The sequence below is a fragment of the Colossoma macropomum genome, unplaced genomic scaffold (genome assembly GCF_904425465.1).
Source record: "Colossoma macropomum unplaced genomic scaffold, Colossoma_macropomum, whole genome shotgun sequence".
In the NCBI taxonomy this organism is placed as follows: domain Eukaryota; kingdom Metazoa; phylum Chordata; class Actinopteri; order Characiformes; family Serrasalmidae; genus Colossoma; species Colossoma macropomum.
In genome coordinates, this window is record NW_023494803.1 from 41,720,657 (window position 1) to 41,792,745 (window position 72,089).

Genomic DNA, 72,089 nt, shown 5'->3' on the forward strand with positions numbered 1-72,089 from the left:
CGAGCTGGTTGGTGCGGTGGATGTACTGCAGGGCTGTAGCTCCGGTACCGGTGGGGCTGCAGAGCTGGAGACATAAATGCCTGCCCTGCTGAGTCACTCCCTCACGAAGACGAGGAATCTCTGAGGGAGACTTATTCACCACCTCCAGATCTGAGAACAACAGAAAGACACAGCTTTGAGGACAAGAAAGAAAAACGTCATCTTACAGGGTGAGAAAGAACGCTGAGGTAGCACAGAGCAGAAGCATTAAACATGAGCCTGTTCAGATATAAATCAAATTTAAAATCTTTTCAGCAGCGCAGTGGCTGTTTGTTATGAGATAAAGCCATAACTAATCCAGCACAGGCAGAATATCATTTTTTGGGGGGAAAATACTGACTTAGACTACTTTAAGTGTATTAATCAGTATATTTGAGTGCAATGCCCTTGATTTTGTTTGATTTGTTGCTGTAGTGGTAACAAATGAAAGCTGATATCTGAGTGGTTAAAGCTTCCCGCTGCGTTACGTCTGCTGTGCGTTCTAGCACACTAACAAGTATGTAAGAAAACAGTGCTGCATCATTAGAAGTGCACGCATTATCATAGTAGGTGAAGTACAGGATTGTGTGGTTTGGGACACAACGCTAGATCAGCCCATGAGACGTGTTCAACAGTCCAGCAGCTCCAGTGGCCAATCAGAGGTCTGTCGAGCTGCTCATTAGATGCTCATTAAACATCTCCAAGACAAATATAATGAGGTAAACTGGACGTCTACAAATTTTGTCACACGATACTGGCTTCTTATTCACCAGGGTTCCCTTTTGCAATTCATGCTACATATAAAAAGGTGCCTAAATGTATCTGCTGCATTTGAAGTGAACTAGAAAAATGTTCCCGTTCCACCTTAAATGGTACGCGAGGTGCCAGCATGTAGCTAACAGCTGCACCATTTAAAGTAGATCAGGAAAATCTGAACAAGAAGCTGGCGAATAGGAAGCCAACTTTAGCTTCGTCCTTCTTACTGTGTTTTGGGGTTTATACTACTTTTATGTGTATTAAGATTAGATTAGATTAATCTGTGTCTGAGGATTATAACAAAACAAATTTGGTGAAAATCAGTTGAGTAATAAGGAAGTTGTGGCTGATTTAATCCTGAGACTCTTCGTCTCTCAATACAAGTGAATTTGTTCACAAGCGGATCTTGACCTCTCCAACATGGCGGACACTCAGACGTTTCGCCTCAGATAGAGAACAACAGACAACGCAGCATCTGGGTATGGATAGCCACGTTCTCCTCGTAGTGTTTTCTGGAGACGCATCTAAAGTGCCCACATATCTGTTTGTGTGTTTGTGGTCATTCTGGTCTGTGTTGTTGGTGTTGATCCTCCTGCAGGGCTGTATCTGCAGTAACGGTGATGAGACGAACTCCATCAGAGCACAGAGTCACAGCTCACCTGCCTGTAGGCGAAGGGGCCATAATGACGTAATCAAAAGCTAAAGGAGTGTGATCTATGAGCTGACCTGAAGCCTCCAGTTCACTCTGGGTGCAGGACAGGTCATCCAGGCACAGATCCACCAGAAGAACGTGGCCAATATCAGTCACCACTGCAGCGACGCCGAAGAACCAGCGCAGGCTCTGGTGCAGATGCTGTGTGCTCGTGCTGGCTCCCCCGTAACTCACCAGCGGCTCGATGGCTGTGATCTGTAGAGGAGAAGAGGGTTTAAAAGCTTAGCCAGGGTTTCTTCACCACAAAACATGGGGATTAATTAACATGCAGCAATATTCAGGAAACGCGCAGCACAATCATACACTCATGGCTCATTTATGCTCAACGTTAAATACGGATATCATACAGACGGAGCCTCCGATCCTTACTCTGCGTTAATTTCCTCCATGTTTGTGCACAGTGAAAGCTTACGGAGACGGATGAAACGGAGCAGCACCACTGGAAGCCGTGGTGTCGGGGGGGGGTGGGGGTGATGGGTGTAGAGAATAGTTCACGCAAGACAATGTGAGTTTCTCTCATTGAAAAGAATTCAAATATTTCCGTTCCACCTTAAATGGTGCCAGAATGTAACTGCTGCTCCATTTAAGGTGAAACAGGACAACTTGAACAAGAAGCTGCCGAATTAGAGAGTTCAGCTTCGTGACTTTTTAGTGTTGGTCAGTTTCTCGTTTCAGATTAAACGTATCAGGAAACCAGCTGGAGTTATTATAAAAACAAAATGTCCATTCGTCTCCAAATTATCTATATGGTGACCAGCAGTCTGCGCTGATCTTCAGGGTTAAAGGGTGAATCAGCAGTTCTACATTAACTCCAGAGTTTAAGACCATTTATTGTTAAACTGTGTTGAGCTTTATTTTACTGTAAAGGAGGATTATTTTATTTTTACCTACTAATCTGATTCAGCTGTGGAGCCGCAACAGGGCAGTGTGTTGCCGACCCCTGGACTAGACTAAGATGACCACAGCTGTCAGAAAGAAGGCCTTCAGCTATCCACACTGCTGGGCACCAGTTTTTCAGTTCAATGGAAACACACTTTTGTTTATCGAGCTAAAATGGCTCGCTGTCGTCTCCTCTGCTCACCGTGACAACAATGAGCTGTTCAGAAGGAGATCTGGTCAGTTTTATGATGCAAAAATAGTGGTTTGCGGCTGGTCGGTTTGCATGTCAGTCAAATGGCCCTTTCCAGTTGGAGTAGCTGTTTTTTGTGCACGCTCAGTGATAAAAGTCCTGTCCACAGTCAGATACCTGGTTGCGAGACGTAATAATAAATAATAATAGTACTAATTTTATTTATATAGCATTTTTCATGCCGGTGGCAACTCAAAGTGCTTTGACAGACAGGAGATAAAACAGTTATAGAAAACATCATTAGTACTAAATTAGAATCAGAAGAAAATGAAGATTAAATTAGAAGATAAAAACCACGAGACATTCAGTTTTAGTTAAATGCTAATTTAAAGAGATCCGTTTTTAGGTGCTTCTTAAAAGTGAGCACTGAGCCTGACTGTCTAATAAAAGGTGAATTGAGTTCCACAGTTTAGATGTTGAATAACTGAAAGAGTCTCTCCATGTTTTCTGTATTTTACAGAGGGTGTCTGTAGAAGGCCACTATCTGCAGATCTTAGATTGCGTGCCGGAACATAAACAGACAGACACTCTGTGATGTAAGCAGTGCTTTAAGGTTGTTTTGTTTCTCAAAAATTATTTTTCTCTGAGTTTCTGTACCAACAATCAGTCATTTTTTCATGATTTAATTGTAGAAAATTTTGCAACATCCACTGAGAAATATCTGACCCACAGCTGGTTAGTCTGTCTACAGAGTCTTGATCTTCAGAAGGAATAGTAATGTATAGCTGGGTGTCGTCAGAGTGGCTATGAAAATTTATGCTATGTTCCCTAATAACATCACCTAGAGGTAGCATGTACAAAGAGAAAAATAAAGGCCCTAAGACTGAACCTTGGGGGACTCCACAAGAAACGGCAAATCGTTTTGATGAATGAATTCCAAGTGAAACCATGAACTGCCTATTACTTAAATATGATCTAAACCATTCTAAAACTGCGCCTGAGAGGCCGACCCAGTATTCAAGACGCTGGAGTAAAATCTTGTGGTCAACGGTATCAAAGGCTGCACTGAGATCGAATAAAACCAAAACAGAAGGATTTTGTGCATCAGCGCTGAGCCTGAGGGCTGAAAGATCAATCGTTTCTATATCGAAATCGCATTTGAGAGAGTGCAACTTTCAAACCGCAAGAGCTGCAGTTTTATTATATTACCGTCTAAATTATCAACAACATTGTCCTCATTTCTAAGTGGGGAAACTTAACCTAATAACATAGAGCTTATGAACTGCCTGTAGATGAGTTAGACCAATCGGAGACAATCAAACCTCCATGTGTTGTGACATCACAACCACAACTTAGTGGCAGTCTGGCTCACTACGTTTAGGGGTCGAACCTTAAGCCAGAAAAAGTAGATAATCTGGTCTGAACTTTAATTTCTTGAAAATAAGCGCAGCTGAAATCACACTCGCAATATTAGTCCAAAAATTCCCAATTCGATATTTTTCCCCAAATCATTCAGCCCTAGCGAAATGACACGACTCACCCTGCCTGGCATGACCACAGCTTTGACCACCCGAGAGATCCCCAGGTCATAGAGACACAGCATGCTACCCTCGTCCTCCTCCAGTCCCACCAGCAGGCCGCTGCGCTTCAACCAGCTGAAGTCCCGCACTGCTAGGATGGTCGGGGGGTGCTCCATCACGCCGCTGAAGCGGTAGGCTGAGAACCGCTCCCCCTGTCACCGCGTGGACCACCTCCAGCTGAGGACCACACGCCAGCCAGGCCAGCCCACTGCGACCTGCGCACAAAGAACAAACTCAGATCACTGGACCACAGAAAGGTTCACTGTATCACACAGAAGGACCAGTTTTCCACTGAAAGGTTTTATTTGATTTAAAAAATAAATTTACACAATTTTTCCTTCCTCCCACAAAAAAAAAACACAGCTGACCAGCTGACCAGACATATCTGGTGCCCACTTGTAAACCCTGTTACAGAGCACTTAATTCACGATCTCTCTGGACCGGCCTTCAAGTCCCATCCTACATTTTTCTTTCATTTTATTTTTCCGCTGAGCTCCACTAATATAATCTGTTTAGATTTATGTACCACAAATGTCATCATTCATTTCTACACAATCACTTTCCAACCTCTCCTTACCTTTTTACAATTAAACAGGCTGTTTTCATTACTGTCTTTAAGAATTACTATAAAAAATTAATTTAAAAAAAGAGCACTGTTCTGATTGGCCACATTCAAAACGCACTCTCAGAGCTGAATCACTGCTTATAACTTCAATTTGAGTGGGTGTGGCTAAACTGCTGTAGGGCTGAATTGGTGGATATATGAAAATGAGCTCGTTCTCATGACTTCAGAGAAACAATGAACCCTCCTGTGAGACTGTAATTTACTACTATCTTTTATCCTTGGGGTCAGTTTGACCCCAGCAATTTAAACCTCCAGCACATATCAAAGTTCTGCAGGGAAGAGCTCAGCTTCTTATTATAAGGGTTTAAAATTACATCACCCATCTATTTGACTGGAAAGAAGACAGTTACAGCCTCATACGACCCCCACCTTTAGAATGTAGCTTATGAAATATGAAAGTTATGAAGAATATGACGAAGTGCATTTTGGAACCACCGGTGGTCCCAAGGAGTTGAGAAGTTAACTTATTAGAAAACAGATAGTTCTGGCCCTAAAATCTGATTGGCTGAGCCGCATTCAAAGCCGTTGTAAATTCCACGACATATGCACAGCTATGACCTCATCACAACAGCTGTATCACTGCGCCACAGCACGAAAAAAACCCTTCTGCTGTTAATGAATAATGTTTGACTCTCATGCTGCTCACATAGAGCAAAGAGTACATTAATAAAGTAAGAACCCCATTTTTTGTTTAAACCGAGAGACTGGCAACTTATTTTCCTATCTAGAACTGGGCTGGTCAGCTAGCTAACAGGCTAAAAGAGAGCAAACAGCCTAATCAACTCCATCATTAACATCACAGGCTTGAATTAAAGCACTTGCGGTGTGATTAACTGTAAAACTGCAGTATAAAAGTCTAAAAATGTCACTTGAATGTCTCTCACACTTCCAATGTCCGTGTCTCAGTCAGAAGAAGCATCAAACCCAGGCTGAATCCCAAACGGCTCTGTACTCCCTAAATAGTGTGCTAACTATGAAAGTTTAGAGGTTCTAGCCTCTACAGCCAAACAGTGCATTATTTATCGAGTGTGGATGCGTCTGAATCCCAAATGACCATTTATTTTGTCTATATTAATGACAGTCATAGAGCAGGATCCAGTATTTAAACTCCTACATTGAGCACAAATGATATTTACTGAGAAACTGTGTTTCACATTATGTTAGCTGCTGTTTTCTAAAAGCAATTAGCCACTTAAGGCCGTGTGTAACTGCGATTTTATCACAGTGAAGGGGGTTTTACTCCACTTCATGTCGTGTCAAGGAACACCCCTGCTGTGATAAACCGCCGTAACACAGCCTCTTGTGGCTTACTGCTTCTTTAAATGATTGTTTGGGGGTAAACAGGTTACTGTACACTCACCGACAGTGAACTTCCCATGCAGCACTGAGTCCAGAGTGACCTCATCCTCCCCCAGAGCGTCTACTGTCACCTCCGGGAATCGCAGCAAGCTGCTGGTGACTTGGGCTGCCAGGTCACGCATGCTCACTAAACACAAACACACATTGAAAAAGGAAACATAAATTAATAAATAAGCTTAATAGTGACAGCAACTAAGAAACACCCTGTAATTAGACAGACTTCAGGCTATAAAAGGACTGCTCAGTATAGACGACCAGATTTCTGCAAACATCAAAATATTAGCATGCAGCGTAGTTACAGTACGGCTCACACAGCAGCGTGACAAACGTTGTGAACACAGATTAATAGCTGCACTGTGCCGTACCGCACTGCCCGGTGGAAAAGGCTGTCCAAAGCCATTCCTGACCGGAAGATCAGGCTGTAAATGAGCCACGGTAACGCACGTTTCCCCAAACACACCTGTTCAACACAATCTACATCCTGCACCTCTGTGTTTACTGTTTTGCACTGATCAGGCATCACATTGTGACCACCTCCTTGTTTCTACACTCATTGTCCATTTTATCAGCTCCACTTACTATATAGGTGCACTTTGTAGTTCTACAGTTACAGACTGTAGTCCATCTGTTTCTCTGATACTTTGTTAGCCCCCTTTTACTCTGTTCTTCAGTGGTCAGGACCCCCATGGACCCTCACAGAGCAGGTACTATTTGGGTGGTGGATCATTCTCAGCACTGCAGTAACACTGACGTGGTGGTGGTGTGTTGGTGTGTGTTGCGCTGGTCTGAGTGGATCAGACACAGCAGTGCTGCTGGAGTTTTTAAACACCTCAGTGTCGCTGCTGGACTGAGAATAGTCCACCAACTAAAAATATCCGGCCAACAGCGTCCTGTGACCACTGATGAAGGACTAGAGGATGACCAACACAAACTGTGCAGCAGCAGATGAGCTGTCGTCTCTGACTTTACATCTACAAGGTGGACTGACAAGGTAGGAGTGTCTAATAGAGTGGACAGTGAGTGGGACACAGTGTTTAAAAACTCCAGCAGCACTGCTGTGTCTGATCCACTCAGACCAGCACAACACACCACCACCACGCCAGTGTTACTGCAGTGCTGAGAATGACCTACCACCCAAATAGTACCTGCTCTGTGAGGGTCCATGGGGGTCCTGACCACTGAAGAACAGGGTAAAAGGGGGCTAACAAAGTATCAGAGAAACAGATGGACTACAGTCTGTAACTGTAGAACTACAAAGTGCACCTATATAGTAAGTGGAGCTGATAAAATGGACAATGAGCGTAGAAACAAGGAGGTGGTCAGAATGTGATGCCTGATCGGTGTAAAACAGCTTTGAGTGACTTAACTTCAATCCCTCCACCGGTTACTCAAAAGAGCTCACCAAATGAGTAAAAAGCTCTACCTTACGACACGTCGGCCCCAGAGGGGTGCTGTTCTGTGCGAGCTCACTCTGAGGACGCTGGGAACACAAGTGAAGCACAAAGAGCCTTTAGCAGCTCTGAGCAGCTGCTGTCAGCAGTTTTGCGCCTGTTAACAGCTGCGGCGCGTGAATCTGCGGCGCGTGAGCTCTGGAGCTTTCATTCAGTTAGAATCTGTAGCTGTATTACACAGGTGTGAACTTCGGGAGACACTAAGGCCCAACGCCCATTTCACCCCTCGCCCCTCCCGCTCAGCCCTACTCCTCTGCTTTGCTCGTTCCCGTCTAGGGGTAGGGTGTCCTGATTCTTGTTGAGATAGAGGGGTGGGGTGAAGTGTTGAGGCTACATGACCCTCCAAACGGAGGATTTTCAGAGACTCTAAACATAGAGTTACGAGAAAAAAAGACAAACCGGCGAGATGGAGAACAAGAGACCAAAGAGACCCACAAATGTGAGAATTTTCTCTGCTGAAATTACAACAACCATCTTATTATCTTAGTTTAATGTCTTTCAGTGTATTATGGTCGTTTTCTTCACTGCAAACATAAAATAATGTAGCTAATATTATGCTAATGTCTCAGTAGCTAGCGAGCTAACTTTCCCGTTCCACTTTAAATGGTGCAGCAGTTGCACTCTGGCTCCTCAGACGTCAGAACTGCTGCTCCATTTAAGGTGGAACCGGAAAATTCGAACAACATTCTGGTGAATATCTGACTTCATATCACTGAAGAATTGGGGGGTGATAATAAATAACTGTTCCTCTTCCAAAACATATGATTCCCTAAACCTGTCGTGGTTGCTAGGCTTTGGTGTCTCTCATGGTTGCTAAGCAGTTGCTATGGTGTCCTAGGTGGTCGCCAGCGATTGCTAGGCAGTTGCTTTGGTGTCCGTCCTGGTTCTCAAGCGGTTGCCATGATGTCCTAGGTGGTTCCTTAGAGGTTGCTAGGTAGTTGCTATGGTGTTTGTTGTGGTTGCTAGGCGGTTGCTATGGTTTCAGTTGTGGTTGCTAAGCGGTTGCAAGGCGGGTGCTACGGTTTTCATTGTGGTTGCTAGGCAGTTGCTATGGTGTCTAAGCGAGGTTGCTGAACTTTACCCTCCTCTGCTGTCACTGCAGACTGGCAGGGTCTCCTACAGAGCAGCGCTGGTAGCTGTTAATGAAGTGATGCTCTTTTTATTTGAGGGTCCCATTTCAGAGGGAAGATCTCAACCACTACCCTGTAACTCAGTTCCAAGGGGCAACGCTCGAAAACAAGGGGTAGGGGTAAAAAGTGGAAATGGGACTGGGCCGTATTCTCATATTCACATCTGCCAAACTGTGAAGTCACCGATTCCCATATAGAACATCTCATGTGCAGCGTTTTACAGTAGGAATAAATGGAGCTCATTATGCTGGTAGTGAACTATGCTGCGGACTCAGCTGCCTAAAAACCATAGAAACGGACCTTAAACAGAAGTGAGGACCCTGTTGGGGTTCATCCTAAAGTTAGGACAGGATTTAGGAGGTCTAGTCTAGTTAGGATGTTTGTGTGATGCTGTTTTCTTATCTGGAGTTCATGATGAGATTATGAAGGTAGGAACTGTTATTCTGGAACAGCTACTGTCCTGAATTCAGTCCGGACTGAAGTCGTCATGGAGATTAAACTGATTTCAGAGTAAGGAGGTTTGTGTAATACGGCTGCTGGATTAGATTAAACTAAGTGTGAAGTTCTCTGGGTAAGGATTAAATCCTGCTGCAGCGCTGAGTCTGAACGTTTCAGTGTCTTCTGTGCTGATTTATTTGCACTAACACCCGAATTTACCTCAATAAAGTCCATCTATCCACCCAACCTCAGCAGACCACTGCTGTACACTCCTAAAAAGGTTCCTCAAGGGTTCTTTAGAAATAAGAAAGGTTCTATTTAGAGCCATGAGTTCCATATAGGACAATTTGCATGCTTAAATGGTTCTTCGCATGATGAAACGGTGATTCAGACTAAGGGAGATCGTGTTACATATAGCACCAAAAGTTCTCTTGTACGCTCTTCAAAAATATGGAAATATGGATTAATAAAGAAAATGGTTTTCTATAGAACCATGTGTCAAAAAGGTTCTATACAGAACCATCTACAGCACATTCTACAGTCTGAAGAACCTTTTCATGATGCAAAGAGCCCTTTAATCATGCAGAGGATTCTTTGAATATTCATGGTTCTTTGCAGACCCATTTTCTTTATTAAAGAACCCCTGAAAACCCATCTTTTTAAGTGGGTACTGTTATGATGTCAGGCTTGTAACAACAGAGAAACGCTTTTTGGTGCTACACAGAACCATTCTCAAAAAGGTTCTTCATAAAGCCATACACAACACATTCTCCATCAATGTGAAGACCCATTTCACCATGCAAAGAACCATTTAAGTTCTATATAGAACTCTCTACACTGTTAGAAATAAAGGTTCTGTTCAGGAACATTTTTCATTCATCAAGGTACAAACAGTGTAAATGTTCCCTCAAAGCTCCAACAGTGGTTTTAAGGTCTGATTGTGAACCTTAAATAAGTTTTTCCAGGTGAAAAGTTCGTATTTGTACCTTTTCATAACCGAATGTTTTAAACAGAACAGTAAAATAAAGTCCTGGAGACGAGACGGGGTGTGTGGAGTCAGTACAGCTTAGAACATATCATTTCAGTGGATTATGGTTCAGTTATGTTCCCTGACTAAAGGTACTGAGATGGAGCCTTGAGGGTTCCACCCCAGTGACAGATTACTACCTTTCTGAGTGTGTATAGAATCTACACTGAAAAACCCTTAAAGGACCATCTTTAAGAGTGTAGGAACAGCGCCCCCTAGCACAACTGTGCGCGCTGCTCCATGAGTTTCAGCCTGCAGGACTCAAACTGAACCCGCGCAGAACAAAATCCGGGAAAACTGAAAGCAGAGCTGCTCCGCTTAAACTCCACAATCACTACAGTTCACTGTCTCAGCCAGCCTGCTGGGTCTTACCGTGTTTTACTGTGTAACATGCAGTTATAATACAATCTGTTCAATACTGACTAAACAATCTGATAAACCTTCTACAGATGATTCCAGATCATTAAACAACAGTACAACTCGCCCTAGAGCTGCTCTCCACTGCCCTGCGCTGCTTTAGCGTTCTCTCTCTCATCAAACACCCCCAAAGTAGCTCAGGAGCGCCGTCTTATCAGTTAATGAGCTGAATCAGGTGTGTTGGACCCCCAAAAAGCCACATCATGGACAGAACCGCGGGAGCACATGTTCGGTTTGCTCTCATCATGACTCAGTGGATGTGACCTCATGCGGGGCCTTCTGCTACAAGGCAAACCGCGAAAAGCATGTTTTAACTGCCGTTCCTTCAAAAACACTTACATATGAGCCGCAAGGGTCCAAAAATACCTCAACCGTTACTTACTTCCCAAGTTAACATGCTAACTTAGCGTGGGTTGCACAATTACTCCGTTCCACCTTAAATGGCGCAGCGGTTGCATTGCGCCGTTTAAGGTGGAACGGAAAATTCGAACAAGCAGTCTCGTAAGAAGCCCGCAATGAAGGGAACCGCTCCTTAAAACGCTTCAGGGCAGCGGCTCCTGTCTAATAAAGCTCAAATACAGAGTTAAACGATGAGTTTAGCGGAATTAATGTAAACAAACGCCGCAGGTTAAAGAAACAGGGTACAGCACTGTTAGCCTAACTCGGACTGCGACAGCGTGCAAACTACACCCCAATACAGGCTGACTAAACAATCCATAAGGTGCTTAAAGGCCTAAACGACCCTTAAACGTGTTCAGGGCGTGTTTAGCGAGTGTTTAGTGCGTGTTTAGTGAGTGTTGGCGCTCAGACTCGCTGACTCTCTGCAGCTGCCGTTAGCCTAGCTTAGCTCAGAGCCCCGTGTTTACCTGTGCGGTGACGATTCTATCTACAATAATCAAATCTATCAGGTCGCTGTTCAGTCGTCGTTTCCCTCCAGTCATAATCCGCGCTCCTCCATCCTCGGGCGGCTTTATTCTGCGGTTGTTATGAGCTCCGGAGCCGTTAGCCGAGCCGCGCTCCAAATCGCCCGCTAACGCAGTGATACGGGTTACTGCGCATGCGCCATTCCCATAGCGGCGCGGCTCCAGTGCGCATGCGCCCTTCACACGGCGGCGCGGTTGCAATGCGCATGCGCTGCTAACATCGCAAACGAATTCCCGCAAAGCGTCACGAATGCCGCACAAAATATCGCGAGTGTTTCTTTTTTTTGTTCTGGGTGTCAAACGTTCCAAATTATATTCAAACCGATTAATCGATTTACGTGTAAATACATGGATAAAATATAAAAACGTGTTTGTAAATAAAATAATAATAAACAACAACCAAAAATAAGAACAGCGTTTTGTTTAAAAACATGTACAGAGGTACTCAAAGGGCGGTAATTTAAGATCGATTTTATTTTCTTTCAGGGAAATCACCATTTTTATCTTTCATCAATCAAAAATTAGTTTGACATGATTCAGTTTGTGATGGATTAATAAATTATTTATTATTTATATCATAAAATACTGAGTCATTTAACATGATGCTTCTGTAAAACAAGGACTCAATAAATTATTTTTTATGTAAAATCAGCCCCTTCTCACACCCAAACATCTGGATTTGTTTTGGAGAGATTTTTTGTTCTTATACATTTCTGAACGTCTTCATTATTATTATTATTATTATTATTATTATTATTATTATTAATAATAATAATAATACATTGTTTAGTTGTTTTACTGTAAAGTTATTGTATTTAATGTAAAAGAAGAGCTGTGAACGCTATTTTTTTGGTCAAAACCAAATAATAGTTTCAAGCAAGCTCATTTTCAAGTTTCACAGCTCATTTTGACCACTAGGTGGCGATACACGACCTTCTCTTTTTATCAGCGTAAACTGAGCGGCGCTGAACAGAAAGAACCCAACAACAAACTGTGTACACTTTTTAAAAGATGGTTCTTTAAGGGTTCTTTAGTAAAGACAATGGTTGTATTTAGAACCTTAAACACTCAAAGAACTATTCGCATGCTTGAATGGTTCTCTGCATGGTGAAGTGGTTCCTTAAATTGATGGAGAATGCAGCGTTTGGGTTTGGTTCTACACAGCACCAAGGAGGATTCTACTATTGTATACAAGCTTGACATCGTAACAATACTACATAGAACCAAATACAACTCATTCTCCATCAGTCTAAAGAACCATTTCACCATGCAGGGAACCATTTAAACGTGCAAATGGTTCTTTGAGGGTCTGTGGTTCTATATAGAACCGTTGTCTTTACTAAAGAACCCCGGAAGAACCTTTTTAGGAGTGTGAAACTTGTAAAAATGTAGTTGGAATTATGTTACTGTAATAAAATAAACTAATTTAAGAAAATAGGTTACAGTACATATTCCCATCATATATAGGGATACTTTCTCTCTCTCTCTCTCTCTCTCTCTGGTGCCCACCTTGTACTGAGATGGTCTCTGAGCTTATGTAATCTTTTTCCTCCCCCTCATCTCCGCCCTCCTCTCCATCACGGCAGGCTGTGCTTTGTCAGAGTGTATAAATATGGGCTCTGTTAATCCCCTGAGGGCCGCACTAACACAGCTGTCACAGGCCTGACGCAGCGCTGAGGGACTCGGGCAGCTTTACAGTAAAGCACACAATAAACATAAGAATAAAACTCCAGAGCACAAAAGACTGGCAGGATGTAAACACTGGGGGGTCAGCCGTCACTGCTCTTCAGCATCAGCACTGTTTTCAAAGCCCCCACAGAGCAGAGCAGACTGACCACTGATCAGGTCCAGAACCAAAACCAGAACCAGAGAAGATCACTGACAGAGAGAGGAAGTAGGCTGAGAGCAGAGCTGGGGAGAGCAGTCTAAACCCACACTCTGATAAACGTATCAATACTTGGGTAAAATGATGACTCGAGTAAAAGTAAAAGTGCTTAGTTAAGTACTGCGTAACTAACAGAACTGCAGTAGAACCTTCAGTTCATCCAGTATCTGTTAGAAGAGGAAGTGAAGATTGTGCAGCTCTGTTCTTCTCTTTTTGGGATTCTTTTAAAATGCTGAAGTCAGAGATGTGACCAATCAGAAAGCAGCGCTGATGTCGTCACCAACAAAACAGAATAAAATTAAACCCAAAAAAGGAATTAGTCACTAAACATGAACGGCTGAGGTGTGACTGAGTGAAAAGTAGGTTCTTTTACTCACTAATATACTTTAGTAGAAGTGATTTAAATACAGCAGAGTACAAATCCCTCAGTATTTTACTGAGGAACACGTACTTAAGTACAGGTAACAAGTTACTACCCACTCTGGCTGAGAGTGACGGAGCTCTGACATCAGCACAAGTTGGTGAATAAACAAGATTGGTGTTTCCAATAAAGTGGCCAGTTAGTGAATATACAAGATTGATGTTTCCAATAAAGTGGCCAGTTAGTGAACATACAAGGTGGGTGTTTCCAATAAAGTGGACAGTTTGTGAAAATACAAGGTGGGTGTTTCCAATAAAGTGGCCAGTTAGTAAATATACAAGGTGGGTGTTTCTAATAAAGTGGCCAGTTAGTGAATATACAAGGCAGGTGTTTCTAATAAAGTGGCCAGTTAGTGAATGTACAAGGTACGTGTTTCTAATAAAGTGGCCAGTGGAAGCACAAGGTTGGTCTTTCTAACAAGGCTTCACACTTGGAACATTGCTGTGAGGATTTGATTGAGGGCAGGTACTGATGTTGGATGGTCAGTTCTGGGTCACTCCAACTCATCCCAAAGGTACTGGATGAAGCTCCATCACTCCAGAGAACACAGCTCCACTGCTCCACACTGCTCCAATGCTGGGGGGCTTTATACCCCTCTAGCCCACGCTGGGCATTGGACATGGTGACCTTTGGCTCATGTGCAGCTGCTCCAGAGTGTCCCATTCTATTGGTCAATGCTTTTCTATGGAGATTATACAAGCTGTGTCAGCAATGATTGACCTTAAAGTACCTAAACTCAGTAGAAAGACTGTCCGGATACTTTTGGAGAGTCAGATTCTCTCTGTGACCTTCCACTGACCGATTTAGGCCTTTGATGCCGAGCATGTAGGACAGTTTGCAGGTGCTGAAGGATAAACATTACTCAGCAGTTCACTGTGACTCACCACCTCACAGCTCCACACTGAGTGTCATATTCTGTTTTATTTACAGAAACACAACCACAAGTTTACATACAATAACAACTCATAAAAAGCACTTAATATTGCAAACAATAAGATGATTCTGATGAATTGTTCATTTTAAGTCAAACCTGATGTTCTACAGCTTTTCTAGTAATTTTAGAATCTTTTATGGCTGGACTCGCCCAACACTTCTACAGTTTTATTTACAGTTTCATACTGACTGTCCCAAACTTGTGAACCTGCACAGGACGAGCAGAATATGATCATTTTATATATTTATCTACTATAAATTTCATTTCCACTAACTGGCCACTTTATTAGAAACACCTACCTTGTACTTCCACCCACTGCCCACTGTGTTAGAAACACTGGCCACTTTATTAGAAACACCTACCTTGTACTTCCACAAACTGGCCACTTTATTAGAAACACCTACTTTGAACTTCCACCCACTGGCCACCTTTTTGAAACACTGGCCACTTTATTAGAAACACTTACCTTGTACTTCCACAAACTGGCCACTTTGCTGGAAACACCTACCTCGTGCTTTTAGATATTGTTAATAACAGATTCATGTTTTGTTGAGTGGTTTTAACTGTAAGTAATTCTGTGCTCACTGTAGAAATGTCATGGTAGGCTCTGTGTGTGTGTGTCAGTGTTAGCGTTTCGGTGTTCTTAGTGACGTGTGGTCAGTGTTAATCCCTCTAAAGCCCGAGCTTCAAAGTGGATCTTCGTAGCAGCGTCCAGCACAAAGTTCTCTGTGTTTACTCGGTCATTTATCAGCTCCGTTACTGAGTCTATACAAATCCATTTTACATTTCTTACACATTTATATTTAAATATTCCGCCAGTATGTGAGATTTTCTTCTGCATACACTGACATTTAGCAAGTAAATTAAAAAGTAATCCCAGAGATATTAAATGTGCGCTGGCATGACATCAATATAAAATATTTCTATATTTAAAATTTTTTCACTATTATTTCTTACTGTAAAGCTGCACTGTGTAATATGTTTGTTCATTAAAACCAAAAGAAGTGCCATTACTGAGTGAGGAAGATATAAACAGGCTAAAATACGGTGAGCGGCGCTGCTGTGAGTCCAGAAATCCAGAAATAATCATTTAAAAGTCAGAGGCATCTATATATATATAAATATGTGTGTGTGTGTGTGTGTGTATATATATATATATATATATATATATATATAAAGTTTTTCACACCACGTCGTACGTCTTTACGTATTAATGTCACACACAGACTCAAAATCAACATCATACTGATGAAGATGTGATGACTGTAGTAGATAATTCACTCACATCCTCAGAGACGCTCCTTCACCAAGTTTAGACTGAGTTCTATTTGAGCTCTCTTTCAATCAATGTTGTGTGTACAGTTACACATTTCCACCAGAGAGGTCTCCAAATCCCCAAAACTTACACACTGCAGCTTTAATTAAGAAACTAATTAATTCATTACACTTTTATTTCAGTAATTCAGCAAATGATTAAACAACACATGGACAAAGTAAGACGTTTAGCACTATTTTCGTGGCTTTATTGTCATTTTTCATTAATAATATTTTATAATGACTGATACAGTTTTAAGATGATGCATGAATTTAAAGCTGTGTTCATTTTGTACATTTACATTTGAATATTCTACCAATATATATTTACCTGAAATTTTATAACCAATAAATGAACGAATAAATAAATGTTATTAAAATTCATGTAAAATGACACTTTTTGGTAAATCGGCACAAAAACGAACCTCAACGGAGCTGTTGGTAATACAGTAGCTGAAACATAAACACATTTAAAAATGACACTAAACTGTGATCTTTATTTTAACAGTGAACGATGAAGATTTATTACTTTTTTTCCTCTTTATTGATTTATTTATTACTCTTTTTCCCCATTGATTCAGTGACTGAACAACACACGGACAAAAGGAGACGTTGTTTAGCACTATCTTTGTATTTTTATTGGCATTTTTCCATTAATATTTTACAACGACTGACACAGTTCTGCAGACGGTCATTAATTATGAAGAGTGGTGCTGCAAAGACTCTCAGCAGAACGCAGTTTCCTCAGATCTACTCACTGTTACCAGAGAAAGTAACACAGGACTAATAAACACCATTACTTTCAGCAACCTATGCAGGGACTTAATAACACATTCATAAGTGATGAATAGTAATTAGTAGTAGTTATGAACAGGTTATGTCAGTATTCGCAAGGTTTATTATACAAATGACACTGTATTGACAGAGGAGGCCTTAAAGGGAAGCCTGACTGTTTAGACTTGGACGCCTTAAAACAGTGAATTTGTCCAAAACTATTAAAATATGACAGATAAACCAAATGGAAATGTTTTGTTTATTTAAAAAAATGACAAATAGGCAAAATTCCTCCACTAGCAGGTCACCACTGTTGCACTGTGATGTCATATGGTTGCAGTGGAGTCAGTCCTATGGAAAATAAGACAATCAAAAAGTTCTTCTCTTGAGGAACGTTCTAGCTAAAGCTGGAAAGACTGTATAATATATTAGGCCCAAAACATACTTGGAGCTACGCAGGTGGGGTTTTGCACACAGCTGCGATCAGAAATGTGTCATGACACATTTTATAACACGACTTGAGCGCGTGACCGTTACGGCAGGGGGCGCCGAGCCTGTCCAGGTGGTCTCGTACCACCAGCGTGTTTCTCAACTGTCTCACGCAACATCGGCTTACATAAACATAAAAATATGATCCATTTTGGCCTTTATATTCCAGCGGAGGAGCTAAAGCAGCTCACTCTCCTCTACTGTCCACGTTTAGCTGTTGAGACTGTGGGAATAACAGTAGATCCTCTCTGATTTGTCCTCTAGCGCCTCCCTTGAGCACTGAGTGTTTAAAAGCAGCATAAGAGCGCACAGTGAGTCTGTACAGACGGACCGAGTGTTTGCAGTGCGCTGGCTGAGCTCTGTCGTTTGCGTTCGCATCCTTGCATTGAGTCTCTTTCTGGCCTTAGATTTCAAGCTTACTTCTCACTCAGTGGACGAGAGAGAGAGAGCAACAAAGACGACAGCGTACTAGGCAAAGGATTTTGAATAATAAATATGGTATTTTGCTTGGTTTATGCAACATATTTGAATGCTATTGGACCTGCACACCATACTGGGGCCTGTATGTCTGAACGGTCAGGATCCATTTAAACTAAAGTGATGGACGTTTCATTTCTAACACTGTAGCGTTCCCAAGTATAAGAAACGTATAGTAAACATTTATAATAATACTAATAGTTCGCATTTACAGGTCATTTTTCACAGAACTGACAGTATGTGGTTTTTCTCAACTATACCTCTGCTTTATAAGTGCTTTATAACAGTGTTATAAACTGAACAGATTGCTTTTTAATTTGGCTGTGCAATGCTTATGCATGTGTTATGAAGTCTCTGAGTAGGCAGCCTTTTTTATTACTGCTGCTTTTCTGATATCCTGTACGAGACCTCCATCCGCTTCTACATCTGCTTTCACCACTACTCTAAAACAAACAGCTCACGTGTTTATATCAATACATCAATGAATTTATATCCAGAAAAGAAGTCAATTTAATAAATATCTTACTTTAAAAAAGAGAAACAAACAAAGAAAAAAGAGAAAAAACCTTTGTGCGAGAAATCTAGCCACCAGATATGCACTATATACACAGAGCGGAGCCGTCCGGCAGGGTTAAATACAGAGCGAACGTCCATTTATACACTGAGACTAGCATTAAAGACAGACGACACAGAACGACACGTCTCTACAGGGGGCGCTGCGAGGTGCTGATATGTGCAGGTGTGTAGAGCTGGAGGGCGAATGCTGTTGGTAGAACATGGCTGGTACACTGCAAGGTTTGGGAGGGGGTCGGGGGTTGGGGGGGTTTATGGGGGTTAAAGGATGTTTTTTTTGCAGTTTAGCCACTTCCCAACATCTTTGTGGCACGCTGGTTGGCCTCATCAATCCTAGTTTTGTTAGAATCAGCCTGAAAAACAAAACAATCTAGTTAAAAACCACAATAAATGCTGCAACACATTCATATAGAATTCATATTTAAATCTATCCGCATGTTGGTCATATTGAAGGAGAATTCCACAGAATGTTTTTTAAATCGCTGCATAATTAACTGGTTAAGATCTAAACAGAGCGGTTCAGAGTGGTTCAGAGTAGTTCAGAGTGGTTCAGAGTAGTTCAGAGTGGTTCAGAGTGGTTTGGTGTGAAACGCTCTGTTCTATATAAACTTACCGAGTCAGAATTGTTCACAGTGGTGGTGATAGGAACCAGACGTCCACCTCTAAAAGCTCCCTCACAGAAAGTTCCTACATGAAATGGTTATGAATTCACTGCCTGATGACTGAGACTCTGATTTTGGCCTCAAACACGTCTTTTTGGGTACACTATATAACCAAAAGTATGTGGACACCTGACCTATATAAACTTGTTGGACAACCCAGTCCAAACCCATGTTCATTAATATGGAGTTGCCCCCCTTTGCAGCTCTAACAGCTTCCATTCTTCTGGGAAGCTTCCTATAAGATACTGAAGTGAGTCTGTCCATTCAGTCTAAAGAGCATTTGTGAGGTCAGACACTGATGTTGGACGAGAGGGTCTGACAATCTGCGTACTAGTTCATCCTAAAGGTGTTCAGTGGGGTTGAGGTCAGGGCTCTGTGAGGGCCACTGAGTTCCTCCACACCAAACTGGTCACTCCATGTCTTTATGGAGCTGCTTTGTGCTCAGGGGCTCAGTCCTGCTGGAACAGGAAAGGCTCTTCCCCAAACTGCTGACACAAAGCTGGAAGCAGAGAACTGTCTAAAATGTCTTTGTGCTGCAGCATCAACATCACCCTTCACTGGAACTGAGGAGCCCAAACCCTGAAAAACAGCCCAGCCCATCATCCCTCCTCCACCAAACTCTACTGTTGGCTCTGCATTCCGGTAGGTAACGTTCTCCTGATATCCACCAAACCCAGATTCATCATCAGACTGACAGGTAGAGAAGCGAGTCCAGTGGCAGCACTTTACACCACTCCAGCCGACACTTGGCGTTGCGTATAGTGATCTTAGGTCTGTGTGCAGCTGCTCAGCCATGGAGACCCATTTCATGAAGCTTCTGATGCTCAGTTCTTGTGCTGATGTTGCTTCCAGAGGCAGTTTGGAACTCTGCAGTGAGTAATGGGTGATTTTAAGCTCTTCAGCACTCAGCAGCTGAGTCTGTGAGCTCGCATGGTCTAGTTCTTCACGGCTGAGCTGTTGTTGCTCCATTTCACAATAATAGCACTTACAGTTGACCAGGGCAGATGTAGCAGGGCTGAAATGTCATAGACTGACTTGTAGTAAAGGTGGCATCCTATGACAGTGATTAAAGTCACTGAGCTCTTCAGTACGACCCTCTACTGCCAGTGTTTGTCTAAGGAGACTGCACGGCTATGTGCTTGATTTTATACACCTGTTAGCGACGAGTGTGGCTGAAACATCTGAACTCAATAATTAGGAAGGCTGTCCCAATACTTTTGGCCATGTAGTGCATCTTCTGGTTACCGGTCCTCTGGTGAAGCACATGTAGGGAGTATAGTACCTGAAGAAAACTGATTTTTACAGATTTACCACCATTTTAGTGTCATCACCATTACACGTAAAATCTCTGAAGACACGTAGGTTCATTTGTGGTTTAGATAAAAAGCAAAATAATTACATCTGCGCTGTCGACTTTGTGACATCTGGTTCCTATCACCACCACTGTAATAAACATCCAAGCTGCTGAATTTCTCTAGAACGGACTTCTTATTTTTAAACAGCCCCAACTTCCTAATTATGGTGAAATACATAAATTAGGTGGAATTCCTCTTTAAGAGCACAAAATATACACAAAGCTTTCTTTTCTTTACCATCTCCATAATCCTGTCGATCTGGCGGTTCTGAGTGTCGATTTCGTTGCCCATGTCGAGGGCCATGTGGCGCAGGTTTCCGATGATGCTCCCGACCTGCTCCAGATTTTCATCCATTTCATTCTCTCGCGCATCGTTCGTTACCCTGCGCACAGACACAGATCACAGGCGCGCTGAGAGAGCGTTCGGAGGGCCGAGCGCCCCCAGGCTCCGTCTCACATTCGGCTGTTTGATGTATAGAAGCTCAATACTGAACACAGTCAGCGCGGCTTATCTACAGATCCGGAGCAGATACAGGAGCTGTTTATTTCCTTTCACATCGCTTCATAAACCATGTTTTTCATTTTCCTTTCAGTCCAGACTGTGAGATACACGACAGGAATACATGCGTCTACAGGGTTTAACCCTATGAGGTTCATCACTGTGGCAGTGTAAAAACCTCATTTTACTGTAAAATAAATAAACACGTCTATAATTCATAGTTTTTATTTACAGTCCTCAGGCTTGTAGTATTTAAACTCTGTAAATATTGGTTTGTAAGAAAAGCGTTAAATTTTTGAAACACACAACAGAAAATGATCAGGCTTGTTCTCTCTGTGGTGTCGAGGCAGATACAGCTGAGCTGCTCTCCCATTGGTCAGGACTTCAGGAGCTGGACTGAAGGCCTTACACGTTAGATTAACTACCAACATCATTAGGAAGTGACAGAGGAATCAAGGAATGGAAGCTTAAACCCCATCAGTTAGCACAGTATCCCAGCTGAAAAAGGACCATTAGAAACCATTAGGATTAAAACCTAATGCTTTGCTTTCTATTGGGAATTGGCTTAGTATCCAATTGAGACCACTTCTTTCCTGTAGAACACCTTTAGATCCCATTAGGAAACCATCAAATGCATTTAGAATCAGCCACTAGTCACCTGGTAAATCATTAGGATCCTTTACACTGTGATACCAACCCATTAAAAAACACACTACAAAACCACAAGGCACCAACAGAAACACTTAATGGTTTCTATTGTTTTTTTCAGCAGGGATAAAGTACAACAAGATTCAGGATACTGTGTTTAGCTATGCTAATGTAACGTAACAGTGCAGTATTCTGTACAGCACTTCGGCACTTTCAGCGTTTCAGTAGTTATTGTGGAAATACCCAATGTCATATAGGATGTAATGATTGGTTGGACTCTGCCTAGCAATCAAAATGCATTTTGATTGGTCATATTTGGGCCAATACTTTTAAAGAAATAAAAAAAAACTTCATTGTGTCTTCAGTTTGTGCCGTCAGTATTCCGTACACCAGCTTCCACAGAGGGAGCGGTTTTCCGTACAGTGTTTTCCTGCATTTTATTTGAAGTTTTATGAAATCTAAATGCATAAATATGGCCTTTAACTGATTATACGTTTGCTAAAAATGAATTAATATACACCATATGTGCAACAAATGAGGCTACCACAGACAGAAGCCTAGTAAAGTGAGACTGTGGTGTGAAGCCGCTAAGGTCACTTAGCTGATGCTGTAAACTTCGATTAACAGCTCAGTATTAAACATGCTGTGTTTCATGGTGATGATCCACTGTTTAATATTCACTGAAGTGTTGAATGTGATGTTTAAATGTACTAAAATCCATTTTAACTGCCTGTGAAAGTTTCCCACCCTACTCACATTCACATTCACATCCCCACCCGCCATTTTCGTATCACGCTGGGGGGGTCGGTCACTATTTACACAGATTTGATGTCCAAACTCAGCTTAGGTGGTCTTGCCAACCATTTTAATGGAAACGAGGACATATGACAACGTCTCAGATGTATCACTGATAAGCCACAAGAAAGTCCATGTTTATATGTAACAGTGAGACATACTGAGTCAGAAACCACATAATCAAGTCTATTAGAGACACTGAACAGCTCCACATGGTTTGAGGCAGTTAGCCATGCAGTTAGCACCATGCTAATTAATGAGGCATAAGCTTCCATTACCTGTTAGCTACATTAGCCCTGTAGCTCCAGTGCTAAAACCAAAGAAGCAACACACGTCTCAGCTTATCTGCTGCGGTTTAGCTGAACTCCATTTTTCTCCAAACTATCGCTTTAAACCTTGTAACACTGACCTGCGGATGAAGCCTCCACTGATGGCCATCTGCTCACGCTCGTCCACCACGCGGGCCGGCTGGCTGGACACCACTCCGTCCTGATTGTTGCCCCAGGACTGACCCCCACCTTTCAGTCTGAACAGCCAGAGAGGGCAGTGAGAGACGGACAGAGCGATGGACGACAGACACTACAGCACAGAGACTACAGGTGTGAGGTGAGGACATGCGGTACTGTTCAAAAGTCTGGATATGATGATTCAAATGCATCAGTTTAGGAATGTTATAATCAATAATAATTGATTATAATAATATTCAATAAAGTGCACTTATTAAGGCTATTTTCAAACATAAAAACCAAAAAAAGCTGGCTGTATAGTTTTTATTGTCTATATTCCACTACAGTCCCTTCAGTTACATTAGCGTGCTCAGTGCATTTTTAAAGGGACAACATCCGAAATTTTTCGTCCCTTATTTTCTCTACTTATAAGATGTGTGAGGTCATAATTCAGTCATAATTCTATTTTAATTTCTACAGGGCCATTTTCCAACCCCTCTTTACCCCTTAAAATCAAACAGGCCATTTTTGTTACCGTGACTTTAAGACTAATATATGTAAATGAGCTTTGTTCTAATTGGCTCTCCTGTACTGCGCTCACTGCAAAAAGCAGTCCAGGCTAAAACACTAAATTTCGGTGTGAATGGGCGGGGCTAAACTGCTATAGGCTGAATAGGTGGATGCGTGCAAATCTGTTGGGTTTTTGTGACATCACAAAATGGACTGTATGGTCTGTGACGTGAACGGTCTGCTTTGAAACTTTTCGAATGTTTCCATATGACATCAATTTCTTGTGGAAAAAGTGAGGAAATTTTCCAGGATATGGGCCCATTAAAAATAATCCTGAGTCACACTACAATAATTACTTTGAATCATTTCATTGAACTTTCTAGTGATTCTTTGAATCATTTCCTAAAGAATCATAATCTAACTGAATCATTTTGACATTATAAATACTGTGAATAAGCACTAAAGATGTGTTACTCATTTCTTCAGTGGGTTTTTATGACTAAGGACTTATTAAATGACAAATACTATACTGTAAAACACTAAATCTAAACTTTTCAACATTATTTCCAAACTTTTGAACATCAGTGTACAGCATATGACTAATGACGAGAAGTGATTTCAATCATCTAAAGGAAACGATGCTATAGACAAATGGATCATGAATAAATCATGGATAAAATGATGAATACATAAATTAATGATGACATAATGAAGGTTCCATTATGCACTGGAATGATTCTAAGTGTTGAGAGGCGTGTCCATCCTTAAGGGATGAAGATAATGACTACAAAATGACGAATGGACTCAGCACAGTGTTTTACAAAACAGTCACAGAGACTGATGGGAACCAAAGGAAACACCTAGAACATGTACATTAGAACAGAGACATCGTTAAGACAGTTCAGCACTCATTTATCTTCAGTAGCAGTAGTTCCACATTAGAATGTGCACCGCACTGAATTCACATGAATCAAATGTGCATCGTTTATCATTTCCTCATGAATAAATTAATAAGGGTGTAACAATTTCAATACCAAACGGAAAAAATGAACCATTAGCGAATTTAAATGTGAAGCTGAACGTCTGATCCGCTCCTCACTCTCCTCAGAGCCTCTCTCACTTACTGTCTCACTGAAACTAGGCAGCCTATCAGAATGAAGTGTGCAGGATGGGGCGGGGCTTATCCATCTGGGTACATCCTATCAGAGTAAAGTGGCATGAAGGCGTGGGGCTTATGCATCTGAGTGCATCCTCTCAGAGTAAAGTGGCATGAAGGGGCGGGGCTTATGCATCTGAGTGCATCCTATCAGAGTAAAGTGGCCTGAAGGGGCGGGGCTTATGCATTTGAATGCATTCTATCAGAGTAAAGTGGCCTGAAGGGGTGGGGCTTATGCATCTGAGTGCATCCTTTCAGAGTAAAGTGGCCTGAAGGGGTGGGGCTTATGCATCTGAGTGCATTCTATCAGAGTAAAGTGGCATGAAGGGGTGGGGCTTATGCATCTGGGCGCATTCTATCAAATGGCTTGAAAGGGCGGGGCTTGTGCATCTGGGTGCATCCTATCACAGTACAGTTTGCAGGATGGGGTGGGGCTTATACATGCTGTTAGAGTATATTGGCTGGGAAGGGCGGGCCTTATGCATCTAGGTACTTCCTATCAAAGTGAAGTGGCATGAAGAGGCGGGGCTTATCCCTCTGAGGGCACCCTTTTAGAGTAAAGTGTGCAGGATGGGGCGGGGCTTATTTATGCTGTCAGAGTACTGGCTAGGAAGGGTGTGGTTATGCAACTGTGTGCATTCTATCTAAAAGTTGCCTGAAGGGGCGGGGCTTATGCATCTGGGTGCATCCTATAACAGTAAAGTGTGCAGAAAGGGGTGGGGCTTAAGTATTTTGGTGCATCGTATTAGAGCAAAGTGGGTGGGTAGGGGAGGGGCTGCTCTAATCTGAGGCATCCTATTACAGTAAAGTGGATGGAGAGGGGGCAGGGGCTTATGGTCTGGATGCATTTAAATAACTGGTCTTTTTGCAGAGCATATAAATTCTGGGGGCTGTAATTTCTGGGGTTTATTTTGTCAAAAATCAAATCCAATCTTGATCTCAGATGATTTTACAGCTGTAATCGTGCTGTATAATATAGTTTATGTATATGTAAATGAACAGGATGTACACATTTGAGTGCAGTAAACTCAGTGCAGCACTTATTTCAGAGCAATAACAAAACATTTACACACATTTTGAGAAAAATAAATACAAATAAAAACAACAACAACATGTCAATAAACAAGCACGCTGTCACTACAGCCCAAGCAGAGTGCAGTAATTCAGGCGAGGAGGGGGCGGGGTTAAGCTGTACATCAGTAACCATCGCTTAGCAACGAACTACTCATCAAGCAGTGTGAGTCTTTCATCGTCTAGAACCCATGCACTTTAAAAAAGGAGCCATAGTGACGCCATAGAAGAACCACTTCGGTTCCCTAAACAACCACGTGTGAAAAGGAGTGAGTGATAAGAACCTTTTAAAGGTTTAGAGAACTTTCACATGATGTAAAGGTTCCAAACCAGTTTAAGGGCTCTGCCTGGAAGGGCTGTCAATCAACTGTTCTCATTAGAATATCAGGCCACACCCAGACATTTCTCAGACAGGCCTGATCAGCTGTTTTTAAGCTGCATTTCATTATATATGTTATTTTTTTCATTCAAACTCTACTGGATGTTTCAGTTTCAGAATCACACACACATCTTTAATGTTTTACTCCACTCTCTGGGACTTCAGGAGTGTGAACACATCAATAAAACTCCTTAAACCTTCTGCAGCACAGCTATAATGTAGGCTAAAGCTAAAATGAGCTTATATTTATACATAAAGGCCAATTCACACGGAGTCTTTTGAGTTTTGAAAATGAACACAGGCATTTTAATTCTTCTAAGTCTGCAGTAAAGCAGGCAAAAAGGTTAAAAGAGGTTTAAAACATATGTATGATCAGAGCTGAAAGGCCAGGAGTGACTGTGAGTTCTTTAGTACAACCAAGAAACTGTTTAAAGCTGTTTTTATGTGTATTTGGGTGTATGGTAGTCTGTTTATACTCATTATAGAATGTTTGTATCCAGTGTGTGCAGCTTTCAGTTGCAGTTCTTAAGCAAAACAAATTAATGAGCATCTACTACTCAAGAAATTCATTTTTCTTCCTCTTCTGTCTTTTTACAGTGTTAAAAACAAAACTGTTGGATTTTGTGTGAAGGTCACACTATGTAAAAAAAATCAAGTTTTTTTTTCATCTGAAAAAATCGCACTGGGTGTGAACAGGCCTGAACATGTTAAAAGGTGTTTATGGATCATTCTACCAAACTAGTTCAAACTGCAGCGCCACAGTGAAAAACTATTTAAAAAGCAATGAAAGTATTGAGATCTTAGATATTAACAAGGATTATGCTCTGATCTACTTAAACCTTAATAGAGATAGTAATAAACTAAATATATACACAGTCATCATTTATAGGGTTCGTTCTATACCCCTAAATTTACACTTCTGAAAATAATACTGACATTTTCTTTGCATTTTTTAAAGATACTTTTAAAAACTTAATGTTTATCATCATGTCATTACTGAAACACACGGTTTTAGAATGTGGGCTTAGCCTTAATTTAGTCACGCCCCTGCATTTCAGAGCGGGAACCTGCATCCCTGTCCCTCATGGCCACATGGTGAGCAGTTAGATCCCATTGTTTTGAAGTAAATGAGTCCCAAAGTCTGAAAATCAGTGTGGAACATTAAGAATCATCATATTTTCTGCAGTTCAGCACTTTTTAGTGTTTTAATGTAAAATATGATGATTTTCTGTGTGAACAGCTGTTCAGAGCTGTGTTTGCTGGTCATGAACTGCTGAGTTTCTGAGCTCAGAATGAGCTAAAACTGTCACCAAAACAGTCACTACTGAAACAGTCACTACTGACACATTTGGTACAGTTTGGCTAGTTATGATTGTTTTGGTAGTGACAGAATTAAATATTTAATCATTTCTTTAAATAAAATAAACAGAATTAAGTTTGTATTTACTATAAATCAATTAAAAGTCCCACATTTTCAACTGTGAATCAGTTGGGCAAAATGATCCATATAGATATTTTTATCTATTGAAATTTGCACTAAGAGAAATTCCCAGTACGTTTCTGTTCTGACTCCGACTTCCTTCCGGCTGAAGGAAACTCCACAGTGACCTTAATCCCTCTGACTACAGAGAGACGCAGGTAGACAGGTGTGGTGGGGGATGATGATGAGAGTAAATGTGGTTCCTCTAATCCCCATCAATGCTGGTGAATCACTACTTCTGCTCATATCCGTGTGTTTATGTGTGGAAATCAGCCGTAAACTTCTGACAGACATGTTTGGGATCTGAATTTGGTTTCAGCTCTAAAATCTCCACCAAATGCACAATCATTAACACTTAATCCAGCTGGCTGTGGACTAAAAGCCTCATTAGCACTGCTGAAGTGAGCAGTCATCCCATTTCAAACACGTTCAGAATTATTTATGAATTCAGCGCCTGCACTAAAACGCAGAATTCATTTGCAGTTTGCATGATTGGAATAAAATCTGCACTACACACTTAAAAAGAGGGTTCTTTAGTAAAGGGAATGGTTCTATTTTAGAACCATGAGTTCTATATAGAACCATTTGCCTGCTTAAATGGTTCTCTGTATGGTGAAATGCTTCTTCAGATTGACGGAGAATCTGTTATTTGTGGCCCTATGTAGCACCAAAACGGTTCTACGATTGGTATGTCAAGAACCCTTTTTGGTGCTATAAAGAACCTTTTAAAAAAAAAATTCTATATAGATAAATTCTATATAGTGCACTCAATTTTTGATAGCATGGTGAAATGGTTCTTGATTGATGGAGATCTGTGTTGTATTTGGTTCTATATTCTACTGCTACGATGTTCAGCTTGTAACAATATCAGTACCCTTTTTAATCCTATAAAGAACCATATACAGCACATTCTCCATCAAGTATTTCTCCATGCAAAGAACCCTTTTAAGCATGAAATGGTTCTATACAGAACTCATAGTAATAAACAGAACCATTCCCTTTACTAAAGAACCCTTGAAGCACCATTTTCAAAAAATGTGCTATTTAGAACCATATACAGCACATTCTCCAACCATTTCACCATGCAGAGAACCATTTAAGTATACAAATAGTTCTTTGAGTGTTCATAGTTCTATACAGAACCACTATCTTTACTAAAGAACGATATACAGCACATTCTCCATCAATCTCAAGAACCATTTCACCATGCAAAGAACCATTTAAGTATGCAAATAGTTCTTTGAGTGTTCATGGTTCTATACAGAACCACTGTCTTTACTAAAGAACCCTTGAAGAAGCCTCTTTTTCAGGAGTGCACTCAATTTATGATAGCATGGTGAAATTTACAAGTTACAATGTTGAGCTGGTAACAATAGCAGAACCTTTTTTATCCTATAAAGAACCATAAACAGCACATTCTCTATCAATCTGAAGAAATATTTCTCCATGCAAAGAACCCTTTTAAGCATGAAATGGTTCTATACAGAACTCATAGTACTAAACAGAACCATTCCCTTTGCTAAAGAACCCTTGAAGAACCATGTTTTTTAACTGTGTAAAACCACACACTCAAAAAACTGACGTTCCCTCTTATTATTTACATTAACGATGCGCTTGTGTTGAGTTGTGTTTGCCTTAAAACGATCCTGCAAACAGCTGACTGATAGCATTAGCATGTATGGCTACATAGAGAAAACACAGGGGAGCGTGCAGCGAGTGTAGTCGGCACCGTAGACACAAACAAACGCTTTCAGGCAGATCGGTCAGATGCATTCACATGCTGGCGGGTGCAGAGGAGTGTTACACAATCATTCCTGCCATTTGTGGTAAATGCTAGAGGTCAGAAGGTGCTCTGGATGGTCAGTTCTTTGTGGAACACAAGCATTTCAGAAAGAAAACACAGCATGCAGATCAGGCAGGCAGGTAGATACGTGGTTTGATGAAAAATCTAATTCATACACTTACCTCAAATACAGCCAGTCGGCCAGGCCACGTTTGGTGCTTCTTTAGCTTAGCACTGGAGTTACACGGCTAACGTAGAGCTAAGCAATTAGCATGGTGCTATCATCCATACACACCTCAGACTGTGTGGAGCTGTTCAGTGTCTCTAATACACTTCATTATGTGGTTTCTGACTCTGTATGACTCACTGTGATCTACAAACATGGACTACATTCAGGCTTCATGCTACTACAGGTTTTAGCTCTGCTAATGTACTTTGGTTTTTTAGGAACACATGATCAGCATTGGCAGATATTTGCTCCAAACATACACCGATCAGGCATAACATTCTGACCACCTCCTTATTTCTACGCTCATTGTCCATTTTATCAGCTCCACTTACTATATAGGTGCACTTTGTAGTTCTACAGTTACAGACTGTAGTCCATCTGTTTCTCTGATACTTTGTTAGCCCCCTTTTACTCTGTTCTTCAGTGGTCAGGACCCCCATGGACCCTCACAGAGCAGGTACTATTTGGGTGGTGGATCATTCTCAGCACTGCAGTAACACTGACGTGGTGGTGGTGTGTTAGTGTGTGTTGTGCTGGTCTGAGTGGATCAGACACAGTAGTGCTGCTGGAGTTTTTAAACACCTCAGTGTCACTGCTGGACTGAGAATAGTCCACCAACCAAAAATATCCAGCCAAAAGCGTCCTGTGGGCAGCGTCCTGTGACCATGGATGAAGGACTAGAGGATGACCAACACAAACTGTGCAGCAGCAGATGAGCTATCGTCTCTGACTTTACATCTACAAGGTGGACTGACAAGGTAGGAGTGTCTAATAGAGTGGACAGCGAGTGGACACATCAGTGTTACTGCAGTGCTGAGAATGATCCATCACCCAAATAGTACCTGCTCTGTGGGGGTCCATGGGGGTCCTGACCACTGAAGAACAGGGTAAAAGGGGGCTAACAAAGTATCAGAGAAACAGATGGACTACAGTCTGTAACTGTAGAACTACAAAGTGCACCTATATAGTAAGTGGAGTGATAAAATGGACAATGAGTGTAGAAACAAGGAGGTGGTCAGAATGTTATGTCTGATCTGTGTATATTCGGCTTAAAATTTCAGAACCCCCAACTTAAAACACCTTCTCGTGTCCCTGCGACTCGTTGTGCTAAATTGTCAATCATCTTTATAGACTTTTCGATTCATGTTATTGAATAGGAAATTATTGTTTTGTTTAACAATTTAAATTAACAGAACAAATAATGTTATTTATAATGCTACTTTGGCTAAAAGTACTAGAGGTGTGTGTTCAGGCTTACATGGTTAATAAAATCAGGTAAAAATAAAGATCACAGTGAGTCACACAGTCAGAAACCACACAATCAGGTCTATTAGAGACACTGAACAGCTCCACACACTCTGAGGTGATTTAAGGCCTCCGTGCAGCGCAGCGTCAAATACGATTCAGCACAACGCGCAGCTTTCAACACTATTTATGAATTAACTTTGTTTGATATTGTGTATCTAACTCTTCACTAACTCACTGTTTTCCAGCTAAAGGATACCAGGCTAGTCATGTTAGCTTTCTCGGTGTAAATTCTGAGCGGTGTGTGATCTTCTGTGTCTCTTTGTGGTTTGATTTGGGGTTAAATTGAACACATTTAGAGGAAAATGCTGTGTGGCCTGCAGAGGAATTCAGTGTGGTTGTGGGCTTCTTTAAAAACAATGCATCACTGTGCAAACAAAACCTCGTATCTCCAAACCGGTAACTGAAAAAACATTATTTTCTTGTAATGTAAGTTAAAGAAATTTGATTTATTTACGAGTAATTTTATTAACTAGTTTTTGAATGATGCAAAAAATGGTACCTTGTCAAGTAAAAGTATCTTAAATATAGTCAAGAAATCTAATATTTCTCCTGTTTAGATTGTTGTGAGCTTAATTTAAGATTATTTAGTTTATTTCTAGACATTTTTTACTTGTTTTAGGTCATTTTATTAGGTACAATTATCTCACTATATTAGCAGATAATTGTGCTTGTTGTAAGAAATGAGCTTGAAATCAGCAAAATTATCTGCCAGTACAGTGAGATACTTTTACTCCACAAAATTACCTAAAACAAGTAGCAAAATTCTGGAAATAAGATAGATAATCTAATAATAAGTACTCAAAAATCTCAAAATGAGAAATTTAAGATATTTTACTTGCCAAGATAACATTTTTTGCAGTGTAATTTTGCATTCCTGGATGCTACACTGCAAAAAATACACCTTGGCAAGTAAACTATCTTAAATTTAGTCGATATATCCAATATTTCCAATAAGATGATGTATGTTTTTAACTTGTTTTCAGTCTGGCTACATTGGCTAATCATTTTGTTTGTTGTAAGAAATATGCTTAAGAAATTATCGGCCAGTATCGTGAGATCATTACACTCACTAAAATCACTCAAAACAAGCTTAAAAATGTCTAGAAATAAGTTAAACAATCTTACAAGAATCTCAAGATGAGAAATATTAGATGTATCGACTACGTTTAAGACGATGTCCGCTGCGTGGTGGCCTTTAGGCCTGCAGTCAGCACCATGCTAACGGGGTGGGGTACGTTTTCATTACGTGTTGGCTACATTAGCATCATACGCTCTTAAAAAAGATGGTTCTTCAAGGGTTCTTTAGTAAAGACTGCATGCTTAAACGGTTCTTTGCATGGTGAAACTGTTCTTCAGATTCTTCAGGTTCTACACGGCACCAAAAGGGTTCTGCTATTGTTACAAGCTTGACATCGTAGCAGTACCAGGTCTCTTTTTTGTGCTACATAGAATCGGCACATTCTCCATCAATCTGAAGAACCATTTCGCCATCCAGAGAACCAGTTAAGCATGCAAATGTGTGGTGGAACCATCTTTTTTTAAGAGTGTAGTTTCAGTGATAAAACTAAAGAAGCAGATTTAAGACACCAAACATGTCGCGGCTGATCGGCTGCGTTTCAGATAAGCGGCAGGGAAACTGTGTAAATTAAATTTTTCGCCAAACTGTTCCGTTAGCATTTCAGAGCAGCAGAGCCGGATCAGCAGAACCAGCGAAACGTAGAGCATGTGTGTGCGTTCGGCTGGCGGAGAGCAGGGCCTAAAGCTACGGCTAGGGGGACGAGCTTCACCAGCGCTGCTGCAGGCGAGCGTTAGCATGCCTCCGGCTAACAGCCAGCTAGCAACACTGCTCTTTACTCTCAGTCCATCTACTCGGTTAGCTTCAGGCAGGCAAGCAGGCAGGCAGGCGTCACCTACTTGTTACAGGGACACGGACAAAGACCACAGAGATTTCCTAGATCCGTCAAATTCTTTTCTGCTTCTTTCATGTCCTTATTGATCTGATCCATTCCCTCCTCGATGCGCTCCAGTTGTTCTGATTTTTAAACGTTTAGCCGTTCACCCCCCCAAACAAAAGCAAAAAAGATAATGAAAATAAAAGATAAAGATAAAACAAAGAAAAAGGAAGGAGGGGGGAAGGAAGAAGAGAGGGATAAAGAGAAAGAGAGAGACTTAGGACACTCACAGTGACAGAAAGACAGTCAGACATCAGCACACGGGCGGGAGAGCCTCTGGCCCTGCGCCGGTACCTACTTGTCACAGGGACATACAAGTCCACAGCATTTGCCTACATCTTTTAAACTTTTCTCGGCCTCCATCATGTCTTTGTTGATATGGTTCATGCCATCTTCAACACGTTCGAGTTGTTCTGGTCAGGACAAAGGGATGACAGCAATGAAATGAGATTTCACAGCCTGGTAGAGAAATGATGAATGAGATCTTCAGCTAAACGGAAAACGGGGCGTGGAGCAGGGTGTGGTGGGGGGTCGATCCAGGGGGCTTAAGTGAGGAGTCAGAAAGATGAGAGTGGAGGAATAGAATAAAATAAAAGGATGTGGGGAAAACTGGGTGTGACTTATTTACAATACGTGAATCTTCACGAGAAAAAGTGTCAGAATCAGAACCGGCTGAATAAAATAAATACAAGGTTTTAGTGGTTATTTACAAGAAATTAATAATAAGTGCTCACACGTAGAACCAAAAATGGCATGTATGTTCATACATAAATGTATGTAGAATTGTAATATAGTTATATGCAAAAGTTTGAAGATCTTCAATGAAATTCCATGTTTTTGATGGATTTTCTGAGTGTAAATAAGTTACACAGCCTCTATAGAGACTCACTGCTGCACACTTTAATACACAATTATGGTTTATATGCTGAATTTAACATAAAAATCATGGCCTGTGCAAACATTATGGCACATTTTTAATGTTAAATTCAGTGAATAAACTGTAATTGTGTATTAAAGAGGATCTGTAACTTATTTACACTCAGAAAATCCATCAAAAACATGGAATTTCATTGAAGATGTTCAAACTTTTGCATATAACTGCATATATAAATGTTTATACATGCACTATTGTGTTTTGCATAATTCGAAAACTCCAGCTGCCCTTTACATTGTATTAATATTTATTGATGAGCAGACTGACAGAAATGCTCCACAATTACTTTGTAAAAATTACTTTGTAAAAATTACTTTACATTTACATTAACTTTCATCAAAAGAACCAAGTGACCATCTCAGAGATACGAGGTTTCCTTCCCACAGCTATGATATATATGTATGTTTATTGTAAATTAAGTTGTATCTCCAAAATGGTTCATGGTAATTTTAACTTTCTATGAATGTTAATGTAAAAACATTTTATTCCGAGTCATTTTGGAGCCGATTCCATTCACCATGAAGAGTTCACAGTATAAAGGGCAGCTGTGTGATAATATAATGCCAAATATATACTAATGTAACTCTACTTATTTATGAAAATATCGTATTATTATTCATAGAAATACATGTGCTTTCCTTTATATATTGACTGTTTTCCTTTTCAAACACTCATATCCAAAGTCGTTATGGATAAAGAGCGTTTTTGCATATATTTATATTAGTGTGTGTATAAATATACTTACATATGTCGTATTGTTTACTTTGTTTATCTTAAACGTGAGCTTCTGACAGTTACTCGTAAATATCTTTCGCCAATAAAACTAATTTCCTTGTTTGATTTGCCAAATAAAACCAACTCAGATTCCGATACAGTTTCCAAATGGTTCACTTTAAGATTAAGATTCCTTTCTGCGCTCTAAGTGCCGTGAATGGAACCAGACGTCAGCAGAGCCGTTAGCTGAACAAAGATAAAGCGAGTGAAACAGAGACGCTGCAGGTTGGCATTAGAAGCAGCTGCTGATGCCAGAGTTTACAGGAGGCAGTTGGCACTGCTGTACGGTCCTGGCATCAGCGGGCACTGGGTCACTGCGAGAGAGCCTGGCACTGAGCTAAAAACAGACTGTGTGAAAATAAAGAGAACAGAAGGATGTGGATGAGGTGAACGAGTCAGAGGAAGAGAGACGGAGAGAGAGGAAAAAATAGAGATAAAGAGCGAGAGCAGGTAGCGAAAGAGAGAGAGAAGACTGTACAGTTCGATCTGAACTCGAGTGTCGTAAATGGGGTCTGTTAGATCAGTTAGTTGTATGGATGTGAACGGGGGTCAGGGGGGCAGTGGGGGTTGGGTTGCATGACTGAGGGGCATTTATAAACTCTGTAAAATCCCAAGGGGGCAGAATAAAACTTGCTAAATAGATCTGAATTTGACCAAAGTGAAGAATTACAGGGTTAGCATGTTAGCTAGCTAATGTCAGTACTCGCTATGCCATCTGTGTGGATGCTAATGCAGCGGCTAACTCTTTAAATCCAATGTACACAGTTTACTCTGAGCCCAAATCAAGACACGTCTGGCGTCCGAAGCTTGTTCCTAGTTTAGTACTGGAGCTATGAGGCTAATGTAGCTAACATGTAGGCTAATAAACATCAAAACAAAGCATATGAAGTGGGTGGTGCAGTTAGCGCCATGCTAACTGGTGGAATATAGGGCTGTCAGACTAACAGTCAGCATTTAAATATTTGTCGAATTCAATCAATAAATGTACATTTGAATGCAGAAAATCTATTCTAGTGTTTAAAGTTTTAGCTCTGGAGCTACGAGCTAATTAACACTCTGCATGCCACAATCAAGCTGTTGTGTGATGATTTAGGCGTGCAGTTAGCATCATGCTAATTGGTGGGGTCAAAATAATATTTTTACATTCCAACATCATCAAATTCAGTGAAAAAGTTTGAATGTCTAATGCTAACTCTGTAGCGGCTAGCACATGGTTCAGTCACACATTACGGCTACCAAACACACGGAAAGACACAGCGTTACTGTATTAGGCAATTAAATATAATATAATGGAAATATAAAATATGCTAATAATTGCTTTATTATGGATATTTGAGAAAATGGCATTGTTTGTATAATATTTAAATATTTGAAAAAAAATTGGGAAAATTCACATTTTTATAACAACAATGTATTACACGTGTTGTCATACAAAATGGCATTTATTGTTATTATAAAAATTCTAATTTATATAATTATTTGACAAAAACATTAGTCTCCGCTGCTAGAAAAAACAGCACAGAACGGAATTCATACTGGTCTGTGTTGGTTTTTCAGCAGGGTCGAAGCTCCAGTGCTAAAACTAAAGAAGCGAACTTCAGACACCAAACACGTTTAGGCTGATCTGTGTTTGAAGTAAAGAGCTGATTGTGCACATTTGTTTTATCGCTTTAACCGTCTGTGCTTTGGTAACTGAAGAAACGCGACAGCGATGGAGACGCGCTGAGAGTTTCAGGTCAGGAGGAGCCGTAATTCTCTCTGAGCTCACTGACCAGCCAGCGTCCCACAACAGACCACACCACTAATTGGACTATGACACTAATCCCCCCGAGCATGAGGAGAGGGAGAGAGAGAGAGAAAGGAGAGAGAGAGAGAGAGAGAGAGAGACAGAGAGAGAGAGAAAGAGAGAGAGAGACAGAGAGAGAGAGAGGAAGAAGGAGAGAGAGAGAGAGAGAAAGAGAGAGAGATTTCCATGGCTGGCTGTGAACTGGTGTTTTAGCGTCCTGTTCTGGCCAAGACGCCGGCCTGTTAATCCTGATCAATCAAATCAGTCTGATAAACTATCTGACAGATTCCCTTTAATCTCTAAATGCAGCCATTTTCACCAGCGTGTTGTACTTTCCTTTGAGTTATTTCTGACTCGTCGCTACTGTAAGTGCTGCTCTTTATTCTTTGTATTTAATGTTTTCCTTTGAGCTCCACTTATAATGTTTGTGTGGTTTTATGTATCAAAACCAGGCATGGGCGGAGCTAAACTACTGATGACAGAATGGGCAGGGCTAAACTGCTGTAGGTTGAATGGGTGGGGCTAAACTACTTAAGAAAGAATGGGTGGGGCTAAACTACTGTAGGTTGAATGGGTGGGGCTAAACTACTTAAGAAAGAATGGGTGGGGCTAAACTACTGTAGGCTGAATGGGTGGGGCTACACTGCTGTAGGCTGAATGGGCAGGGCTAAGTTACTGAAGACAGAATGGGCGGGGCTAAACTGCTGTAGGTTGAATGGGTGGGCGCTAAACTGCTGTAGTCTGAATGGGCGAGGCTAAACTGCTGTAGGCTGAATGGGCGGGGTTAAACTGAGTGAAAGTGTGACAACCAGCCCCGTGTTCCCCTAGAGCAAAACAACAATAACTGTAGACTTATAGGGGCTAAAACTACAGCGTCCACGACAAACATACTTTAGTAAAGACTGAAAACCCTATAAAACATTGTTTTTCTGTCTGTACGTCTGAAAATCAGCACCTTAAAGACCCCGTTTAGTGACTGTAGCACTACAGCAGCTCTGGGAGGGCGTTATATGCAGCAATCAGAGCGGAACTTTATGAATGAGGTTGTTTAGCGAGTCTGGACGCTAGCGGAGCGCCCTGTGGGTTCGCGTAAGAAACTCAGCTTTCATAATTCATCTGAGGAACGAGGAGAAGGAGTGACAGACTAATTAAACTGTCTCCTCAGAGCAGAGAGGAAACTACACATTTTATTATCCAGATGAAATGGAAAGGGGTCGCCCGAAGGACTGGGCGGCCTTGTTTACGCACGAACGAGGACGTTTCTTTGTGTTTCACTCAGCCACGTCAATTCCAGATCAAATTATAAGGCTCTACACTTATTTTCAGAACAGGGGGTCAACTGTTTGGGTCAATTTGTAAAAGAATGTTCCTTTTTTTCAACCTAATCTCTTTTCTGCTGCATCTGTGCTGCATTTTTGATTAACGCGGACAATAATTTCAACATATTTGCCTGTATTTAGAAAAGAACAGAAGGTCTGCTGATTCCGAACCCATTTATAATAGAAGTTAATGGGCAGATGGTGAATTCGTGAATAAACTTTTGAAAAATGTGACTATATATACAGTCCGCAGCTTAGCAAAGCTGTGCTAGAGAATAAAAGAGCAACATAGTAAATTGAATTATTTTGAATAAGTCATAAATTACATCATATTTCTATCCATACAAACTATTTTAAGTCTTTTTGCTCTCTGATGAGAACAAACTCTGGTATAATCATTCATTATAGCTTTAACAATAACACTGACACAAATACACAGCGTGCATTATGTTCACACTATAATATCTAATATTTCCAGTGAAATAACTATATAATATTAACTCACTCTGAGATTTATTATACAGACATGTGAAGAAGTAAACACACCCTGTGAAAAGGTTTGACTTTTTCAGCGTATTTGATTCAGATATCAGGTCTTCGTTTAAACAGTGTTTATAGATAAAGGTGATATAATTTAACAAGGGACACATAATTTTTTGTCATGCTATATATAATTATATGTAAGTGCACCTCGTCACATATCACTACTTTAAACATGTCAGACTGAAATCAGGTGATCTTGATCAGGTGCTAATGATTAGAACAAAGTTAGAGATTTTACTTATCTTATTTAAACCTCAGATATCTGGTCTGGTTTGCTCTTTGTTATTGGAGTGTGTGGTATCATCATGCCTAGAGCTCTGAGGCCTTCAGAAAGAAGGTTGTAGATGCCTAGGATTCTGGGAAGGGGTTTGGGAAGATTTCCAAAATATTGGAAATCAAACACTCCACCAACTGGAAGATCATCTACAAGTGGAGAAGATTTAAAACCGCTGCCAGCTTGTCCAGATCAGGCCGCCCCAGCAAATTTAACCTGAGAGCAGACCGCAAGATGCTAAAAGATTCTCTAAGAACCCCCAAATTTCATTACAGGATCTGCAGGCAGCTCTTGTTACTGTTAATGTGAAAGAGCATCTACCATTAGAAAAAGACTGCACAAATTTGGCATACGTGGGAGGTGCGCCAGGAGGAAGACTTTGCTGTCTAAAAGAACATCAGGGCAAGGCTAAAATTTGCTAATCAATATCCAGGCAAGCAGCAGGGCTTTTGGAACAAGGTGCTCTGGACTGACAAGTCAAAGGTAGAGTTGCTTGGCTGCAGTACCATAAGCTTTGTTTGGTGAAAACCAAGGACTGCATTTGATCAAAAGAAGCTCAGACCAGCTGTAAAGCATGGCTGGTGGTAGTGTTATGGTTTGGAGCTGCTTTGCTGGCCAAATCGTAATCACAGAATCGACTATGAATTCTCTTTCATAGCAGAGACAGCTGGAGGGGAACGTGAGACCACCTGTGAAAAAGGTGAGGCTGACGAAGTGGACCTTCCAGCAGGATAATGATCCCAAACATACATGTAAATCCACCAAGGAGCAGCTCAAAAGGAAGAAATGGTTTGCTGTGGAACGGCCAAGTCAAAGCCCAGATCCGAATCCTACTGGAATGCTGTGGGGGGTTTGAAACGGGCTGTACATGCAAAAACCCCCTCAAACACTGCATAGCTGAATTTATTTCTGCATGGACGGGTGGGACAAAATTTCTCCCAGCAGACACCAGACAGTTATAGGAAAGCTGTTTCTGCCAAATTTGCAGCAACAGTTACTGCAACCAGGGGTGCACTTACTTTTTCAACAGACAAAAATGAATTTGTTAGTTTATTTTTAAACAGATGATTGGAAAGTCATTTTTCCAATGTTTTTCATTCTATTACATAACACTTGTCCATATATACTGTTTAACTGAAGATCAAATACCGACATATTCACATGTCAAAAAAGAGAAATATTTCATGGGGTGCACTTACTTCTTCACATGACTGTATGTGGGTTCGGCAAATATTAAGTATTTAATTTGTGAATAAAAAAAGAGCCAGAGTGAAAAGTGTGACAACCCGCCCCGTGTTGCCCAACAGAGAACTGAGAGTATCTCTAGTCTTGAAAGAGTAGTTTTGATTACATTCACTTTCCCTGAGCTTTTATGGTATCCAAGGTGATGGGGCGGGGCCTGTGAAAACTCCGCCCACACCTCTATGCAGGTAATGAGTTACCACAAATTCTTTCCTCTGCAAAACCCAATGAATAAAAAATTATACAGATTTACAGTTTAATTTTTAATTGTGCAGCATCATGAACTTCCCATTGACCTCTACTGTAAGTGAGTTTTGAGGCTGCTCTTTTCTAAGTTCAGGAACATGAGCTGAAATTACTGTCTGTACGACACGGATGCAGCAGATAGAGATCAGGTTTAAAATTCCAGGCTTCTCCTGTAACTTCCTAAAAGCTGTGAATGTCATTTGTCAAGGTCTTTTCCCCAGGGATTGTACACAGATCCATCGCAGCGTCAGCTGATGGAGAAGAGAGGCGTTTGTCATTACCAGCAACACTGATCGCTCGGTTAGTTTTTCGACATGTGGGCCAGAGGATTCGTCTCACTAACGCTGCTTCGGCCAGGCTCAGTTTCATCATTTACACTTCATCATGTCTGATAATAGTCTACTAACAGCCTACGTTGTGTCTATATCTACTGTTCTACTGTTCTACATCTACATAATGTGATACTGTCATAACTTAATACACACTACATTTACACTACAGGCCAAATGTATGAAAGCAGTGATTTTTAAAAAGTCTTTCCAAATTTATGCATAATTAACTGGTTTAGATGTAATCAGAGCAGTTCAGAGTGGTTTGGTGTGAAACTCTCTGTTCTAGATAAACTTACCGAGTCAGAGCTGTTCACAGTGGTGGTGATAGGAACCAGACGTCCACCTCTAAAAGCTCCCTCACAGAAAGTTCCTACAGTAAATGGTTATGAATTCACTGCCTGATGACTGAGACACTGTTTTATGATAGTTTAGAGAACTTAAACTCCATTCATGGTGGAGGGATACATGCAGGGCGCTGTGAGGCAAAATAGTCCCCAAAGAAAACTTATTATTTCAGATTTTCCACTATTTTCCATCATCAACATTCCATATAAGCTCAGAAGACTCGTGTAGGTTCACTGGTGGTTCTGGATAGTAAATAAAATGTCTATATTAGTGTTGTAGTCATGGCGACCCCTGGTTCCTATCACCACCACTGTAAAGACATCTGAACCATTTCACACCAAACCACTCTGAATCACTCTGTTTACATCTCACACACTGAATTATGCAGAAATTTTGGAAAATTGGTGAAATTCCCCTTTACAAAAAAAGAGCTTTTTCATCAGTTACTGCACACACTATTGCTGTTCTGTGTTAATAAACAATAACATTTTCATGGTTATTTTTCTCTGTATGTTTAGTGAACTCGAACTGTGCAAGTTAGAGTTGTGTCCAAACTTTTGGTCTGTAGTGTAAATAATCTACACTAAGTTAAGCTGTACACAGATAACAGCTTTAATATGAGAGTAATTAAGGTATAAACTTAATGAAATATTACTTTACAGTGTAGCTCAATTGTAACTAGAAATAATATAATATAAAATAATATAATATAATATAATATAATATAACTATTTTCTCCATTTTCTTCTCCGTAACTTACCTCCCTGCTCATCCAGCATAACCAAAGTTCTGATACCAGCATCTTTGCTCTGTTTCAGTGAAGAGGAGAGAGCAGAAAAGAGAGACATACAGACAGAGGAGAAGAGCAGAGAGAGACCAGCAGATCAGCAGCAGGTCTGAGTTACAGAACAGCAGAGACTCAAAGACAGCAGCACCAGACAAAGGAGAAACATGAAGGACCAGATCTGCCAAAAAGGAAAATAAATTAAATTTAAAAATAAACCACATAGTAAACTAATCAATAAATAAAAATAACTAAAAGTATATATTGCTTATTTTGATTGTAATTAAACATATTTCCTTTTTCTGCAGTTACATATTTCTCCATTTATTTATTTCTGTATTATTTATTTTTTTATTGATGTCTGTGTTCATTTTTATATTTTTTCTGTATTTTTAACAATTGTTCGTTTTGTTTATTGATTCATTAATTCATTAATTTATTATTTTTTTCACTAATTCTTTTATTTATTTCTGTGTTTCTTCATTCATATGATAATGAGGGGGCGTGTTTTTCACGTTCAGGCTTAGCAATCAAGCCCAGGAGGAGAAGAGCTGATTAAGCTGTTCTTTCACTCCATAAGGAGCTGCAGCGTCACGAACAGACAGACCTGCGGATAAATAATGATGGCTTTCGATGGCTCTACAGGCCGTGTGTGAGGAGGGCGTCCGAACGTCTGTGTGATCTGAATCCTACAAAAAAAGACGCTGAACTACCTCCTCCAGAGTTCTGAACTCTACAGGTCGACCTCTGAATCAGCAGATCAGCTAAATGGACCAAACTGGCCCCACAGCCTCCAACGGAAGAGTCAATAATCCGGACCTGCATTTTCAGCCAGATCAGCCGAGACTCTCAGATCTCTGTCTGTTAGCAGCCGTTACTGTACTGTCTTCTCCTCAGTTACCGCTGAGAGAGCAAGACATGAACAGTCGATCTACAGAATCTGACATCGATCATCCAATAGGAATATTAAGACGCTGTGACATCATTGACTGACAGCCCCTTTATTATCAGGACAAGGAAATACAGAAATAAATAAATATAGAAATGAATAGTTATGGAAATGAATAAAAAAGGAAAATGTTAATAAAGAAACATTTAAATAACAAAATAAATAAATACAAAAATTAGTAAGGAAGGGAAATTACTAAATAGACAAATAAGTAAATACAGACACTAATTTATGTAACGTTTTATTTCTAAATATATTAATTTCTATGTATATGTATTTATTTTTAGATTTACCATCATTATTCTTTGCAATTCTAATACATATATTAATTTACTGAGTCATTTATTTTTTATTTTATTAATTTTTCATTTTGGCAGACCTGGTCCTTCATAAAGAAACACCTTAAAGCGACAGTTAGCAAAACATAACACAGAATTTACCCCCATTACCCCAAACGCAGTCAGTCGGCCGAGACGCGTTTGGTCTCTGAACTTTGCTTTTTCTGTTTTAGCTACGAGGCTAATTAGTGCTGTTAGTACTGATTAGCATGGTGCTAAATCACCACACGCTCTCCTCAAACTGAGTGGAGGTGCTCAGTAATCTTTCACAGACGTCTCTGCTTAAACAATAACAGAAAACTAAGTCCCTGCTGGTGTCCTGTAGTCACTAATGGTGTTCTGTATTCTCCTGATGGGTTGATATTACAGTGTAAAGGACTCTGATGGTTTAACAGCTGATCTGATTCCAGATTTGATGGTCTACTAATGCGATCTAAAGGTGTCCTACACACAGAAAGATGGTTCTTCAAGGGTTCTTTAGTAAAGACAATGGTTCTATTCAGAACTACGAACACTCAAAGAAGCCTTTGCATGGTTAAAGGTTCTCTGCATGGTGAAATGGTTCTCAGGGTTGCTGGAGAATGTGTTCTATGTAGCACATTCTCCATCAATCTGAAGAAGAATATGGTTCTATGTAGCACCAAAAAGGCTCCTTCTATTCTTACAGTCTAGAGATTGTAACAACAGAAGAACCTTTACTGGTGCTATACAGAACCGTTTTCAAAAAGCGAGTGCATTAGCATAGCTAAAAACAGTAGCAGCATCTTAAAGCCTAAAATTAGCCTAAATTCAGTTTAGTTAAGACAACTAATAACAGACTCTGACCAGCCCGAATCAATCAGTAAAACTATTATATTTAGGGTTTAGTCTCTTTTTTGCACTGTAGTGTAGTAAGATTTGTTCGTAGCTCCGCTAAAGCAGCTCAAACACCAAACATGTCTTAGCTGATGGTCAACATTTGGGGTGCACTGTGAAAAATGCTCTCTTAGCAAGTGAAATTATCTTAAATCTAGTCTATCTAATATTTCTCATGTTGATATTGTAATAAGCTTATTGTAATATTATTTAACTTATTTCTAGATATTTTTACTTGTTTTGTGATTTTATTAAATGTTCTCACTGTGTTGGCATTTCGCTTATAGGAAATATGGTTGAATCAAACCAAATTAATATTGTGAGATAATTTGGCTGATAAAATCACTCAAAACAAGCACAAAATATCTAGAAATAAGTTAAATTAGATAGTGAGCATATATCAGTCCGCTGGCTTAATAAGGTCGGCACCCCACTGAAAAAAACTCCAGCAGCACTGCTGTGTCTGATCCACTCAGACCAGCGCAACACACACTAACACACCACCACCACGTCAGTGTTACTGCAATGCTGAGAATGATCCACCACCCAAATAGTACCTGCTCTGTGAGGGTCCATGGGGGTCCTGACCACTGAAGAACAGGGTAAAAGGGGGCTAACAAAGTATCAGAGAAACAGATGGACTACAGTCTGTAACTGTAGAACTACAAAGTGCTCCTATATAGTAAGTGGAGCTGATAAAATGGACAATGAGCGTAGAAACAAGGAGGTGGTCAGAATGTTATGCCTGATCGGTGTATTAGATATGTCGACTAGATTTAAGGTCATTTCACTTGCTATGACCATGTTTTGCAGTGTAAAAGGGGGAAACTGAACAAATTAATTCTTCTGCTTCTTTATTAAGAAGAACTCTGAGACAGCGCACTCTAGCTGTGACAAGTCATTATGAAAGGAAGTGAGCCGGCACAGACTCGCCAGCTAAAATTAGTCCATCACAGTAAACAGACGGCGTTCTTTAAAGGTAAATGGGCGTGTGTGTGTGTGCACGCAATATGGAGAGTAATTCCCGCAGGCACAATAAGGCTCTATTGACCTAAATAGCACAGATGATCCCCGTTCACCTCATCAAATCCCCACATCGTTTCATTATTTCAGTGTGTGCTGAAGTGTGCTAACTGATGTCGCAGCGTCAGGCAGCTGGCAGCTCCTGGCTACGAAGCAGACCCGTCTATGCGCTGTTTAATTAACGTGCACGCTCTGTTTTTGCTGTAATAATGGGATAATGTGGGGACTCAACAACGTGAGCTGTGCATTAGCATCTATACCTTCATCTGGATGATTAATTAGCAGCCAAAGAGGAGGAACTGTAAGCTAATTCTGCTCCGGTTACTAAAAATGTGTTTATTTCTGTTTACACTCACTCAGTTTAGCATTTCTGTGGTTAAAAAATCGTGTAATAATGATTTGGGTCAGATAAAAATTGGCACGTATGCTCAAAACACTGGTTAGCAAACATATGGAGCATATGGTGGGGATTTCTGCGCTAATATTTAGCTTAGCTGTACTGTTTCAGAGGGATTTGTTTCCAATGTATTGCTCTTTTAGACATGAATGTCTGCACTATAATAATAATAATAATAAACTTTAGTTATAGCTCCTTTTTAACACAGTGCCAAGTGTAGCTGAATCACCTACAGTGAAACTAACTACACATTAGGGCTGTTCAGATGTGCCTTCAACATGTGGTGGCAGACAGAAAACGGACTGAGGGAGGGAAGAGAGCTCTGAGAACTTGGGCCGGAGTTCTGGGGGGCTTCTATCTGGAGATAGACGACCAGATCCCGATGTTTTGTGGCAGCACTGATAGTACTGAGGAGCAGGGCGCAGATGTGGGGTGTGTTGGTGATTCTGAGAATCGGAAGGTAGGGATGGGAATAGACCCCTGTAGCCGTGTCATCATTTAGTAGTCGCCGTGCTCTTATGCCCATATTAGGAACTCCGGGTCTGAGCTCCATTTCTCTATGGCCAGAATGAATAGGGTTTTAGAAAAATCGCCTCTAGCGCCCCCTGTGTTAAATACAAATGCTCAGAACCCGATACGTTCTGTCTTGTGAACATTTTTCTCTCGAATATCACTGGATCCTCTGAGTTACGAGGTCGATAAAGAGTTGAAATATGATTATTGCTCCATGTGAGCTAAAGTGACTGCGCTCTGAATTCACGTCATTAGACTGGCAGCCTCATTAAGCGGGTTTAGGCAGCATACATTTCCATGTTCAGCCTGAGGGCAGATGAAAAGGAGTCAGAACAAAATCAGCAGGTTTCCCTGCAGTTCTCTGTTCTTCACCTGATGCTCAGTGAAACATGATAGATCTTTCCTTTTAGCTTGACTTGAAAAGATCTACAAACGTAGCTGAACTCAGGCTGATCCGGTACAGACTCAGCTTAATGATCACTGCTCACCCTGATGAACTGATTTAGGCTACTCAGCTATTCAAGCATGCAGACCTTTGAGTGTTCAAGGATCTATATAGAACCACTTACTAAAGAACCCTCTTTTTTAAGACTGTCGCCCACCTCTGTAAAGTGTTAGATTTTGTACACATTATTTGAAAAATGTTGTTTTAACTTAAAAAGTAACCTGGCCGCTTTAAAACTGTGAGTCCATTAAACCACTAAAATAAGTAAACAGTAATCCATGTGTTACATTCTGTTCATATATTATTTAAAGTTCAATAAAATTAATATTTTAAGACATTACTAACTTATTTTAAGTCAGAACACCATTTATTGTCCATTGCAAGCTTGAAGAAGCTGATCTATATTCTGAGGCACTGTTGGCTGTTGGAAGGGTATTAAAAAGTCAATATATTTTTCATTTAACACGTTTATTTTGGCAATAAATTCAGCTTTACCACTTATTTGTCTTAAAATTCAATTCAGTTACATGTGGGTCCAAACTGTTGACTGGTGCTGCAGTTCCTGTACATGCAGTTTGGTTTATGGACACTAATAATCCTTCATAAGCGGTTTTCTATGAAAGAGTGCTTATAAATGTCCTTATTCTGAAATATGTGGATTTAAATGCACATTAACTGTTTAATGCTTTTGTTTTCTTACCTCCTCCACCAGCTGCAGCATGCGCCGAGTGCTCTCCAGCGACTGCAGAGAGAAAAACACGACATCAGACACTGTACTGATCAATACCGTAATCAATACAGACACCATACATCCACAAAGCAGGTCCTGTTAATTCAGCAACAACATATTTACATTTGACATATTTTACATTACACAAACACACATTTGATGATATATATATATATATATGTATACACACACACACACACACACTGTTTTGGACAGTATACATTCATTTGTTTGAAAAAACAAATATTAGAAAAAACAGATAAACAAATAAACAATGTCTTGTGATTTTATGAGCATGTCTTAAATTAATCATTTTTTTTTAGTTAAATCAGTTTAATCAGATCTTCGTTAAGTTAAATCAGGTTAGTCAGTCAGTCATTATGTTAAATCAGTTTAATTAACCTGTCATTAAACCTATTTAATTAATTTTTTGTTAGATTAAATCATTTTAATCAATCCTTCACGAAGGTAAATCATTTTAATCAGTTATTCGTTAAGTTGAATTAATTTAATCAATACTTTGTCAAGTTACATGAGTTTAATTAATTACTCATTAAGTAAATCGGTTACTCATTCTTTGATGAGTCAGATTTGTTTAATCAATCCTTTTTTGGGTTAAATCAGTTTAATCAACCCTTCAGTGTGTGAGATCGGGTTAATCCATCAATCTTTAAATTACACCAGTGGAATTAATTTTCAGCTGTATCAGTTTAATCAATGCTTCATTGTGTTAAATCAATTTAATCAACGGTTAAATCAGTTTAGTCAATCCTTCATTGGGTTAAACCAGTTTAATCAATCCTTCACTGAGTTTAATCAATTGAATCAATCCTTAAATCAGCTTAATCAAACCTTCATCGACTTTATTCAATTTAATCAACGCTTAAAGCTGTTTAATCAATCCTTCATTGTGTTAAATCTACTTAATCAACCCTTAAATCAGTTTAATCAATACTTCATTAAATTAAATCCGGTTCTGCTGGTGGAATTAAACAAATCCCTGTGATGGCTGAAGCTGCATGGAGGAGAACTTTAGCCCAACCTGTGTTCTTCTGTTCAGGACGTCAACTACTTTCCTGGAAACTCGTCTTTCTGTTTAGTGTATTTGTGTTTGTTTGTGTTTATTCTGTTATATGATTTTTAGAGGCAAAAACACAGCAGATTTTTTCATGGCGTCTCTAATTTCTCTTTCACATCACGTCCATCGCGAGGAGCTGAAGTGTGTGTTGTTCTGGTTACGAGGGTGTGAAGTGAATGTGGTGCAGATGAAGTTGGTGAACAGCTGTAACAGAAGGCTGAGCTCACACTGCGACTGCCAGCTCAACATTTGGTCACTTTCCTCAGCACTGTGTGTTCTCCGTTCCGGAGAGCATTATCTGCTCATGCATTTTTAATGTTCGTCCATTACAGTCCAGTATATAATCTCTGATTTAAACCACTCGTTCTTCCTGGACAATGTCACGGGCCGGTCAATATTAGCCCTTCTCTGTAGAGCGCCTGTTATTTTATCCTAGTGCGGCTCCGACTGCTGCTTCTTCATTAGATCACACTGATGGTTCTGCAGGAACCACAAAGGAAAGAGCTGCACTGCAGAAAACGGGACCTTGTCAAGTGAAATAATCATAAATCTACTCTATATATCTATTATGTCTCATTGTGAGATGATTTAAGCTCTTTCTAGACATTTTTACTTGTTTTAAGTCATTTTATTAAGTCAGATGACCCTTTTCACAAGAAACGGGAGTGTGTAAATGCTGGGTAAAAAAGTTGCGCTATTGCCTCAGAACTGTTATTGACCTCAGAAACACAGGTGTTCGTATCACTTCAGCCACCACAGAAAGGTGTCGCACTTTACTTTATTTTAAATTCGAGTCCAGAACTGTTGGAGAATCAAACACACAACAATGTGGGGTCCAAACTAAATAAAGGACATAAATGATTAGTGGAAAAATCCTTCACAGCTATCAGAGCACAGTAACATCAGTTCACGTCTACAGAGAGATAAACTGATGAAGATTAAAACAACTATAACCAAAACGCCAGATTAGCCATGTTAGCTGGAGATGTTGAAACAGCTCACAATAAACTAGTTGGCAAAAAGCTAAACATGTGCACATGCCAGCAGGGGGCGTACTGGGTCCTCAGGGTCCTTAATGCCACTGTAGACGTTTTACACAAACACCGGCTCCAGTGAACGAACATCTGCTCCCCGCTGAGCTCTCGCTCTCTCAGATACGGACGGGTTTTGAGGGAAATGAAAACTGTTCCTCTGAAAGTGGCTGAATCAGCAACTTTAAGGCACAAACTGCACGTTAACATCAGTCAGCAGAGCTGAAACACAGACACAGAGGTTCTTTTACTCTGTATGACTAAGTTTATTCCTTTATTAACTGCACAAACTCATTTCTCCTCTGCTCATCATCAGCTGACGAACCACTGAAACCGAGATGAGGCTATTTTTGCTTCAAACCTGAACACTTGAGTGAGCTCAACTCATCGTTGTTTTAGTGGAAGCAGTGTTACCCTGCAACGAGCACTTCCAGCAGAAAATTGTGGAAACATGAAAAGGCCCTATTTAGCTTCTAGGAAGAAATCAGCTTGAAACAAGACAAATAATCTGCCAATGCAATGAGATACTTTACTGACTAAAATCACTCAAAACAAGTAAAAATGTCTAGAAATATGTTACATGATCTTAAAATAAGCTCACAACGTTTAGATATACAGACTTGGAAAATGGATAAATATTATCAGAAATGGGGAAAATACTTTCGTAGGTATACAGGGAGCTAAGGGCAAAGCACAAAGTCCAATTCTTATTTATTAATGTATTTATTTATTTATTTATTTGTTGGAGTATCTGTGAGGAGTCCGACTAGTTATTTGCAGTTATTATTGTAGTTTGTATGCAGGCTTATTTCCCCTGGTGTGCTATTTATTTATTTATTTATTTATTTATTAACTTATTTATTTATTTATTTACTTTTTGTGTGGTTGTACAAGTTGAGTGTGATAATGTTAAACTTTGAAAAATGTAATAAAGTATAAGTTTAAAAACAAAATAGAATCATCATTTTGAGCGCTCTGCATAATTCTGGTTCTTTCTTGATGTATAAAGTCCCACAGAGAAGAAGGTGATAAACCAAGTAAAGATATATTTAAATGATAAATCAGTGAATCAGCCTGTGTGCGTCAGTGAGGACAGAGCTGCTCTTTCATAAAGATCACAGTGGTGAGTAATCGACCCACGGTTAGTAATAAATCATAAAGCTCTGTGATAAACAGTGTCTGATGTGCGTAAGCAGAACAAAAGTGCATGTAAGTGACGTCTACATAAACAACTGCTGGTTAAAAAGAGCAGCAGAAACAAGTTCCACTCAAGAAAGCGCAGAGTTTCAGGGAGATGTGTGAAAGAGTCTTCATAATCACCGCCTTAATAAAATCTAACTCAAAATCCAACCAGCGGCCGAATTACAGACACCTCCTCTGCTTTAGGACCTGAGTTAAGATCTGACAGGTCAAGATAGGATTTTTCACAAATTCATATTACAGAATCAAATCTGATCTTTTAGGAATCTAATCTTACAGCATCTTATCTCCAGTTAGGAAATCTTAACCTACTCGATCAGCCGACAATCAGCTGTCATGTCTGTTGCCTAGCAACCGACCATAAACACACAGCTAAAATGTAAACACATCATCAAAATAATGTTAAAATGTGAGTTAAGCTGCTGTTACTGATGTAAAAAAGGTCAAACAGAACTAAAGTGTGATAAACTGTGAGTAGTGAATACTGTGAGAGCGCCCCCTGCTGTTTATCAGAGCGTCGCCGCTCCCCAGTTTCAGTCTCCATTTCCCAAACGCTTTAGCCGAGCGCGCTAACGTTACTCCTCCTAATAAACAGACACACGTTCAGCTCCGCCTCCTCATTATTCACCACCATCACTGTAATATTTCCTCATCAACATTAACACACGAAGGTGATCAGAGGGGCGGTGGAGATCGAGTCTGCAGCGTCTGAGATCTTTAAAACGCAGAGTTAGAAAAGAAAATCATCTCACAGTGAAAGCAGCGTTTTACAGTAGAGATAAATGGAGCTCATTATGCTGGTAGTGAACTATGCTGCTGACTCAGCTGCCTAAAAACCATAGAAACGGACCTTAAACAGAAGTGAGGACCCTGTTGGGGTTCATCCTAAAGTTAGGACAGGATTTAGGAGGTTCAGTCTAGTTAGGATGTTTGTGTGATGCTGTTTTCTTATCTGGAGTTCATGATGAGTTTATGAAGGTAGGAGCTGTTATTCTGGAACAGCTACTGTCCGAAATTCAGTCCTGCACTCATAAAAAGGTGGTTCAAGGGTTCTTTAGTAAAGGAAATGCTGCTATTAGATTGTTGTATATGGTCCTATATAGCACCAAAAGGGTTCTGCTATTGGTTCAGTGGTGCTATATAGAACCATTTACAACACATTCCTCATCAATCTGAGGAACAATTTCATCAAGCAAAGAACCATTTAAGCATGTACTTTGTGTGTCCATGGTTCTATACAGAACCACTGTCTTTACGAAACAACCCTGAAGAGCCATCTTCTGTTTTTGTGCCTCAGTGAGAGTGACTGACTCGTGGCTGCTGCTCTCTCTCGCTGGCTGTGCAGTGCTGGGTGTTGTATGATTGTCCAGCAGGAGGTCAGTGCGATTAAAGCCCACCGGAGCAGGTGTGCGACCCCCACCGAGGAGGCTGCTTCAGTCTGAGCGGAGCGGAAGACTGAAAATCACAGCCTTCGTGCTCTCGGGCCTCGAGCGCCTTAATATAGAGCAGAACTCTTTATGCACATGAGTAACTCATTAATGTACAGTGTGCGCCTGCAGCTCCGCACTGCTCACTGCACTGGAGCCATATTAAAGGGATAGTTCAGCAAAAAATGAAATTCAGTGCAGCAAAAATGAAAATTTACACAGTTCCCTTCTCACCTCAAATGTAGTCCATCAACTAAGACATTGTTTAGTGCTCCTTTAGTTTTAGCACTGGAGCTACAGGGCTAATGTAGCTAACAAGTAATGGAAGCTTATATTCCACCAAACAGTGAAGGATTAAACCGCATGTCTAAATTATCACACACTTTACAAAGCGTGAGGAGGTGTTCAGCAATATGTAACAGACTTGATGTCTTGCCTCCCTCAGACCTGGCTGTGCCTACAGCCAACATGGCTGCTCAGGACTACGTTTCTCAGAACCCCTTGCTGCAGCACACGACTCACGACTCTCCTAGATCCACCTATCCATGTTCAAGTTCACCTGACTACTGATTATACACACCTGTTACAAGTGTTTGCTAGTGTAGTATTTAAGCCCGGGCTTTGGATCTTTGTGAAGTATCGTCACTTGAGTGTTTCCTTTGCACCAGTGTCTGTCTCTTTGAGTATGACCTGTACTTTGTTTGTGACCACGATTCAAGCCTTCTGCCTGTGTACACCGACTGTGAGTTTGGACTGCCCTACTGCTATTAAAGCATTGTTCTCAAGCCTCTGCTGCCATCGTCACACTTGATTTAATAGAATGGTTTGTCTACTGCAAATATGTCTGCTCTGGACATATTCTGTGTTTACCAACATACAGTTTTATTTTCATTAACGAGAAGGCAGCTATGTTAGCTAATGTGCACTGAATATTTGTTATTCATATAACTCATAAAACTTAGCAAACTCATCATTAAATTTGTACTTAAAAAATGTGCAGGTTCTCTGTGTTTGTGTATATATATATATATATATATATATATATATATATATATATATATATACACACAGTGCTCAGCATAAATGAGTACACCCCAACAGATTTGTCAGAAAACCTTTAGTTTCCTTTCAGAATCAACATTTTCTACGGGATACTGTACTACAAAATGCTCCCACAAATGTGGGTCACTGATTGTGTTTGTGCTCTAATAGCTTGAAGGAATTTTTCCACAAAGTATTTATATCCTTTATTTAATTCGGACATTCACCAATTTCAATCTTGGCAACTATGACAAAGATAAAGGGCCACACCTTTCTGTGATGAGCTGAAGTTATACGAACACCTGTATTTCTGAGGTTCTGTTTAAAAGGCAATAGCGGAACTTGTTATACCAAACGTTTACGCACATCCGTTTCTTGTGATGTACCTATAATCAGATTACTGCCTTTTATTTTGTAACTGTAATGGAATACAGTTACCATTGAACTGTATCCTGATTACATAACACTGTTGCGTGTATTACAATATTACCAGTGTATAAATCCCCCCTGGTATCGGGGGTCCCGTGTTGTCTGTCTGCTAACTCTCTCTCCATAGTGGCGCTGATGATTCAGTGTCAGTAAATGTTTGTTTTATCAGCTGTTCTTCTGTAGAGTCTCTGTTCTAGTGCGGTTCTGCGCTCTTCCAGTCTGCTTCAGCGCCACCCTGAGGCAGAGCAGCGCTGCAGCTCTAGTTAGTTAGGAACACCAGAGACAGAAGCTGATTGTGGGGGAAGCAGATAAACAATGAGCTTCACTGAGTCTGGATCTGAGCATCTATTTTTCCCTAAAGGACAGCACAACCACCAAAATATTTTGATTTTAGGATATTCAGGGATGTCCAATAGTTTAATTAGGGGGTCCTGGGCTGCTCAGCATCTGCCTTTATTTCCCAACTTGGTTACTATCCAAATCTGCAAATTTTATTTTCCCCCAGACTACTCCTTTAACACCGCTGAGCCTCATTTTGCATATGACAGCTTCATTAATGTACAGACTCGTTAACATACAGCGTCATTAATATACAGCGCTCTGCTCTCTGGCCTGCAGGTGCTGAAGTCATTTGCATGTTGTGGTAACTCGTTTCCCACAGGCTGCTGACTCTGCGGGGGATGCTTTTATTTAAAGCAGGCTGTATGTAGCGGCCTATTTCTGGTCCAGCGTCTCCTGTGGAGGATCTTATGGTGGGCTTTACCTCATCTGCCAGCTGGTCGGCTCTCTCCTGCAGGTTGGTCAGTTCATTCCGCATGTCCGAGTCGTCCGCCATGGTGACCGGGGGGTCGGCTCAGGGGCTCAGAACAGAGAACGAGAGACTTTAACTGTAAACACAAGAGAGAGAGAGAGAGAGAGAGAGAGAGAGAGAGAGAGAGAGAGAGAGAGAGAGAGAGACTACATTAAAAACATAATACGCTAAAGTAGATTCAGCTCAATGATCACAGTCACATAAACACAAACACAAACTCCTCATACAAAACAGACAATAAATTGTATTACAATAAATATTACAATAAATTACAATAAATTACAATAAATTTTCATTTTACCAAATTTTGGAAAATACTGACAACACATAACAATACATATTGTCCACAATTCATTTTCATTGGGGTCTAAAGGTCTGTATGAGGGTCCACAGTTCAGTTCACTCTCAAAACTACAGAACTAACACTTTAGTTTCATAGTATTTCCAGAATAATGAATATGAATATGAATTATGAATATGAATAATATTGAATGTAATATGATGAATGTAAAATGAATAATACAATGTAGATTCTATATATTTTATAGTAGATACAAAGCAATTCATAGTGGATACTGAATAATTCATAGCAGATGCTGAATAATTCATAGTAGATATTGAATAATTCATATTAATTGCTGAATAATTCATAGTTGATTTGCAGTGTTCTTAAACAGAGCAACTAAAGTGTTAGTAATACTAATAATCTGTTGTCCAGTGAAGAGGTCAGTGGTCATTTCCTCTTTATGACTTTATTTGATATGATCGTCTGAAGGCCGTTTCAGCGTCACACACCTTTCACTTTTCTGTACAAAAGTGATTTGAATTTTTCCCACATGCTCCACATATTATGAAAACAGACTCGCTCTGTTGGCATAATTATTATATTTCTTTATTGTAGAATTTTGATCACTCAGTAATCCTAGTGAGCCAGAGAGAAACATAATTTGATTAGATGTTTATAGACATGAGGTTTTCAGTGTACAGTGACAGAGAAATGTGCACAGACGTAAAAACGTCCCTTCAGCCTCAGGATGCGGCTTAATCACAGCATCATCTTTCATCTCCCCCAATAAACTCTGACTGGACGTAAACTCGCTCCGCTCAGAGGAACCGAGGGCGAAGTGTGCCGTCGTCTGTGTGTGAGACGCGGGGCTCGGAGCTGTGATTTGTTTCGAAGGCTTTCTGCAGCGAGTGCCTGCGAGACGCCGTTGAGTAACAGGAATGAGTTCAAATCTATTTTTGCTGCGATGAACCGCAGAGGTTTCCTGTTTTATGGATGTGAAACACCGGCTGAAGTGCTCTTTATGAAAAATGGATTATGCTGCTATTTCTGATTTCTTATAAATGTAGGAAAAAACAGGTAATTGGAAAATTTCATTAGCTCTGCATGTTCTGAGGGAACATCTCAGCCCACGCAGCGCAATAGCATTAATGGAGTTCTGCAATAAAGTGAATTTTGGGAGAGAAAAAACCCCTGAAAATTCCTGCTTTCCAGTTAAAGAGCAACACAAATGAAGTTACAGAAAAATGTAACAAAAACACAGCCTGGTATTTCATCATGTGCTCTCTGGCGTCGTTCCACCAGCTCGTCTCCAAAAACAGTTACATTTCAGTCATGTTAACATAAACGAGGGGCGGGGCTTAAAACTGCTGTATACACATTAGCTAATGTTAGCTAACTTGCTAACATCATGTTAAGTAGCTCAGTACTGAAGTCAGGAGTCAGTTTAGTTCTTCTGGCTAACAGCTTTAAGCTACTTAGCTTATGTTAGCATCAAGAAGAACCACTGAGGAACCAGGAATCAAAAGGAGAACCTCCCTAAGAGCATGAAGAAATACTGAGAGGAACCAAAACTCAAAAGGAGAACCTCCCTAAGAGCATGAATAACCACTCAGAAGAACCAAGACTCAAAAGGAGAACCTCTGTAAGAGTATGAAGAAACACTGAGAGGAACCAAGACTCAGAAGGAGAACCTCTGTAAGAGTATGTAGAAACACTGTGAGGAACCAAGACTCAAAAACTCCCTAAGAGCATGAGGACGAACCACTCAAAGGAACCAAAACTCAAAAGAAGAACCTCTTAAAGATAATAAAGAACCACTGAAAGAAATCAAGACTCAAAAGGAGAACCTCCATAACAGCATGAAGAACCACTGACAGGAGCCAAGACTCAACAGGAGCACCTCTGTAAGAGCATGAAGAAACGCTGAGAGGAACCCAGACTCAAAGGAGAACCTTCCTAAGATCATAAGAAACCACTGAAAGGAACTAAAACTCAAAAGGAGAACCTCTGTAAGAGCATACAGAGGAACCACTGAGAGGAACCCGGACTCAAAAGGAGAAGCATGTTCCCCTCAGATCAACAAGAAGCCCAACATCCAGCTCAGGTTCTCTGACTTCACCTTCTAATTCACATCTCAGGCTCTAATAAAGAGAACAGAGAACAGAGAACAGAGTTCTGTGTGATTTTAACGCTACACTGCGATTCAATCAGTCACAGCTACTGAAAATGTTCCCGTAATGAAGTGCTCTGTAATCCACTTCAATAACCTGAGCATAACTCAAAGTTTAATCCTCAACAACACCTGTTTTACACAACAGACCAGCGTAACTGATTTAAATTCAGTTTCAAGCGAGGTTAAGTCACTGATGTAATCCGAAAGAACAGCAAGAGAAGCAAAAGAACAGTCCACAGAGCAAAGAACACACAGAACTGCATTAATTCTGGATTTAGATTTCCATGATTACACTGAAGTAGATCAGTGCAATAGTATTAGTACAGTTTTCTTATACAATAAAAGACCAATATTAATTAGAGACATAAGGGCCCAGTCCCATTTCTTCTTTTCACCTCTACTCCTCGTTTTTGAGTGTTGCCCCTTGGAACTGAGTTACAGGGTAGTGGTTGAGATCTTCCCTCTGAAATGGGACCCTCAAATAAAAAGAGCATCACTTCATTAACAGCTACCAGCGCTGCTCTGTAGGCGACGCTGCCAGTCTGCAGTGACAGCAGAGGAGGGTAAAGTTCAGCTCCTCACTGCTGGGCTTTAGTTACATTTAGGGCATCATATGCCTTCAAAGAGGGGGGCAATTATTTATTATCACCCACCCCTGATTCTTCAGTGATGTGAAGCTGAAGTCAGATATTCACCAGATTCTTGTTTGAATTTTCCCGTTCCACTTTAAATCGTGCAGCAGTTACATTCTGGCGCTTCAGGCATCAGAACTGCTGGACTATTTAAGGTGGAACGGGAAAGTTAGCTAGCTACCGAGACGTTAGCACGCTATTAGTGATTTTTTACGCTTGTTATAAAGAAAAGGATCATAATACACTGAAACAACATTAAACTAAGATAAAGTTTATCGTATTTTTAACTGAGAAAATTCTCACATTTGTGGGTTTCTTTGGTCTCTTGTTCTCCATCTCGCCGGTTCTTCTTTTTTTCTCATAACTCTCTGTTTGGAGTCTCTGAAAATCCTCCGTTTGGAGGATCATGTAGCCTCAACACTTCACCCTACCCCTCTATCTCAACAAGAATCAGGACACCCTACCCCTAGATGAGAATGCGCAAAACAGAGCGGTAGGGCTAAGTGGTAGGGGAGAGGGGTGAAATGGGGCCAAGAGTTCACAGTGATATTCATACTTCCCTCTAAGTGGAGTGCTAATTCAATGCTAATCCATGTAGTCTGTATTCTTCCACCCCATGGTGATTGTACACAGATCCTATCTTCATTAAACGTAAGTCTGTCATTATATCACTCTACTGCTACTGCTAACTGGACCATGCTAGGAGTGACTATAGTAACCAAGTGGCTCACCAGCTAAAGCTAGCAGATAGCAAGCATCATATATTCAAGCAATACTCTGTACGAATACTCTAAACTGCGGGTTTCTGCAGCTGAGGGCCCTTTCCAGTCTCAGCCGTGGATATTTTTGTATATGTTCACATTTTTAGCATGACACATAAAGAATGTTTTGGCTTTTTTTTTATTTTGGCTACATGTTCTGAACTGATTTAATTTCTGAAGCATATTTTGGGTAAAAATAATAGTTTTATGTGCCACAACTGCGCTTTCAATCTTACAATTCTTATTACAAGAAGCTAAATGACAAAACTTTTTAATTGAAACCGCATCAAAACAAAATGAAAATATTATTAAGGTGGCTAGATAAACCCTAACACCTTAGTAACCACAAGGGATAGCACTGCTGCGGCCTAACAGCACCTTAGCAACCACCTGGGATACCACAGAAATGGCTTAACAACACCTTAGCAACCACCCTTTGGGACAGCATTGCTGCAGCCTAAAAAACCTTAGCAACCACCCATTGGGATAGCCTTGCTGTGGCCTAACAACATCTTAGCAACCACCTGGGATTCCACAGAATTGGCTAAGTAACACCTTAGCAACCACCTGGGATAGCATTGCTGTGGCCTAACAACACCTTAGCAACCACCTGGGATTCCACAGAAATGGCTTAGTAACACTTTAGCAACCACCTGGGATAGCACTGCAGATGCCTAACAACACCTTAGCAACCACCCATTGGGATGGCATCGCTGTGGCCTAATAACACCTTAGCAACCACCTGGGATTCCACAGAAATGGCTTAGTAACAACTTAGCAACCACCTGGGATAGCATTGCAGATGCCTAACAACACCTTAGCAACCACCTGTGATAAGACAGAAATGCCTTAGCAACACCTTAAAGTTCACAAACTTTCCCCTTCTAATAGAATAAATGCTGCTCATCAGCTCATCATGATTAAAAGTCATTAAATATTAATTTTAAAGTCTTTAAAAATATTTCTAGACACGTAAATTTACTCTTTAAAAGGAATGAATATGTAATGAGAGTTGAGCTTGAGGCTGTGTAAACAAACGATACGGCCTGCTGTAGGGGTGTTACAAATCATATTACACGCATATCTCTCTCTCCCTCTCTCCCTCTCTCCCTCTCTCTCTCTCCCTCTCTCCCTCTCTCTCTCTCCCTCTCTCTCTCTCAGTGCTCCATTCTCTGGCTCTGTCGTTATCTCTCGAGCGCTCTCCTCCTCCTCCATGTCATTATTAATGAAGGATGTGTCAGATAAGGCCTGAGAGCGACGCTGGGCTCTTAAACAGGCCGAGCGCTCCGGAGTTTCCTGTCTTCTCGCTGTGGAGGCTGTAAGTCATCTCTGTGGGGACGAGGCTTATCCTGGATCAACTAATCCACACCCGGACCGAAAAAACAGGCCCACCCAAACACAGACTAACCGACTCAAAATCCTCCGAAAGGCAGTTTGGATCAGACACCAATCCTCCCCCTCCACCCCAAACACCAATCCTCCCCTCCACCCCAAACACCAATCCTCCCCTCCACCCCCAAACACCAATCCTCCCCTCCACCCCAAACACCAATCCTCCCCTCCACCCCAAACACCAATCCTCTCCTTCACCCCAAACACCAATCCTCTCCTTCACCCCAAACACCAATCTCTCCTCCACCCCAAACACCAATCCTCCCCTCCACCCCAAACACCAATCCTCTCCTTCACCCCAAACACCAATCCTCCCCTCCACCCCCAAACACCAATCCTCCCCTCCACCCCGAACACCAATCCTCCCCTCCACCCCAAACACCAATCCTCCCCTTAGTCTAAGTTTTAGCACTGCAGCTATGAGGAAGAACCTCTGAGAGGAACCAAAATTCAAAAACCTCCGAAGATCATGAGAAAAACCACTGAGAGGAACCAATATTGAAAAATTCCCAAAGAGCATGAGGAAGAACCAATAAGAGGAACCAAGACTCAAACCTCCAAAGAGTGTGAGGGAGAACCACTGAGAGGAACCAAGACTCAAAAAAGAGTGTGAGGGAGAACCACTGAGAGGAACCAAGACTCAAAAAAGAGTGTGAGGGAGAACCACTGAGAGGAACCAAGACTTATTAGATTAAATAAAATTAAATGAAAAATATAAAGATAAAATTCTGACTTATTAAGATGTGGATTTTGATATTATCCTGCACACTGATTACCAGATGCTCCATCATCCCTCCCAACGTTCCGGTTTAGAGAAGCAGCTCTCAGAGCGGCGCTGATGATTCAGCCGGTGATGAAGCCGCAGATTAATTGTGAGTGGACCGTGTGCGGAGCAGCAGAGTGCGGAGAGCCGGCCTGATGTCCATTCCGCAAGCTTTTCTCTCCGTTCTTTCTTTCCGGAGTGCATTACTCAGCCAGGCGTCTGTTCATTCCTGCTTTTCTTTCCAGCACAAGAGGACATAATTCGACCTTTACACACAAACAGGCTTCATTTCTACACTCGGAGCCAGACTCACCAGCACTGAGCGTCTCACTGCTGACGCAAGAGCAGGTGCTTCTTTATAACACACAAAAAAAAACTTTATCAGGCAGAACTGGCAGAAGAATAACAGTGATTATGATGACACACAGAGAAAGAGTGAATATGAAGACCTATCATTTTCATTCACCGCTACAAAAGAAAGGCTGAGGATCCAACAGCACTGCGAAGGATAATAATGCCAATAAATCTGAAAAACGCTCAACTATCATACAATCTCCCTCACATTACACACCAGAGAAACGATGCTCAACCCTCTGAGCTCTGAGGTCATTTTCTCTGGATTTGTCCATCTCTTCTTAAACTCTCCTCTAAAGGCTCTTCATATATCATGATCCTCATATGTTTCATATCTAAATGCTCCGTTATCTTCATCACTACTTTCCAAAACCGCTGCAGCAGCTTCAGCAGCTGTAAACTCTCTGCACGCCGTTTCACATGAGTCTCCGATGTGGACTGAATGAAGAATGAAGGGTTTCCGGCGTGATGGTCAGTCCTTAGTGATTTCCTGAGTGTCCATTGGTCAGTTTCACACAGAATGTCAAATCTATTAAAGATTACTGAACAACTCCACACAGTTTGAGCCACTGAGTGATGTGTGATGATTTACACGCACAGTAAACATTCACCAAAAAGCTCCACTACATACGAGTGTCTTAGTGTCGGGATGAAAAAAATCATGTTTAATACACTCCAACTCAACTGAAACATACGGAGCCCTGCTGGTGACATCCCATATAAATGTAAATAATACGTGGCCACAACTTAATTATCTTGTTCCCACGCTTTACTAAGATGTGGCCATGACTTAATAAGGTGTGGAAACAAGATCCTAATGCATGGCACGACTTAGTAAGGCATGGGAATGAGATAATTAAGCCTTGACCACAGCTTAATAAGTCATGATCTTGTTCCCACGCCTTAGTAAGTCATGGCCACGCATTAGGATCTCGTTCCCTCGTTCATCATATAAATAGACTAGACATGAAGTGAATAGTACAGACTGCATTACTCATGCGTGTATGTACCTGTATGTACATACAGTTGCTGCTTTAATGCATGGAAACGGGATCCTAATGCGTGGCCACAACTTAAAGCCTGGGAATGAGATCATACCTTATTAAGCTGTGGTCAAAGCTTAATTATCTCATTCCCACACATTACTATGTTGTGCCATGCATTAGGATCTCGTTCCCACACCTTATTAAGGCATGGCAACGACTTAGTAAGGGTGTGGAAACAAGATAATAAAGTCGTGGCCACGCGTTATTTTTATTTATACGGGATATCAACAGGGCTCCGTAGAAGCACGATCGGGAGGCAGTAAATCTGAGTCTGCGCCGCTCACACATGACTCAACTCTGTCTCCAACTGCCGACTCTGACTGACCCAAAATCTGCAGACTAGAGCCGACCAGCTCAGACCGGGACCAAGAATCAGGGCTAAATCGGCTCAGAGTCGTGCAATATAACCCTGGCCTGAACCAACTTCTGAGACTGAACTTTGGAGGTGTGTCTGCAGATTCCTCTGAGAAACTAAAAGTGAGTCTCCTGAAAACAATGGAAGCTGCAATAAAGGGAGAGAGTGACTCACTGACTCACACAGCTGAGAGTAGGTTTAGTTGTTGAGGATTCTGGGTAATTTTCTGGTAAATATGTTTACTTAACAGCTGACATTTAAATAAATGCACGGTGTTCTCTGACTTTTGCACTACCACCGATATTCACAATGCAACTGTAGTCCAGGGGTCACAACTCAAATGTTAAGAAGAGCCATTTTGTCCTTTCAACAAAAATCAAACCACCTTAGGAGCCACAACATTTCATGTGCATTTTACCGTCTTGGCTGTAAATGTGTCCCAGTATGTGCTGATGTACTGGTGTACATGATGTAAATGAAAATCCAGACTTACTTTGCTCTGCTTTAATTTTTAGCTCCGCTACAGTCACCTTTCTTGCATCTCCAGCAGGAAACTTTTCCTCAAAAGTAGAACAGTTTCTTGTAAAATGTCTCTCTAGTCGCTTCTCATTCGCCAGCTTCTTGTTCGAATTTTCCCGTTCCACCTTAAATGGTGCCTGAGGTGCCAGAATGTAACTGCTGCAGTTAAGGTGGAACGGGACAATTCGAACAGGAAGCTGGCGAACGAGAAACTGACTTCGCGACTTTTTAGTGTTTCAGTTTCTCGTTGCAGATTAAACGTATCAGGAAACCAGCTGGAGTGATTATAAACACAAATCAGTCCATTCATCTCTAAATTATCGATGTTCATCTTAAATCTCTCTCTTTGCCGTTTCGGTAGCTACTATCTAGATGAGACTGTTGTCTGTGTTGCTATGGTGACCAGCAGTCTGTGCTGATCTTCAGGGTTAAAGGGTGAATTAGCAGTTCTACATTAACTCCAGAGTTTAAGACCATTTATTGTTAAACTGTGTTGAACAATCAGCAGAGCTTTATTTTACTGTAAAGGAGGATTATTTTATTTTTACCTACTAATCTAATTCAGCTGTGGAGCCACAACAGGGCAGTAAAAGAGCCGGAGCACTGGAGCCACGTGTTGCCGACCCCTGGTATAGATTATACATACATGAACATACATGTATCTGTAATGAGTCTGTACTATTCACTTCACATAGAGCAGTCTATTTATATGATGAGTGAAAAGAGAGCAGATGAATAAAAACTGACCATTTGGCTAAATCTGGCACACTGGAACATCCACTAATCACAAAACAGTGATGCTGATTAGTGTGTATTGTTCCCGTTAAATAAATAAATCACTAAATGAAGTGAAATAAATGTCTTAATGTAATAAATGTATTAATGTTGAGACCAAAGAAAATCGTTTGTACATCTTGTAGTCCATAAATAACAAAGATTCTGATTGTAATTCAAGCAATATTGCTTAAAATAACAGATCTGAATCTGATTTTTATGAGCTGTGGATGACAGATAATATATAATAATAAAACAGCATGACAGAGAGATCAATAAGCTATAAACAGGAGACAATCTCGGCCTCCTTATATCAAAATGAACTGATAAATGATCTACAGTTCCACAGCAGGAGCTCTGTAATAAATGGGGACTGGAATAGAGGTCAGTGAGATAAGCCTGGTCTGGAGAGGGATCTTCATCTTAAAGGGCCCATATGCCGCTTTTTTCTCTCTTAAAGGTCCCCTTATTATGTTTGAGTGGTTTTATCTAAAAAAATATATGATCATTTTCTACTCTCTCTTAGAATTAAGCAGGCTGTCCTAGTTACTGTGCTTTTAAGACTGATAATATGTAAACGAGCTGTGTTCTGATTGGCTGCTCTGTATTGAGCAGTTTGGGCTGAAACACTCATAGCTTTAGAGTGAATGGGCGGGGCTAAACTTCTGTAGGCTGAATGGGTGGATATATGTAAAGGTTTAGGTTGTTTGTGACATCACAAAAATAACAAATTCAAAATTGGCCTTTTTTTGCAGCTTAGTTTCCGTATATGGATGGTATGGACTGGGGAGTGAATAGTATGTTTTGAAACTTTAGTTTTAATTTTAAAAAGTGAGGAATTTTTTTTCTATGATATGGGCCTTTTTGGTCACTTAAACACTGAGGCCTATGACAATAAATAAATATTAAATATATACATACATATAATAATAATAATAATAATAATAATAACAATAAACTTTCTCTGTACAGCACCTTTCATAAACTGAAATTCAGCTTTAAGTACTTTACATAAAGCATAAGGAAAACACAGAAATTTGAGAAAATAAAATCTTTGGATAGAAAACAGGAAGAATAGAAAATTCTAAAAATGAACTATTAAAGATACAAATAACAGCCACAGATGAAACTACATAAAACAACGAATTAAGATGATAAAATAAATAAACAGTATAAATCTCTGGATTACTGTGTTGAGATGTCCTCACTGTTTTCCTAAAACTGTAGAAAGCAGTAAAAATAGAGAAAAACTCTGTTTAGGCGTATAAAACTCTCATCTGTTACTTCATGAGCTGAAGCTGGTGTGATTGAGGCCTGTCAGCTGTGTCATTTCAGACGACCACGTGACTCAGAGCCAGAGATTAAACCCTCGGCTGAAAGAGGATTTATCCCCCACTGTCTCCCTTCACTCGTCCCAGCTCCGCCGCCGCCCTCCGCGCTTTAGGAGCTCTCATTAAAGCGACAGCCCCACAAAAAAGCACAGCTTCCCCTCTTCCCCGAAATGTAGTCCATCAGCTTAGATAAGTTTGGTGTCTGAGGTTTGCTTCCCTTTAGCTATGAGGCTAATGTAGCTAACCAGAAGGCTAAAGGAATTAGCATGGTGCTAACAACATCCCGAAGTCATCAAACATTGGTCTCAACCTGTGTGGAGGTGTTCAGTATCTCTAATAGACTTGATTGTGCAGTTTCTGATCCCATATAAACTCACTGTTATCTGTAAACATGGACTAAACTATGTTAGCATAGCTAACAACAGTATCTGCAAACTGAAGCCTGACTTTCGTCCAAGTTTGTAGATTACAGTGAGTTTATACGGCATCAGAAACCACAGAATCAAGTCTGTTAGATATTACTGAACAACTTCACACGCTTTGAGACAAATGTGTGATGATTTAGGTGCACAGTTAGCACCAGGCTAATTGGCAGAAGTGCGCCGAACATGAATTTTGAATTTATATGGCCAATTTTATTGCAGCCAAAAATAGTTTTAGCATTGTTTTAGATTTTTTTATTTTGATTTTACTTTGATTTAACTTTTTTGGCTGATTTTATTGGCCTTTCCATTTTTTACTTTGTAGTTCACACTGCACTCGCAGAAAAGTCACAAACTTCACAAAGTATTTACATTACGTTTTTTCATACATGAACAAGTTTTTACGTAAGTTTTTTAACATGTTAAAGTGATTTCACAGGTAATCACACATTTTTTCACATGTGCTCATAGTTTTCACGTGAAATGTGCAAAAACCTTCTGTGTTTATTCACAAGTGAAATTCATATGACTTTTCTGTCAGCGAGTGTGGGCTAAATGAGCACATGGACCAATGCTAGCAGACTTACAGCACTTTCTAGTAGCCAAAGTCACAATATAAACAGCATTATTTACTGTTTAATGAGCCAATCTGGCATTTTCAATTCAAATTTGAAATAATTTTCCTATTTAAATATCATCAACCGTACAAAATGAGGCGACTGGCTGTTTAGCACAGTGAGTCGTGTGTAACTATACTACATTATTTTGGTTCAGGTGAAGCTGCAGCACTGTCAGAACTGTCTGATTACAAAACTGTTCATTCCGATCTTGGCCATTTCCAATCGTGTGTTTGTGCTATTTGGCAGAGTATAAGCTTCCATTACTCGTTAGCTACATTAGCCTTTTAGCTCCATTGCTAAAACTAAAGAAGTAAACTTCAGGCCAAAAAAATTATATCATGGTATTACAATTCCTGTCAGTTTTGGTACAGATCACAGTACATACTTTCATTTTCAAATAAAACCATTTAGATGGTTAAGTAAACATATTTTTGTAGGTTAACAGTGACGTGTTATTCTGGGATGTCCCTTCACTTTTTAATTATTTTTAACAACCAAAGTAAATCTGGAATATTATTTTGCAAAATAGTAAACACAAAATTTAACAATAAATAAACTTGTCAGTATTTTCTAACACTCTGCAAAAACTAAATGTTATTTCACGTCTGAATTTTAGGAGTTCGCTTCTTATTCAACTTTTTGCTTGAATTTTCCATTCCACCTTAAATGGAGCAGCATACATCCCGGCACCTACAGGCTCCTGATGAACAGATGCACGGTTTAAGGTGGAACAGGAATGTACAGTATAAGTCAACTTCAGCTTTGTTGAGATTCTGGTAAACTTGATTTATTACTCTTTATTATGGGTGCAAACAGGACAGTCTGGTAGCATTAAAGGTCTAAACTAAAACTTTAAGTCATTAATATTTAACGTCACTGTATCAGTTGCGGTGGTTCGACAGAAGCGGTTCAGTTGATAAGGCTGATATCTGCGCTGTACAACCTTCATTACCTCTTGTTTAGAAAGACAGACAACTTAATCACTGTCTCGTTCTCATTCATGGACCAAAACGCTCCTCAATCTGACTCTTAAATCTAGTGCATGCATGTGGAGATAAACGGTGTCTATAAATAAAACAGACCAAGGCTGCGCTGGCCGCATGCTGATGGAGTTAGAGGGCACCACGTGCTGAATATAATGGACCCGTCTCCGTCTCTAAAGGACAGTATCTGCCTGCCCTCGGGCGTCTGAGTCAGCGCTCACTTAAAAGCTTCTTTACGTTACTTTACTCTGGAATACAGCGTACCCAAAAAAGCTCGGAGCAGGTCCCGGCGTATTTCCTCGGCTTGGGGTGTCACGATTCACGTTTTAGGTCTGATTCTGAGGTCAAGACTGAGATAGATTTTTGATATTTTCTGTGTTAAAATGTTCTCGGTTCTACAGAGCTCTAATTCTGATTGATTAAGCTCTCCACTGGAACGATTTCAGCTCCAGCCCTCCAACAAAATAAGCTCCAAAAATCACCTAGAATTGATAACTCATCATTTGAGCGTGTGGGAGTGTCCATCTCATACGGCCCACCCACTTTGCTCTGATAGGCTGCAAGCAGATGCCTAGTTTTGATCATTAACAGCAGTTTTGATGAAGGACATTAAATGAGTGACGCTCAGAGCAAAGCGAGGCCCAGAGAGTTTTTAAAGGGAACCTATGGTGCTTCTCTGGTTTTCCCCTTTGGTGTTTTACTGCTTTTTATGCACGTTAGCGGTCTTCCGCTTTCAACCACCCTGACGGTTGACCGAACAGAGCGGGCGAGCTGACCAGTCAGAGTAAACTGGACTCATCAGGAGGCGGGGCTTAAAGACACAGGAGCTCTAACAGAGCGTTTCAGACGGAGGGTGAATAGAGACGAACAGTATGAGGAAAATAATGTGTTTTTGGAACATTGAAGCTGTAAATCTGTTCTAGTAGGGCAAATAATATAATTATAAACATTAAACATGAGAATAATAGGTCATTTTAGACTATTGCAATAGACCTGGTTTCTCTATGAGAAAAATCATTGGCGTTTTTTGAAAATCACTGCTTTTGCAGGCTGTGGTGAACAGAAATGCTCCAAACTGGATACAGTTTCGTCTTAAGTACGTTTCCCCTGGATCCTCTGAATTACGAGGTCCTTTAGCAGCCAAAATATGAGCTCTGCTACACACACGCTACAAGAAGCTAACACAGAATCAGAGTCTTTGTTTGCCAAGTTCCAGGTGTTCATATGGTGAATATGAATTCTGTCAAAATAAAATCCTATAAAATAAATATAGAAAAAGATAAACTACGTAAAAACATAAAACAGACAGTACAGAAACAAACACTGAGTAAAAGGCTGTGTAATTGGAGATACAATCAAGTACTGGAGTACCGAGGCACACATCGCATACATATCTCCAAAACAGTGACTTTACAGGAGAGGGCAAAAACACTCTTACCTTTCAGTGTAAGTTAATGTGAAGAGGTTTTATTCCAAGTCATTTTAGTGCATTTCTATTTTGTTTGACAGCGACAATATGTACAGTATGTACAGCTAAAAAATGTAAGCAGCAAACATAAATGTAAATGTAAACATATTTATAAAATATGCATATTGCAACAAGTTAACTGTAAACTGGATCATTCGACTTTTGGCTATCCCTCGCTTTAACGCTGGATTGATGATGATTTCCTCCTCCTAGAGGACTCAGACTCCCACAGTTCTTTCTCTCTGTCGCTTCAAACCAGTTCCGTGCTGAACTCTGCCCACAATCCGACCCTTTAATGATCTCACAACACTCATTAGATTACTAATTAGATTAGTAATTAGATTACAAATCACCCCATCAATTAGTAGCTCAGAGCAAACGACAAGCAGACGAGTAGAGAGAGAAAGAGAGAGCGAGAATAGGAATGTGTGAGCAATAAGCAGAAATAAAATCCCTACACCCAAGACTGTAAACGCACCAATGTCTCCAGTTCTAGCGTACAGGAGTGTTTATTAAGACCCTGTATGGACTAGGATTAGCCTATAGGAGCGTTCATACAGACAATGTACTGGCTGGCAAGGAAGTTAATTTATGGAGCAACTTTTATCCACTGCGGTCATTCACAGCGCTTTACGAATGAGAAAATACAGAGATCATTAAAATTTAAAAAGATCTAGGACAACAGAAATTATAAGTGTGATTAAAACAATAGATCTAAAAGAGAATAATTAAATAATAAAATAAAAATCAAATTAAAGATGATGATAACAGAGCGGAGAGAAGTGCAGTAGAGCTAACAGTGTTTAAACTGAGCTGAAAGCTGCTCTAACAGGATCGTTTTCAGGCTGATTTAAAGTGTCCAGTGTCGGGATCTTCTAATGCTCACTGGGTCCATTTAAGAGCAGCACAGTATCTAAACGCTGCTTCTCCATGTTTAGTCTTCACCTTTGGCAGGACTGACTGACCAGTTCCTAATGATCTGAGAGTTCTGCTCGGCTCATATCGCTGCAGCAGATCAGATAAATACGCTGCTCCTGACCATTAAGACATTTATATAGTAGTAACAACTCCTCAAAGTACATTCTCACGGCTCTAAGATCAGAGTCCATGAGGATGTACTGGCTGGTGATATATAACAACCCCTAACAGAGAATGTACTGGCTGGTAATATATAACAACCCCTAACAGAGAATGTACTGGCTGGTAATATATAACAACCCCTAACAGAGAATGTACTGGCTGGTGATATATTATAACTCATAACAGAGAATGTACTGGCTGGTGATATATAACAACCCGTAACAGAGAATGTACTGGCTGGTGATATATAACAACCCCTAACAGAGAATGTACTGGCTGGTAATATATAACAACCCCTAACAGAGAATGTACTGGCTGGTGATATATTATAACTCATAACAGAGAATGTACTGGCTGGTGATATATTACAACTCGTAACAGAGAATGTAGTGGCTGGTGATATATTACAACTCGTAACAGAGAATGTAGTGGCTGGTGATATATAACAACTCATAACAGAGAATGTACTGGCTGGTGATATATAACAACCCCTAACAGAGAATGTACTGGCTGGTGATATATTATAACTCATAACAGAGAATGTACTGGCTGGTGATATATTACAACTCGTAACAGAGAATGTAGTGGCTGGTGATATATAACAACTCATAACAGAGAATGTACTGGCTGGTGATATATAACAACTCATAACAGAGAATGTACTGGCTGGTGATATATAACAACCCCTAACAGAGAATGTACTGGCTGGTGATATATTATAACTCATAACAGAGAATGTACTGGCTGGTGATATATAACAACTCATAACAGAGAATGTACTGGCTGGTGATATATAACAACCCCTAACAGAGAATGTACTGGCTGGTGATATATTACAACTCGTAACAGAGAATGTAGTGGCTGGTGATATATAACAACTCATAACAGAGAATGTACTGGCTGGTGATATATAACAACCCCTAACAGAGAATGTACTGGCTGGTGATATATTACAACTCGTAACAGAGAATGTAGTGGCTGGTGATATATAACAACTCATAACAGAGAATGTACTGGCTGGTGATATATTACAACTCGTAACAGAGAATGTAGTGGCTGGTGATTTGCTTCAACTGTGGTGTTTGTGGTTACAAAACTCTTATCAGGTGCTTTTAAAGGTGCAGTATCCTTAAATTTTGTCCATTTTTCCCTGTGTATTTTTATGGTGTCATGTCGTCCATTTTCACCACTAACAAATACGTTTTCTCTCAGTCAAAGTCGATTCAGTCGATTGGCCTCCTTACTCCCGCAACCACCCCAACATGGCTGTTGATGATCAATTTGTTTACTCCGTGTTTCAGGAGGTATGAAATATAAATTAGTGGTCATGTGTCATGATCTACACATTTTAGTCCACTCTTCCTCTGTAATGTCAAAGCTTAACTCTCTCTTCCATTTAGCTTTGATGTACAGAGTGGAGGAAGCCTGACATTCCCTCAGACTGTTCACTATTTTTCACTAGCAGTAAAAGGTCATGTTATATGTCACACATGCTAAACTTGTGGATCGTCCAGAATACAGAGCTGTCCGCTTGGAAAAACAACTTGAGGGGAGTTTATTATACAAAAAACTGGTATTTCACAGTTTCCAATACGACTCAAATGCTGCTAAAGTATCAGGCAAGTTGTGTACTTTGGTGGGCGGAGCCTCTGAGGCTGAGACTACTATGCCAAGAGTTCAGTCTGGTGACCTGATAAAACACCAGAGCTCTGCTAGAGACAGTTGTTTTGAAAGGTGTAGTGGACGATGGCCAGCAGAAGTGATGATCCACTCTTTAATCACTTCAGACTGAGCGCGACATTAACTCGGATAATCAACCGTTAAATCAAACCTGTTACCTAAACGCTGTCTTATCACTGCTGGAAACTGCAAAATCAGGAGCTAATCAGTGCAATAAGAGGCTGCAGAGTCTGGCAGTGAATCAGGGTGTAGAGGGGTGGGGGGGGGTGGCTGAGTGAAAACATCTTGGCTGTGAAGGATGTGATTACAGATCTGAAGGAGGCGGCTGACAGCATTTATATAGAGTTGCAGGTGAGACACTTAAGGAAAAAAACATACAGTAACGGACAACGCGTTTTAATCTTAAAGACAATTTGGTCTTAATCTCTGCATAATTAAGTGGTTAAGATGTAAACAGAGTGGTTCAAAGTGGTTCAGAGCGGTTCTGAGTGGTTTGGTGTGAAACGCTCTGTTCTAGATAATCTTATAGAGTCAGAACTGTTCACAGTGGTGGTGATAGGAACCAGACGTCCACCTCTAAAAGCTCCCTCACAGAAAGTTCCTACATGAAATGGTTGTGAATTCACTGCCTGATGACTGAGACACTGTTTTATGATAGTTTAGAGAACTTAAACTCCATTCATGGTGGAGGGATACATGCAGGGCGCTGTGAGGCAAAATAGTCCCCAAAGAAAACTTATTATTTCAGATTTTCCACTATTTTCCATCATCAACATTCCATATAAACTCAGAAGACTCGTGTAGGTTCACTGGTGGTTCTGGATAGTAAATAAAATGTCTATATTTGTGTTGTAGTCATGGCGACCCCTGGTTCCTATCACCACCACTGTAAAGACATCTGAGTCGGTAGGTTTCTCTATAACGAACCATCCCTTTTAAATGCCTAGAATGTGTCTCTAAGGATAGTGAAGTGAAAGTTGTTTTGACTGCTGACTGATGTACTTTAGTTTATCCCACCATTTCGTTGCTGTCGTATCAAAACCTCAAAATTCATTTTATACCAAACTGTTGAACATATGAAGCTGTAGAACATGTGGGAGGCACAAAACCACAGAACAGAACAGAGCAGACAGGCTTTAGTATGTGTGAGAAGTGAGGAAGAACAGCAGTCATGTTCTAATAGACTGCATGGTGTCGCTGATTCAATACCTCAATTAGGAAAATACACAGTACCCAATCAATCAGCCTCCACACGCTGCACTTTGTTTCCTCTGAAAGTAGGACAAGCACTAACACGAGCCCAGCACGGCCTCCATTACAGCGCACCACAGAGTCCACTTAATACTCTAGCCATTAAACAGAGGTCAGAGATGGCACAACTTTGTCTCAGATAGAGATTTAAACAAATAAAAAAAGATTCTGCTGAAACGTCAAACTTTCTCCAAGATATTCCATCCCAACTTCATGACTGCTTTACAGACCAAATCAGAACGGATGTAAACATGAACGTTGGCTGCACTTCCAGGTGGATAACGTATCCAGCCAGAGGTAAAAGCAGCTCATTTTAAGAAGCAGTAAATACAAACAACAGACTGATCAATAATGGTCAATTTTGTGTTTGAGGCTGTAATGTCAGATGTTTTGGGGGTATGTAGGATCCATATGCCTTTAATTCATGCAAAGGTGGCCCATTTTTTCTTCTGCTGCTGAAAGAGAGGGAGATTTTATTTTAAGTTTAATTTGCAACCACTAATCAATGCGGTTGTGTTATGGAGCTCCGCCGTGCTTCAGTGTGATTTTGCTGCATGCTGAAGTGACTGGGTATCACCTCAGAGCAGCTAGTCCCGACTCTGAGACTGGTTAGAGTAATAAAGTTCCCTCATGCCCGTCTATGGCCCAGAAACAGGACCAGAAAACAAACTAACATGGATACCCAACAAGACATGGATTCAGCTTTCAG

The 72,089-nt window shown here is 40.5% G+C and overlaps 2 protein-coding genes across 2 annotated transcripts in view; both read right to left on the reverse strand.

Moving 5' to 3' along the window:
- Positions 1-11,632, reverse strand: part of ahctf1 (AT hook containing transcription factor 1) — a 45,566-nt gene extending 33,934 nt beyond the window's left edge. Inside the window, 6 exon segments of the mRNA XM_036592891.1 lie at positions 1-150; positions 1,501-1,681; positions 4,096-4,287; positions 4,289-4,350; positions 6,121-6,246; positions 11,449-11,632. The exon segment at positions 1-150 is cut by the window's left edge and continues 58 nt beyond it. Of these exon segments, the coding sequence (XP_036448784.1) occupies positions 1-150; positions 1,501-1,681; positions 4,096-4,287; positions 4,289-4,350; positions 6,121-6,241 (706 nt within the window). The 5' untranslated portion in view covers positions 6,242-6,246; positions 11,449-11,632.
- A 5,035-nt stretch (positions 11,633-16,667) lies between these two features.
- Positions 16,668-53,566, reverse strand: snap25b (synaptosome associated protein 25b). The gene is made up of 7 exons (XM_036593704.1): positions 53,443-53,566; positions 46,444-46,485; positions 41,200-41,248; positions 32,607-32,724; positions 22,740-22,856; positions 20,627-20,771; positions 16,668-18,725 (listed from the first exon to the last, which is right to left on the reverse strand). Exons 1-7 carry the CDS (start codon positions 53,512-53,514, stop codon positions 18,657-18,659), a joined length of 612 nt encoding a protein of 203 aa, XP_036449597.1. The 5' UTR covers positions 53,515-53,566; the 3' UTR covers positions 16,668-18,656.
- Between the last annotated feature and the right edge of the window lie 18,523 nt (positions 53,567-72,089).

Bases quoted from the DNA above. Each gene is read 5' to 3' on its own strand.
- snap25b (XM_036593704.1), bottom strand. From the start codon at position 53,514: ATGGCGGACGACTCGGACATGCGGAATGAACTGACCAACCTGCAGGAG. The intron at 32,725-41,199 runs GTAAGTTACGGA...TTTAAAAATCAG, and splicing joins TATGCTGGATGAGCAGGGAG to AACAACTGGAGCGCATCGAG. The intron at 18,726-20,626 runs GTAAAGAAAAGA...TTTGTTTTTCAG, and splicing joins TCGACAGGATTATGGAGATG to GCTGATTCTAACAAAACTAG.